The sequence below is a fragment of the Dipodomys spectabilis genome, unplaced genomic scaffold (assembly GCF_019054845.1).
Source record: "Dipodomys spectabilis isolate Male_0828 unplaced genomic scaffold, ASM1905484v1 ptg000373l, whole genome shotgun sequence".
NCBI classification, from domain to species: Eukaryota; Metazoa; Chordata; class Mammalia; order Rodentia; family Heteromyidae; genus Dipodomys; species Dipodomys spectabilis.
This window is the reverse complement of record NW_024871050.1, coordinates 171413-243501: the sequence shown is the minus strand read 5'-3', so window position 1 is coordinate 243501 and position 72089 is coordinate 171413. Positions and strand designations below refer to the sequence as shown.

At 38.2% G+C, this 72089-nt stretch overlaps 3 protein-coding genes across 3 annotated transcripts; 1 reads left to right on the top strand and 2 right to left on the bottom strand.

Moving 5' to 3' along the window:
• Positions 1-26809: 26809 nt before the first annotated feature.
• Positions 26810-34392, bottom strand: Maip1 (matrix AAA peptidase interacting protein 1). Its single transcript, XM_042667031.1, has 5 exons — positions 33876-34392; positions 30807-30878; positions 30330-30456; positions 28749-28896; positions 26810-27107 (listed from the first exon to the last, which is right to left on the bottom strand). Exons 1-5 carry the CDS (start codon positions 34323-34325, stop codon positions 27029-27031), a joined length of 876 nt encoding a protein of 291 aa, XP_042522965.1. The 5' UTR covers positions 34326-34392; the 3' UTR covers positions 26810-27028.
• A 229-nt stretch (positions 34393-34621) lies between these two features.
• On the top strand, positions 34622-63407 carry Tyw5 (tRNA-yW synthesizing protein 5). Its single transcript, XM_042666954.1, has 8 exons — positions 34622-34738; positions 40979-41133; positions 47708-47777; positions 50723-50767; positions 51772-51909; positions 53820-53907; positions 54614-54730; positions 58096-63407. The coding sequence occupies exons 1-8, from the start codon at positions 34661-34663 to the stop codon at positions 58350-58352; spliced, it is 948 nt and encodes a 315-aa protein (XP_042522888.1). The 5' UTR covers positions 34622-34660; the 3' UTR covers positions 58353-63407.
• On the bottom strand, positions 62804-71224 carry CUNH2orf69 (chromosome unknown C2orf69 homolog). The gene is made up of 2 exons (XM_042666953.1): positions 70775-71224; positions 62804-64858 (listed from the first exon to the last, which is right to left on the bottom strand). Exons 1-2 carry the CDS (start codon positions 71111-71113, stop codon positions 64037-64039), a joined length of 1161 nt encoding a protein of 386 aa, XP_042522887.1. The 5' UTR covers positions 71114-71224; the 3' UTR covers positions 62804-64036.
• Positions 71225-72089: the final 865 nt, after the last annotated feature.

The window sequence follows — 72089 nt, the reverse complement described above, 5'->3', positions numbered from 1 at the left end:
CAACCTCTCTAGGCCTGCGTTTTCTCGTCTGCTAATGGAATAATGACACCTGCCCTGTCTACCTTCACGGGGTAGGTGTAGAAATAAACAAGGTAATGCTTTGGAAGGGGTGGTGAAAACTGCAAGATGGCTTACCCAGGTTAGCAGTATCAGGCTCTGTCTGCCCCACAGAGGCTTTGATTTTAAATGCTTTCTCTGATGATAGTATCTCACCCATACCTAGTACGGTGGCAGTAAACTAGCGCAGCACTTCCCAGAGAGAAAGATATAAAGAGCACAGATGGATGCAAAGGCATCTGTTTCTTGGTGCTCTGATTGCTAAGATGTAGCCTGGGATTTCCTGGGGGGGGGGGGGGGAGGGAGGGGGGAGGCTAGCCTCTGCCCATACCATGCAGTGGTGCAAAGACTTCCCAGTGTGCATTGCATTCACTCAAGACTGAAAACACCATTTTTACTCCAACAAGACACTCTTCAACCAGAAGGACTCCTATGCTACTTCACCACAGGTCCCTAACATTTGTGAGGTCTAGGACACGAGAACAAATGAAACCCCATATCCTCTCATGTCTAAATATGCGCAAGTATCCAGGGAGGTAAGAAAAGATTAAACAAAGCATATCCTTATGTCTTGACAAATACATCTTCACGTGGACCTTGGAAGTTAGTTTCCAATTTAGCATTCCTCAGACTTCTGGAAGGAAGATTTCTTTCTCTTAGATCTCACATTATGAGATGCCACAAGCTCATATAGATGGGGACATCTGCCCCCATATCTGAGCCTCACCCACAGTTCCTACAAATGCCTTTTTGCTTCTGAAGAGTGTACTCAGCCCACATTTGGAGCAGACTGGGCAGGATTTACAGTGGTCGTGGAAGTGGGTGCAGGGTCATTTGACTAGACTTCGAGGGTCATGGATATGGGACTGTGGTCCCAAAAATCAGATAGGGACTGCAGTGTATGCATTCCCTTGGTCCTTAGTTACTCTTTGGCTTTTACTCAGGCGATCAAGAGGACTCTAGCTCTCAGGCTCCTCCATCCCCTCCCTCCAGCTTCAAAAGCAAGCCATGACTCAAAATAGGGGGAGTACACTGGCAATGAGGGGTGACATTAAAAGGTATTTTTAAATGAGCATGGCACAAGTACTGTCTAATCAACCATTCCACCAGTAAAAATAGACACAAACTAGGAGTGATTGTTATGACCATCATTCCAGCTAGGAGTGACATTGCCATGTATCTTATATTATGTTTATCCTCAGCTTTCCCTCTCCCTGCCACCCTGGCAAAGTCCATACAATGGGAGTTCTGCCGCAAGCAACTTACTGGAGCTGGAACCTTTCCCTGACCCCAGTGTCTTTGAAAGGGTCAGGCCCTGAAACATGTTCAACTTCTTCCCCTCTCCATTCTCTAGGATCTTCCATTGCTAAAAGCATCCACATGCATAGTGCTGTTCTTAGTCTATGATAAAATTCTGAATGCACCCTCTGCTACCCCCATTGGTGGTTTATGGAGGTTCTGGAGTTATTTCTCTCCTCATAAGCACTGCACAGCTCTCAAACCTGCTAGGCTGAGCCAGGCAAACGACAAACACAAAGCAATGGGAAACAAAGCTTGAGTTTGAACAGGGCCTGAATGCTGGTCTCTGTGCTGTCTGTTCCAAGCTTTGACGTTGCCGGGCTTCAGCTTCTGTGATCAGGAGCACCTCTGCATCCTTCCATCCACACAAAGATTCCTGTACACAGCATCTTCTGCTCCGCTCTCTTTTCCTTCAGGCTGTCTCTTCTGGCTTGCTCTTTCTTCTCCCATGGTGTCTTGACTTCATTCTGGTATGGGCTCTAGACCTCTGCTTTGATCATCCATTGGAGCACCTGGCTAGTCATCTCCAAGCCTAGCTCAGTTAGACTTTCTTACACTTTCCCTGAGGTCAACAAATCCTTCTCTCCAGACAATGCCATGTGAGGTACTCAGGTCTTTCTAGGATTCATTAGATTCATTTGAAGGTACTGAAGGAAGAATTTGTGTACAAATATATATTAGAGCTACTGTTAATGTCAAAAACAGCAATGGCCCTGGACACTGGTGGCTCATGCCTGTAACCATAGCTATTCAGGAGCCTGAGATCTGAGGATCATGGTTCAAAGCCAGCAGGGGCAGGAAAGTCCATGAGACTCTTATCTCCAATTAACCACCAGAAAGTGGCGCTGTGGTAGAGTGATCACCTTAAGCTGAAGAGCTCAGGGACAGGCCTAGAGTTCAAGCCCTATGGCTGACCCCACCCCCCAAAAAAGTAATGGCTTATATAAGTGGCAGTCCATTATCCCTGGACTTGGTACCATAAACTTTTCAGGTCTAGAATTTTTCTAACTGGATAATAGTTTCCACTTCACGGCTCAATGAAGTCGCTCAAGTTCCAGTCATCACCTCTACATGGTAGCAAGTAGGGAAAAAAAGCATAAAACTTTCCCTTTATGATATTTATCTAAGAAGTTTTATGTGGCCAATTCTGGAATCCAGAACCTAGAAATATAACAACAACCGAATGGAAGAGATGAGAAAGGTAAAGTTTATTCCACTTGAACCAAATTCTTCCTACAAAGTAAGATTTCTATTGCTAAAGAAGTAGAGCACTAAAACCTAGGGGCAAGTTTTTGATTCTTTCATAGGATAGAAGAGGAGAGATGATAGGAAAGAATTGTCCTGGTGTCATGCTGTCTCCCCTCTGTCAATGACTGGATGCCACCTCTAGGCCCTACTCCTTCTACTGCTTAGGGGAGAGGGTATGGCAGATCCTCCCCAGGAACCTGGGCCCCTTTTCTTTTCAGGTAGAGCCTGGAGCAGCAGGCCATTGTCTAGGTACTAGATGAGAGTCACATCTTAATTTGTCCTTGCACGGTTCATCAAGGGCTGTTTCTTGCTTTGAATAAGCTATAGCTGTAGCCATTATTATGCCCGGAAAGGCTGCAAAGTTTCCACGGATCAGCAGTTTTGATAGTTGACTCTGCCTGATCAGATGTAGAGCAAATCATAAACTATTCAGCATGTAAACACTGGAGGATGTGCTTTGCATGGTAACTCACATGAAGTTTCGCCTGGCTAAGTGGGTCCGGGGAGGCTGCACATCCTGCCAACCCAGTGGCAAAGGTGGGGGAGGGAGAGAACATTGAAATGGATAGGGAGGAGGCAGAAAAATAATGAGCAAGGGGGCTGTTTTCCATAGGTGAGATTCTATTCTCTTCCTTCCTTATGAGCTTCTCTAATTCAAGACTTCATGGGAGCCCATTGGAGAGTCTTCTGAGCACTGTCACAGAACAGCATAGGAAAGAAAAGATGGCACTGCGAGTCTCCCAGAGAGTGAACAAAGGATATCTGAGCTTTAATTCTTGACCTACAAAACCTTACACAGCCTTTATGCAACCATATTGGACTCGTGGTCATTCTAACCTTCTCATTAAGTTTGAGGCATGATTTTTCATAAATTCCTGGGATATAGCATCTCTTTCCACCTCAGGCCCTTTGTACTTGCTGCTGCTTCTCCCTGGAGTGTTCTTCCCTTTGGTCCCTGTGTAGAGAGTTCTTTCTCAGGCTTTGGCTTCCAACTTAAATGTCTCTGAAATAATCTACATTGGTATTTTATATTAGAACACTCCATTGTTAACATTGAGTGGAATTTGCAGCCTATTGTTGCCACTTGTGGGTTTGAAGGTTTATCATCTTTCACCACTTTTTTTCCCCCTTCTTTGCTCACACTAATGTGAACTCTATACAGTCAAGGACCATTTCTGTCTTGTTTGCCATCTTAGCTCACGGGCCTGACACAAAACTCTCATCCTTTATTTATTGAATGATAAATGAAGGACTGGAATGTGCTTTACCTGCACAGGACATGTGGATTCTTAAGCTATCTGGCCCCGCTCTGTCAAACCTTTGCATGTCACCTATTTGGATATCAGCCCTGCTGCCTGTTCTGAGATTTACATACAGTAAATACAGAACCTCCTTTCCTGCAAAAGTACAATGCCCTCAGGATGTCTGTGAATTCCTGGCAGACAACTTCTCAAGGGTGCTTCCATGTTTGATTTGTTGGTCCTGTGAAGTCTTGGTCTCATTCACATCTTGACTCATGCACCTGTTCTTGGCACCAGATCCTCTGTTGAGTTATTTGACAGTAAGACTTCATTTGAAGTGTTGGAGCATTGTGGGAGATTGATAAATGGCAGCAAGGACTCAGTGTTTATACTGCAACCTTAAGGAATAAGCAACTGGAAATCTCAACATGAAGCATTCTGTCCTTAAAAGTGCCTTTCACTAATGACTTTCTCAGTCCCTCCTTCTTTCCATGTGTTCTTCCTCTCATTTCTGGTGGGAAGCTGCTTATGCTCTCTTCCTGTTTTATCAAGCCATGGGGGTTCTAGCAAGACACAGGATGAGAGATGGAACCCCCTGGGGAGTTCAACAGAAGGAAATCTAGGACCCTCAGAGACACAGTGGCTGGAGGGGGATGGCATTTTAAAGAACACACTCTTTAACACTACTCTGCCCACACATTCTGTACACCAGTTAATGTTTATTGCCATCATAGAATGCTTTGCACTGTTCTCCAAAGGACTTTCTGGATAGGCCAGAATCTAGGGGACTCAACTATCAATGGGTCTGAACAAAGGTTCTTCACGATTGGGTCTATCCTACTTTCTCACCCTCACCCCTTTAAACTGGTACCCATTACAACCTGTCTGAGGATGACCAAGGAAGAAGTCAAGTGGGGATAGCTAGGAAAAAGCTGTAAAGACAACAATGCCTATTTCAGTGGTTATCAGAGCCAAGGGAGAGTAAGATCATTTTCATTTGAATGTAAAACCAATGAGAATAGTCTGACTTGATTTCCAAAGAACAAGTTTGAGCACACACATTAGAAACTCCCATATATCTTGGACACAGCAAAGAAAAAAATAAAAAGAGCTATAGTCCTCTGGTGAAAGAGATTTAAACTCTTTTTTTTTTTAGATTAATACATTTGGAAAGGTCATGCTTAGATTATCCAAGGAACATTATAGTTGATTCCCCAGAGCTCAAAGCAAATTATACTCTCAGACTTCAAGGTTCTCTTTTAACTGATATATTCTAGATCATTCAAGCAAAAAAAAAAAAAGCTGGTTTCTCAATTCAGAAGAATTTATTCTTTAAAAGGAGCTCTGACCATTTTTTATTGATTAAATTATGAGACATGGGGCTCTAATTGGAAAGATGTACATTTGCTTTTCTGTGGATTCCTGAGAGACATACATCAAGCAGTCCAGAAAGGCTATAGGGTCTACTCTCCCTGGCAAGATGAGAAATAAGAGACTTGGCTGTCCATAGGGTTCCTCTCATTCCTATAGCAAAGCTTGTATAAAGAACACTGCTTCTTCCCATGTCACTGTCTTTCCAAAAAGATTTGGAATCCAAATGTGACAAACACAAAGAAAGTGACAGATTCTTTGTCTTTGAAGGAAGTTGGGTCCATCCCATCCTGTCTGCTGAGGGAAGCTGTATGACTGCTCCCTTCTTTGTTTTGTCCTTCCTTCGTTCCTCCTCCTCCTCCCTCACCTTCTTCTTTACCTCTTGCCTGGGGAGTACCTCCCTATCTGGAATCAGTGAAGCTCATTTGGTCAGACAGAGTTCATGACCAGATGAATGATTCTTGCCCCTTCTCTTCTCCTCCCCCTTCAAGTGTACCTTGCTTGGGAGATCCAGAAGTGAAGCCCTAATATGGGTCTTCTAGACTGATGTTTGTGGTCAACTTTTAACCCCTTCATGGAGTAGCTTTTTGGGTGTAGGCCTTTATATGATTCTTTTCCTTATTAGATCAAAATCCAATCTATAAAGACATAAAGCAAGGTCATGCCATCTCCACAGACCAAACTTAGACTGTTGCAGATTCAACCCAGTTCCTCTGTCCTCTTTTTGTTCACCCCATAGCCACATACTATCTAGAAAGATCTTCACAACACTGATCAGTTGATCTCTCATCATCCTGCTAAAGCATCTCCCACAAGAGGGAGCTTTAGAAGTTCTGTATGGATTGCAGAAGGACTGTTGAGTATTATGAGTCTCCTATGAGAAAACTGTAACTAAAGAATGAGAGCAGGGAGGGGCTGGTGGAGACCACAGAGGTGGAGGCGGCAACAACCACTTTAGTTACAGTTATCATTTTCCATGGCTTTACACGAAAGGATGGCTGACAGACCTCCCCTGTTCTCTGCCCTTAGTTAGTCCCCACTTCAGTAGCTGAGGTACATCCATACTGCTCCCCCCCAATGAAACAGAGGTCCAGGTGAAAGTCCTTCCTAATCTGTTCTTCTCTTCACTCCTGACCTGGCATGACTGTCTTCTGTAGCCTGAATGTCTCTTCATCTAATGCAGAACAAATTCCCATCTTCCCTTGCTGTGCCCTGTCCCATTACTCTGTATCAACACACAGCATTTTCAATATCTTATTCTCCATTTTAGCAGCCATAATGACTAGAATGTAAATTCCAAGAATAAAAAACAAATTCACTTGGTTCGTTGCTGTTATCCAGACCTAACACAGTGCCTGCCATGACAAGCACTCACAACACAGAGTGAATGCCTGACACTCCATCGACTAGCCTAATCCCATTACTGACAAAGAATAATTAAGACGGTAACAAGATGAATAACAAAATGGGGCTATGCACATATAACCTCATTCCAATGCATAATTCTAAATGCTAGCACTTGCAAATATAGCTATTATCAAAAGCAAGTCTCTGGTGGTCACCTGGACCCAGCAAACAAGTATCAGGGATGCACATGTATAGATGTCATATTATCACAGTAGAGTACATTTGGAATCTTTTGGACTAGTGTGGGAGTTTCTCAACCTCAACACTACTGGAATTTGGGGGACGAATAACTTTTATTGTTAGGGGCTATGGTCTGTATTGTAGAATGTTTAATATCATCCCAAACTTCTCCCCACTAGATGCCAGGAAGCAGTCATTCTGTAGGTGTAAATACTTCCAAATGTCTCCAGGAATTGCTAAATGTCTCCGAGGGTAAAAATAGGGGTGACTAAGAACCACAGGTCCAGAAGAATGTTTACCATCTTCACATGGATTAAAGATTGGAAGATTCTTGAGTACCACAAAAGAAAGAAGAAGAAAAGTCGATTGGTAGTAAGTTGCTTTTGATTCCTGGCATGAGGAAAAGCACAAAGCATTCAAGTGCCCCGGTGATCCATCTAAAGTTTTAGCTTCAGAAACAGACAAAGGTTCTACAGGATGAAGCCTGGAGCTCCATAAAGATCTCCATGAAACGAAGGAGGTAAATTAAATATGACTAGATACGATAATTCATGCAACAGTGACAGGATTTAATTATGAGTGACTACCAACTATGAATGTGTATTTTAAAAAAAGTGCCAAAGGCATGTCGTGCAATGATGACTGAAATGATGCTCACCATAAATGACAGGCTTGTAAACCAGGGCTTGCTGGTGGACCACGTGGAATGAGCTGCATCTTCAGATGGCCTTACTCACTAGGCAAGGCTAGGTAAGCTTTGCAGAAGCTTCTCAACTGATGGTATCATTGGCCCATGGCACTGGGATACTAGCTCTTTATAAATCATCTTGACATCAATCCAAGCACTGGAAAACCCAAACTGAAGCTTCAGATCTCTCGTCTGGAAGGATGTGACAAGTGCTCAGATCAATTGAGTAGAGGGAAATGATAGGGCTGGGACACAAGTGGAACGTGCCTTACTCCTAAAAAATAGACTCCAAAAATCACATTCTGAAATGCAAATTTAGACACAGGGAAGATGTCAAAACAGTTAACTAAATTAGCCCAGGAGGAACTTGGAAAGGAAGAATGATTACAGTACAGAGCCCTCCCAAGGAAAACAGAAAACATGCTGTACTGGAGAAAAGCACAAAGCCTATCTCAAACCGACAATTCTACATGCAAGTGGAAAGTTGAAAGGAGATACAGAGCCGCAAACACCCAGTAACCACATAACAGCTGCCTGATGCAGAGCAGACTATGTGAATATGTCTTTGAAATTATCAGCGGCAACAGCTGAATAGGACAGAAGCTGTGAGAAGCCTTCAACTCCGTGAAGAAAAGCGTTTAGAACAGAGCTGGGAGACCACGGACTTCATGATTTCACCAGCAGGGGAAAAGTATTTTGAAGCTCTAAACCACAGCTTGAATGTAGGAATCTCTATGAACGCTATGTTTAATTACAAAGACATCAGCACAAATTTTCAGTAGGGAAACTGTCCTGCAAACTGGTGAGGTTAAACTGCAAGAGAAAATGTTAATAGATGAAGCAGCCTAGCCAAATAATCTAAACACCTTTCTGGAAAGCATTTGACACCATTCTTTATTAAAAGAAAGGAAGAAAGAAAAGCAATAACACTAAGCTGCAAAAAAAAAAAAAAAAATCTAGCAGTTACAGGGAAAGCTATTTTAACTACACTGAGAAAAAGAATCCCACAAACCAATTTGGAGATAGGCTATCATATTACAGTCAATAGTCTGGTCTGGCAGGAAGAACACTGAGGCTCATTTGAAATCCTGTGTGCGGCTCTGATAAGGACATAAATATGGAGAAGGTGGAGCAGAGAGTATCCGAGTGATAAAGAGACTCCAAGGAGACATACTTTACATTAGCACGTATCTTGCAAAATCAGCAAGTGCACAGCACTTGGTCAGCAAAGAAGAGGATTTGTGAGAGAATTTCATTGATATGTTAGGAATAGAAATCTAAAGGGATTACAAATGATAATGCAAAAGGGCTGCTAGAAGTTGAATGTAAGGACAAGGTCTGCAAATTTAGGTGAACAGAAACAGAATTTAAACAGATGTTTTGTTTGTTGAGGAAGGGTTTAAGGTTTGGGAGGTTTGGAGCTTGAAGCAGTACTGAGTGGAAAAGAGGGGCAGTCAGTAATTGCCAGCATACTGGAAGGAATAAAGAAAGAAGCAAATAAATTTTATAGCATCTTAGACATACATTAGAGAATATTAGACTGGAGAGACATTTTCTGTCTCGGGTATGCTGCACAGTTTTATGTATAAATATTTGTCTTCTTGGGCCCCCTCAGAGATGGTGTACAGAAAATAACTTGTTTCACTGCTAGAGAATCTGCTAGAGAAAGCTGTCTCTGGCTTGTCTTTTTATTTCAAGAAGACATTCTTCAAAGTTAAGTTCAAATTCCACCCATTTCTTCCAGCATATACTACCTTTCATATACATATTGTACTGTTGAGAGAGCGGGGAGAGAGACAGAGGAAGAGAGAGAGAGAGAGAGAGAGAGAGAGAGAGAGAGAGAGAGAGAGAGAGAGAGAGATCCCCATTTAAGGCAAGGATAATTTCTTTTATGTTTTTCCTTAATTCTTCTTTGGTTTTTTTTTTTTTTTGGTACAGCTTGGCAATGAATTAGTGTTTACTTAGTAAATTACAAAAAGTGCAGACACCCATTTTATACTGAGCTTATTACATCTTCTTTTTTCTAACGTTTGTTTTTTCAAAGAGTCCCAGGCAGTGATCTGTTCTATATGTATTAAATTTATTAAACATATTAAAAATACATCATTTTTTGGATCTATTTTGTAGCTAGCATAACTTATGCTATGAGGAAAGAAAAAAATAAAAAAATGGGGAGATAGCATCTTGAGTGAAAAGATGCAGGCACTACTGGCTTACACCTGTAATCCTAGCTACTCAGGAGGCTGAGATCTGAGGATCAAGGTTTGAAGCCAGTCTGGGCAGGAAAGTTTATGAGACTCTTATCTCCAATTAAGTACCCAAAAAAGCAGGAAATGGAGCTGTGGCTTAAGTGATAGAGTGCTAACCTTGAACAAATAAGCTCAGGAACAGTGCCAAGACCTTGAGCTCAAGATCCAGGAATAAAACATATACACAAAAAGAGATGAAGAAAATAGAAGCAGAAACTGATTAAAACTAGAGAGCTAGGATCTAACCTAAATTTTAAAAATGAAATAAGTCCGTTTTCTTAAGAAAGGGAAGAGAAAGAATTCATTTTTAATTATTTCATCACGTTTCTCTTACATGATCATGCTCTACAATACATGTATACATGCATGTTTGTAGATGTACTGGGAGGAGTGGTGCTGGGGTTTTATCTCAGGGATTTGACTGAGCTAGGCCAGTGCTCTACCACTAAGTCAATCTCCACACCTTTCTTGCATTGGTATTTTGAGATAGGGTCTTGCTCTCTGCCAGTGGTGCATTTGGACAACCATCCTCCTATTTTTCACTTCCCAATGAAGCTAGAGTGACCAACTCTATCATTCCAACTTTCTTTTGTTGAGATAGAATCCTGTAGCATTTTCTGCCCAGGCTGGTCTGGGCAGACCTTTTCTAATTTCAGCCTCCTACCTTGCTAAGATGACAGGCATGTGCCACTGTACCAAGTTCTTGGTTAAAGAGGCTCACAGATTTTTCTTCCTGAGCAGGCCCAGCAGATCCTCCATTTAGCTAGGGTGATAGATATACACCATGTAAATATTTTTTTTAAGTTCTGGAAGGATAGACACCTGATGTTAACTGTGTTTGCCTTTAGGGAATGGAATAACTAAATGATATACACTTTAGGGAGTCATAATTTACCTGACCACATCTAGTACAGAGTGTGAAAATGAGGAAGATATTATTGAGAAATTGCAATTTCCCTCTATTTCTGTATTATTTTTATTTTTATAAATGAATGTCATGCATGTATTAGATCCAAGATCCAAGACCTAAGAAAAAAAGATAAACCACTCCAATTATCTCACCAGTGAGCATTTAATATAAAGAGATTTTAACTTAGATATTAAAGAGTTCAAAAAAAGCAAAAATCAAGCCACCAAAAAAGAATAACTGCAGAAAACAGCTCACCACCCCAGGTGGAGAAACAAAAGGAGGAGGTTCAGATCTCTGATAAAGACTGTACATGCAAAGAAAACTGAAAAGTGGAAAGCAACTGTCTCTGCTAGGGTCAAAGGTCATTGTTGGGCAACTGTCTCTACTAGGGTCAAAGGTCATTGTTGGGCATGCCTAAGAAGAACAGAAGCTGCTTGTTCTTCCCCTTCTTTCCACCGTTGTCTCCCTGTGGAACTCCCTCGTGGAGGCTGATGACTGAACTATTTTCTCAGTCCCAGGGGCATGCATATAACATATTTGTGAGCCACCCAATCAACCATGCTGCAATTTTTGTTGATCTAGGTGGATAAAAAGAACAATTTATGATAGCTCATAGTTACAAGGACTCAGAAATGTCTGGAAGAAATGGGCCCACTGCTCATCTATTACTAGGTCCATTGGTTTAATAGAACATAGATTTATAATTATGAGTCAATCTGGGCAAACTTACAAAAATTACATATTCTCTTTTGAAGTGCCTATAATCAGAATTAAGGTCTGCTTAGCACTAACCAGACGTTGAATGTTTTATGTATGTTCACTAATGTAACTCTTGAAACAACTCCATAAGCAACAAAACCACTAAACAACTCTCCTCAGGTCACAACATGGCAAGGAAATGCCAGTTATCACCCAGTAGTGTGATAGACAGATTGTCTCTTCATTACCAAGCTTTCCTGGACTGGGATTGTGGCTTAGTGGTCGAGTGCTTGCCTAGTATGCATGAAGCCCTGGGTTCAATTCCTCAGTACCACATAAACAGACAAGGCCAGAAATGGTGCTGTGGCTCAAGTGGTAGAGTGCTAGCCTTGAACAAAAGAAGCTCAAGCAAAAAGAAGACAGTGCCCAAGCCTTGAGTTCAAGCCCTAAGACTGGCAAAAAACATAAAATAAAATAAAACCAAGCTTTCCTGACTCTCTAGCACTAATATGTGCCAGGCACTGTACAAAGGCCTTAAAATCTGGAACGCCACAAAATGCTCAGAACTGTCATCTCCATTTTACAGATACAGGAGAAGCCATGAAACCCTCAGACCTACATTGCCCTTTCTGTCCAGTGAGCAGGTAAGACAGGCTGACAGTGCAGTTTCTTCTGCAAGACACCAGATTCTAAGATGAAAGAGCTCAAGTGTCTTGCCTCAAATATGATTAGAAAATAAAGACAACTCTGCATATTCATAGGCCTCTAAACCTCACAAGCCTGATATAAAATACTCTTACTCATGAGTGCAAAAAATATCAACTCTACATAGGGTTTTATTCCCAACATTTATTCTCATGCTAGGAATTAGACCAGATATAAAAAAGGGGCATGAAATCAGCAGCATTTTTCTTTTTTAAGCTCATTTAACAAAATCTGCTGCTGCTTGCTTTTGGCAAGTACCTCTCTAGCCATTCTCACATGTGACCATCATTTTTTATATTATGCTGGGGAGGGGATAAAACATTTTTTATTGCTCTGATTTATTTCCTATTGGACTTCAATTTTCCGTCTCCTATAAGCCTTTGAAATGAGTTGATATTGCCACTGTGGAAAGATCCAGAGCACAGAGAAGCTCAAGAACTTGCCTGAGGACACCTACCTAGTAAAACCTGAACTGGGATTTGAACAAGTGTTGAGCTCTGCCTAAACTGACAGTATCAGGACTCCCAGAGTTAAAATTGATCTGATCTTAGAAATCTCTCCCCCACTTTTATTTCTAAGGAAAAGTCTCCTGTCAGTATATAACTTGGTAACTTTTTTTTTGCCAGTCCTGGGGCTCGAACTCAGGGCCTGGGCACTGTCCCTGAGTTTCTTTTGCTCAAAGCTAGCAATCTACTACTTGAGTCCCAGTACCACTTCTGCCTTTTTCTGTTTATGTGGTACTGAGGAATGGAACCCAGAGCTTCATGCATGCTAGGCAAGCACTCTACCACTAAGCCACATTCCCAGCCCACCTGACAACTCTTGACAAAATGCCAGCCACTCAGCCAAGTGACCTAACATTACTGAATACCTGACAGCATCGCCACATTACCCTACCAGTAGTCACCCAGCATGCTGATACCAATTGAGGTCCACAGGTGTCAGATGACCCCAGGACCTACACAGTGCCCTGAGGAGTTAAGCATGTGGGACAAAGAAGGACCTGTGTGGGCTATAGGACTTGGAATGCTTTCATAGAGACAGATTCATTCTGTTGGAAATGTCCCTATGGGTAGGGGAGGGGATTCTGCACTTGGTCAAAAGCAGTCCTCTGTCTTCTCCAGCAGCCGACAGCTGTAGTCAGCTCTTTTCTAGAGCCATTTGAGTTTATAAAAATGTTCCTAATATAATCTGCTGGGAAATGGAGGGCTTGCTGTGATAAGAGGCCTACCTCTGAGAAGGAGCTTAACTCCTCATCTTGAACATCTGTGGAGCCTCCCAGCAAGGTCTGGCTAAGGAATGGCAGAGAAACTGTTTAGGAAATGGCACTGAGAGGCTGGAGTCTATTGTTACTCCCAGGGAAATTAAGTAGAAATTGGGTGGAACTGCACCTGTTCCAACACTTCACTGGGAATTGTCTCTGCCCTTTTACCATAGAGCTGCCACTGGTTGTGTCCAATGACCCCCTCAGACTTGACTAATCAACAGTCTGGCCAATCTTTAATTAAATTCAACATGAAGGGAGAGTATAAGGCCTTGGGTTCGCTTAGATCAGAGTTCAAACACCACCGTCAGCTCTGCAAATCTTTGCCTATGTTTCTTCAGTAAGAAATCAGGGTGGGGCTGGGAAGGTGGCTCAGCAGTAGAGCGCTTGCCTTGCATGTATGAGGCCCTGGGTTCGATTCCTCAGTACCACATAAGCAAAAAGAAAAAAGCTAGAAGTGGCGCTGTGGCTCAAGTGGTCTAGTGCTGGCCTTAAGCTGAAGAGCTGAGGGACAGTGCCCAGGCCCAGAGTTCAGGCCCCAGGACCGGACCACCACCCCCAAAAAAAGAAATCAGGGTAATTATACTGCGGTATCTATGGTTTATGTGGCAGTATCGCTACTATCCTTGCTCCTGTCTTTATGTGGCCTCTGGGTCCTCAAATTTTATTAAAAAGACACAGTCTTTGAATTGAGAGCTCACTCAAATTCAGAATGATCTCTTCTTGAGCTTTAAGTGGTTGCATGTGAAAAGACCCAAATAAGGTCAAATTCTGGGACTCTTAAGTAGACACGTATAGGATGGGGGCGGGGCTCTAGTAATACCCAGTTGCTGGTTGGGAGGGGATATATGAAATGGTACAGTTAGAGCACCTCACACAGCCCTTGTGCATTATACATCTTTAATGAAAATGGGTTGGTGGGTCTTATTTTGTAATCACTGCTGCTGAAGTTTGCTTTTCTTAAGGAATGGGAGAAAAAGGTCTGATCTGGAGATGGGAAAGCAGACTTGAGGAGTCCTGGCAGAAGGGACAGCATAAAGCCCCTTCGGAGAAGAAGGAGGTTCCCAAAGGAGAGGAGAAAATGCTGAAGTGAAACTCTTCCAGTGGACTCACTTGGCCTTGGACTCCAAAGGCCGAGATAGGCTGGCAGAGCTGATTGGAAAACTAGACAACTCAGCTCAACTGGCCCAGTCTTGACTTGCTCCTCTTGTGTGGTCTTACTTCCCTGAAACAAAAGAAACAGAAGAATGTGGGGAATAAACTGCTTAAGCTCCCCCTTCTTCCCCTGCTTCTTTTGAAAGTATTCTTTTTCATATATATTTGTATTGTTATTATAAGGTGATGTTCAGAGGGGTTACAGTTACATAAGTCAAGTCATGAGTACATTTCTTTTGAACATTGTCACCCCTTCTCTCGCTCTCTCCCAGTTTTTCCCTCCCATCCCCACCTACAGGTTGTATAGTTCATTTTCAACACAGTGTCCACTGAGTACCAATGCTGCGTATATTCCCCCTTTGTCCCTCCATTTCTGTGTCCCCTCCTTGCCCTCCCAAAGACAGATAAACTTACAAACAAAACAAGAACAGGCATAAAGGGGGAAAAACACTTCTTGTTTCTATTTCTTGGAATTCATTTTGATAAATATCATTTTATCTGCTCATATGCACATATAAAAATGAAGGTATTCTTATGGGACTGGGAGAAGAATAGATTCTGGAAGCAACACTACCAGGGTTCAGCTTGTCTTCTAACAGGAGAGTAAGTAAACTGCAGTGATTTCAGAAGATTCCTGATCCCTGAACAGCAACCAGTCCAAACACAAATATAAAAGCAGCTGTGAGCAACAGGGATCTTCCTTCCTGAAGCCAGGATGGAAAGTGTCATGCTTATGCTGAAGTTTACTCAGTCCAACATACATCTGAATATACTGAAATTTTATCCTGAGGTACATTGAACCAAGCATCATGGCAAATAGTTCTGGTATAGGTGTGGTTGTGTGTTTTACGACATTAGAAAAAATATGAGGGCAAGAATTGAGTCATAACTAAATGTTATTGAGCACAAAGCTTCCTTTTAGTTAGGAAACTAACTTCTTTTCTCCAGAAACCATCCAGTACCTGCTCAGCCAGGTATTTTGTTTTGTTTTCTTTTTGATAATGAATCCCTTGACAGTGTGGCGACACCCACAGACTTCTCAGAGTTATGTTTTAAGCTAAGTAAAATGAAGGACAAAAGGGCACAATGCAAGCCAATTACATCAAGGCAGTTATTAAAATGTCAACGACAAAAAAACTAATGTGTGGTATGATTCTATATGTGCTTTTTAAAAAAATTGTTAATGCATTAAATAATAAGAGCCAGCAGCAGCTTTTACAGCTACTGGAACTTTAAAGCAATGAGGGATGTAAACAATATTTCAAGGAGTCTGCTGCAACGGTAGTGGGGGTCTTCACACATCGGTGATTTGTTGCCTATGTTCATAATTGAATAAAATGCTAAATTTCAGATGAAGAATGGGGAAAATAAACACATGGTACGTTCCCCCACCCAAGTTCTCAGAATTCTGTCCACGGAGATTTGCCGGCCCCACATTTAGAACTGGTTACCTAATTTTCGGCAGGCTCAGCCTGCAAACCTGAGTGTCGACTCGATTATGTTTGCAATGAGTGCCCTCTGCTGGCCTAAAAGCTCTTGTTATTTCACCTCCAAACTCACTCAATTGGCCTGGTTAGAAGACAATAGGTCAGGCAATTAATTCTCTGACTCACATCAAGAAATGGAGCAGGAGGCTACTTGTCAACCAAGCCCCATGGCATCTAATCAGTACAAATTTAAAAGTCCTTTTTGGCTTACTGGGAAAATGCTGATGGCTAATGCTGCTGGTCATTAGCAAAGGAGGACAAGACGCCAGCCCTGCAGGCTGTTTCTAAGGGGACTGCTCCCCCAAATGCTGCAGATTTTAGATTTCCCAGAGGGCTTGTCCAACAAAGGTCTCTAGGATGTGCTTTCTGTGCTTGGAGCTTGGAGCCAAATTTAAAAAGAGGTGAGGAGGAAATGAATGCAAAGCTTCGTGTATGCCAGAATCCAGCTAAGTATTTCCACATGTGCTATTGCATTTCATTCCTAAGGCAATTCTGTTATTGTTAATATTGGCCTTTGGGAGAAAGATAACTAAGGCTTAGAAAGAAAAGTTGTCACTTGTCCATGGTTATTCAGAATGAATGGCTGTGCAGGCTGGGGTGAGGGAAGTGGCCCATTTATTGCTCAATCTCTACCAGGGAAGATCCCCACAGCACCGCCTTCTTCTGTTAGTGTAGAATCCTGGAGCCTATTGTCTGTTTCGAATCCCAATAGAAAAAAAAAAAAAAAAGCTTAGACAAGTTTGTCAATCATCCTGTGCCTCAATTTCCCTATCAGGAAAATGAAAATAATAATAATACCCATTATAAGAGTTGCTGGACATATTAAATGCAAAGTACTTGGTAGCTGAGGAATTCATTAAGTGTGACTCTCCTGCTCTAAAGCAGCATTGCCTCCTGAGAACCACACCAAAAGTCCACACCAGCAGCCAAGAGTCCAACAGCACTTCTCAACCACATGCAATGTTCTTCTCCAAAGGATATTTGGCACTGTCTGGATTTGGTTGTAGCAAATACCTTGCTACACATCTAATGAATAGAGTCCAGAGATATTATTACACATTCTATACTGCACAGATAGCTCCCCCACAGAGAAAAATGTGATCCCGAATATTAATAGTTTGAGACCAAAGAAACTCTGCCCTAAGCGGAACACCACTGATGTACAGAATACCATTACCAATATATGCTGAGGTGCTAAACTGGAATTCTAATAGAAAGTAGGCATAAAATAAACAAACAAACAAGAACCAGCATATGATCATAAATGGGTGATAAAAATGAAACAAGGCAGCATGACAGAGTGATGAGGTAGGATTGCTTTAGAATGAGTGGTCAGGACAGTTTTATTAGAGGAGATGATATATATATATTATTTATTCATTCATTCATTTTTGAGCTGGTACTGGGGCTAGAACTCAGGGCAGTGTCCCTGAGCTTCATTGCTCCAGACTAGTGTTCTATCAATTGAGCCACAGTTACACTTCCAGCTTTTTGGTGGTTTAATTGGCAATAAGAGTCTCATGGACTTTCCTGCCAGAGTTGGCTTTGAACCATCATCCTCAGATCTCAGCCTCCTGAACAGCTAGGATTACAGGTGTGAGACACCAGCACCCAGCCAAGAGGAAGTGATTTAATCTGAATCAAATGAGAGGTCATGACCAGCTTTTGAAGATCTGACCAAAGGTTATGGCTGGCAGGGAGAGAGCTGTTGCAGTGGGGTCAAGACAGAGACATCCTTGACAAAGTGGAGGGATAGAAAGAAGAGTCCATTGTAGTCATGGAAGCAAGATGTGTACAGGGTGTGAATGACCAGATCTGGATATGTCACTTGGAGCAATCTTCACATAGTTCCAGAATCAAAGGATTTTCTTTGAGATGTACAAGATACTATGTTGAAAATTAACTTTACAACTTTGGGGGAGGGGAGGAGTTGAGGAGGTGGGGAGGGAAGGGATGGTAGGGGAAAAACAAAGGAGGGGGTAACAATGTTCCATAGGAAGTGTACTCATTACCTTACTCTGTACAGTATCCCTACAATAATATATATATATATATATATATATATATATGGATTTTCTTTTTCTTTGAATGCTCTATTAAAGCTTTAAAAATTAGTCAGGCAAAAGTTAGGACTATTCCAAGAGTCCAGTTACACAACATTATGGGATCTCAAAAAGTCACTTTGAGTGAGTTTAGATCTGCCACTGCTCCATGACTCAACCCAACTAGGGAAAATTACTAGTTGTCTATACTCAATATACTCTTCCCTTCCTCTTCAGTTTCATTAGGGGCAACATGATACATTCAGCTAAAAGGTTATATTACGTAGACCCACCAAAAGTATGTGTGGCCATATGAATAATTATTGGTGAGTAAAATTAAGTGCATTTTTGATAACTTCTAAGACAACATCTTAAAAGACAGCTGATGTATGTATCCTTTATTCATGCTTTTCTCTTTTTCTTTTTTACTGCTTAAAATGTGGATATGAAGCCAGGTATTGGTGGTTCATGCCTATAAACCTAGTTATTCAGGAGGCTGAGAGCTGAGGATCACAGTTCAAAGTCAGCCCACGCAGAAAAGTCCCTCTGTCTCCAATTAACCCCCCAAAAACTGGAAGTGGTGCTGTGGCTCAAAGTGGTAGAGTGCTAGCCTCGCACAAGAGAACTCAGGGATAGTGCCCAGGTCCTGAATTCAAGCCCCATGACCAACAACAACAACAACAAAAAGTAGGTATGATAGCTGAAGTTCTATTATATTTTGTACTATGAGGACAACCAAAGGATTGTTATTGCAGGATAATCTTTGTATCCTGACAAATATACTACATGATCCAGAAAAAAAGCCTTCTGAGTATGTAAGGAAGCAGCCACTGAACGATGTAATCTTTGGTTCCAGCAGCCAAAGAGATGGGGCTAAAATCTCCATCACCTTGACCCATTCATGTAAACCTTTTAAAATCAAACAATTATATTCAGAGAACCTTCCTGTGAAGCAATTTCTGACTACATATCTTAACTACAAGACTGTATCAGTAAGCAAAGCATCCTCCAATTCTTCAGTGGCTGCCAATGCTGACGATTCACATTCTATACAATTAGCTCCACCATGTGGTACTTAGAATAAATAACACTTATTACAGGCTCATAAAACTAAAGTTATCTACCCAATAATATCATGTATTCTTTCAGAAGTGAGTTGTACATAATTTTTTAAAATCACATCCCAATTCTTTGGGGGTCAAATCAAACCAAGAGGGAACTAGAATGTTCAACAGAAATAAAGTTTACTGCTTTACTTATTTATTAATTAATGTTTACTAAGTTTCACTATATATCGGATAATGCTCTTGCTCCTCGTAATACAGTAGTAAATAAGACAGACAAGTTCCTAACTGAAAAGACAGACAACAGGACAATAAAGTTATACATAACACAATGACAGACAGTGCTGAGTTTCATAAACAAACAAAGAGAAAGCATGGCTAGGGCAAAGTGATGGAAGATTATTTTTAATAAGGTTGGCAGAAATAAAGATAAACAGTCTACATTTTAAAGTCCCCAAATGAAATCTCACCAAAAATCATTTATAAATCTTGGTTTGTTAACTTTGTTATACCTAAAAGAAACCAGGATTCATAGGAGAAATGGCCAGTTCCAGTTTTGTGACAGGAAATAAGAAGATTATGAGATGTATTTTTATGCCAGAGAACATAAGAGCTCTCAAAAGATCAACATCCCCTGTCATGTGGACAGGTTACAGGGGCTCTCACTGACAGAACTGGGAGGTAAGGGAAGGTATTTAAGCATCAACAGGTGCAATTGTAATTGATACTAAATACATCAAAGCTAATTCCCAATTTTTATAGAATTTGAGGTATACAAATAATCTAGAAGAATTCTCTTCAAAACATTTTAAGCTGAATCTAGTCAACATTTAACCCTCAACTTGCAGCTCCCAGAAATGAAGCTATGATGAAATTATGAAGCACATTCAAGCAGGGCTTGCTGTATGTCTACCATACTACCGTAGACTCCTCATACTTACTTACTTAGAATGAGGAATGTTCTAATTTTTAAAAAGGATTAGGGATGTAAACATAAATGTAATGCAAAAATTGAATGACTCTGTGTGTGTGTGTGTGTGTGTGTGTGTGTGTGTGTGTGTGTGTGTGCAGGACTTGGGGCTTAAACTCAGGACCTGGGCTTTTATGTCCAAGGCTAGTGCTCTACCATTTGAGTCATATCTCTATTCCTCCCTCCCTCCCTCCCTCCCTCCCTCCTTCCCACCCTTCCTTCCTTCCTTCCTTCCTTCCTTCCTTCCTTCCTTCCTTCCTTCCTTCCTTCCTTCCTCTCTTTCTTTCCTTCTTTCTCTGGGTGCTTAATTGGAGATAAAAGTCTCACAGACTTTCCTGCTCAGGGCTGGCTGCAAACAGTGATCCTTAGATCTAAGCCTCCTGAGTCACTAGGATTATAGGCGTGAACCACTAGCACCTCCCTTTGAATGACTCTTCTAAAGTCACTTAAAGACAATTGGTGGAAATTTAAGTATGGATTAATGTTAAATTATATTGTGGATGTGCAGTTACTTTTCTTATGATTATATAGGATAATATCCTTATTTTTTGGAAAAATGTTAAAATTTTTAGAGTTGAAATATATAAGCCTCCAGGAAGCTAGACAAAAGTAAACAACAGCTTTGAACTGAACAATTCCCAGAAATTGGGCAGGTTTAACTAGGCAGTTTTTTTCCGGTTCGATCACTTATGACATCGGATGAAAACCCCATAAATAGTATTCTTTCATAATGGGACTCTACAAGGTAAAAGCTACTCTTGACAGACCCTAACAAAGCTGACAGAAACCTCAAATGGATCACATTACATACAATTGCCAAATCAAACTCTTTCCCAATTCCCAAAAGATTCATTTGTGAGACAAACGATTTTTAAGTTATGAAATTTTGAGATTGTTATGCTGCAGTAAACAACTGGGACACTTTTGAGACAAGCAAAACATGATCAATACTTTATTTTAATCCTTACCTACTTTCAGAATAATGAGTTTTTGCCATATGACTTCCAAGAGTACCCCAAAATATATTGAAGTCTCATAGGAACTAGTGGCTTTTCCAAACATGTGCTATTTCAGTCCATGAAGCCATTACTCTTACATTGGTCAATTTTACACAATGGAAGTCCTTTCAAGTTGGTTTGTGTCCTTTGTACATTGAGGATTTCTCAACCAAGGATATTTCTCAGGCTAATCTTTCTTATTACTGTCTGCACCTACCTGTAACTGATTCCAAATGCTAGTTTCTTTTATTGAAAAATATCACACAAAAACCCTGCTATGTGGGCAATTAGATATTTCTTCCTCACAGCTCTACTGAAGTATTATAGACAAAAAAATCCAGTCATACTAAACCACACATTAAAAAAAAAAATCTGTGGTGAGAGGATCCAAGATGGAAACGAACCAGTAAAGGAAACACCACAGCTCTCTCCAACTAAATAGAGAGTTGGAGTTCCAACTCGCAGTTCCCCCAAGAGATCAACAACAGCAAAGAGGCCAACAACCAGATACAGCGACCTGCTGCAGCCCTCTGGACAGCCCTTCACTGTGAGTACTCCACGGGGGCGCCCCACTCCCACCGTCACCATGGGAACCACGCACGGGGGGGGGGGGGGGTCCATCCAGCCCCCCCCCTCCCGTGTGCCCCGGCAGGAGATCTAGCAGCCTCCACCACCGGTCCCTGGCTGAGTGGTGGAGCTGGGAATCTTGCGTAAACCCCAGCTGCTGGAGTAGTGCCCCCCAGCCCCTGGGAACGGACAAGCAAGTGTACCCCAACCGGGATCGGAAGCCGCCTAGGCCACTGGACCCTGATGTGTGCTCCCGCCGCTGGAGGAGCACCACCGACACTGGAGCTGCCAAGGGAGTACCTGTCTACAGTGGCCCTAAGGTCAGGCGACCCACTGGGAACCAGCCCCCGCCAAGAAATGGCTCCTACCTGTGGAACACCAACAGGCAGAGCTTGGCCCACAGACCGAAACGCGCAAATCACAACTAAAGAGAACAAGATTCCTGAAGAATCAAGACAACAAAACAAACCCCAAAGCCAGCAGCAACCCAGGAAAGAACTCTAGTGAGAGCCAAGAAGAAAGAAGAAATGGAGGACAAAGATTAAATAAATAAATGATCGCAAAACGGGCCAAAGTAATAGAGTTACAACCAAGAGCACAAAGAAGAGATATCAAAGGAATCCCAAGACCTAAAAAGAGGCACAGTTAAGAATAGACAGAGTACATACCTTGTTAAAAGATGAAATTAACACTTTGAAAACCGATAGAGAAACCATAAATGGATCGATTTCCGCAATGCTTCCACTGTGGTGGAAGCCATAGGTAACAGAATGAATGAGATGGAAAATAGAAAATCAGGAGTTGAAGATAAAACAGAGAAGCTGGAGAAGAAAGTCATAGATATGGGGAAATAAACACTCAGAAATTGCCAAAGGGAAGTCCAAGAACTGGCAGACAATACCAAGAAATCTAATCTTCGTATCATTGGGATCGAGGAAGGAGAGGAATACCAGAATAGAGAGGGATGCAACACTTATTCAATAAGATTATTACAGAAAATGTTCCCAATCTCCAAAGAGAAAACCTCACCTACATAACAGAAGCATGCAACACACCTATAAGACAAGATCCTAGAAGAAACAGTTCTACACATACTGTAGTAAAGACACTGAACCTGAATTGCAAGGAGCTGATTTTAAATGCTGTAAAATCAAGGAAAGAACTATACTATTATGGAAAGGAAATTAGAATCACTTGCAGACCTCTCCAGACAAATCCTCAATGTAAGGAGAGCCTGGAAAATTACCAGCCAAGCCCTGAAAACCAATAACTGCCAACCCAGACTGGTATATCCAGTGAAATTAGCATTCACATTAGATGGAGAAACTAAAATTTTTAACAAAAATGAAAAATTAAAGCAATTCATAAACAAGAAGCCAGCACTACAAAAAAAAATACTAAAAGGAGGAATATAACCCGAAGAAAATAATCGAGAAATAACCAAGAAAATAATCAACTACATCAGACAGAAACCTGAGTTCATTAGTATGAAATGTCCTTCTTTGTTTTTTCTAACTGTAATCTGAAATATATTTTATCTGATATTAGTATTACTATCCCAGCCTGTTTATGAGGGCCATTTGCTTGGAAGACTTTGTTTCAGTCTTTCACTTGAATAATTAATATTTGAAAGCTTCAAGGCCATCGTTAATGAAAGACAAAGAAAGACAAAGGAATTGTTGCAAATTAGGTAAACTAAGAAGACAGGATAACTAAGCAGCTAGATTAGATTTTGTGATGGAAATGAGAGTATTAGTAAAAAAAAAATGCTGGTGAGTACCAATAAAGCCAATGAACTAAAGCAGTTTAAAGCATTATATCCCTTGGTAACTATACTAAGGTTCTGTAGGCTTTCAGCTTTAGGAGATACTGATAAAAAAAAAGTAGCTCTTTGAACTAATTTTGTAATTATTGTATAAATCTAAAATTATCTCAAAATTCAAAGTTAAAGAATTGTGTTTCCCCAAAGTCCTTAAGGAAACTATTGGAAACTTCAGTGGTTTTGAGAGGGCACAAATATGTCACAAACTAGAAATGTATTATGAACTTAGTTATCATGATCCTTACAGACATTCTTTTACTCTTAGTGTACATTCTTCAAAATACACCTGTGCCTCAAACTTGGAACCAGTCAGTTAGTGGTTGGAGGCCTTTGTGTTTTGGCAGATACATGTTTAGTATCTGGGGACAATTTATCACAGCAAGTATACCTTCAGGTTGTTGATGTTTTATTGCTTGTATTTATTGAATTTGCATTTTTGTTGTTATTCCATACCTTCTTTTCATAACCATGCAGCAATAGCTTCAGAGACTTGTAGGGATATAAAATTTGAGACAGTAATGTTAATGAATTATGTCAGAATTGTTAACACAAATGCAAACTGAGAAGAGCGGTCCATTAAAAGGAAAAATTGCAAGAAATATGTACTATTGAAAAACTGAGTTTAAATGATTTGTTGCATTCATATATTGTCTGAGATAAAACTCTGTAAAGAGTAGCTTCAGGAACTATGTTATTTTCTTTAATGACATTCCCACAGAATGTTTCAGGATATATTTAGTAAGCTGAGGGTATGGATAAAAAAAAATTACTACCACGGACTCTGTGTCCAGAAACCTAGACTAAATGCTAAAGAGTTGTGTAAATTTGTAAAATAAATTCTCAAAGTTTCAATTTGCTCACAAAACACAACAAAAACCAACCAGTTCTACACACATGAGCTGGAAAACAGTGAGTTAATATATTCTATTAATGTGATGGTGATTCCTTATCAAATTGTGTGCCTCAAATATGTGCAGTGTGTTATGTCTGTGTATCCATTAAGTTGTTGGAAGAAATAAGGAAATAAAAATATCTCCAGAAAAAATCTTTTGTGATATATCTTAAAATTTACATCAAGTGGTAATTTACTCGCCCTTTTTCTTTTTTCTTTTTAGTGGCAACTGGGAATTGAACCCAGGACTTCATGATTGCTAAGCTAGCACTCTATTACCTGAGCCAAATCTCTAGTCCAACTGACTACATTTATTTTTAGTAATATACGTAGTATATTATCCACTTCATCTAAGATGTACCTCATCTAAGATTAGATGAAATTGCATTAAGATTATTTGATTTTACATGGACTAGATTACCTTTTTTATAATTTATAAAAATAGAAGCATTTCAGCTATTCTGCTACTTACTTTTCTGCAAAACATCTTTTTGCTACTTTAGGCATAATTTACATATAACACAAAATAATTAACATAACAAAATGCTATTTGTTAAGTCCACAAAATGATGTCACAATTGTATAGACATATAACCACCACTGACCAAGGTATGTACCATTTCTTATTCCTAAAGCCTCATTTGTACATGTTGAAAATCAAATCTTCCTACTTCACACCCATCCTCCCCCACCTTTCCTTCCACTCATTTTGTCATAATAAGACTAGTTTTACCTTTTTCTAAAATTTTGCAGAACTAAAATTGTAGTGAAATATGTAGTCTTTTGTCTGGCTTTGTCATTCACTTGCAGACTTTTTCATCTACTGAAAACTTAGGGCTTTCCAGTTATTAAGAAAAATGCTGGGGCTGGGAAGGTGGCTCAATGGTAGGGCACTTGCCTTGCATGCTTGAGGCCCTGGGTTCGATTCCCCAGCACCACATAAGCAAAAAGAAAAAAGCCGCAAGTGGTGCTGTGGCTCAGGTGGTAGAGCGCTAGCCTTGAGCTGAAGAGCTGAGGGACAGTGCCCAGGCCCAGAGTTCAGGCCCACTATCGACTCCCCCCCACCAAAAAAATGCTGAATGTACACTCTGTAGTCTGTACATCATCATGTGCTGGATCCTATGGTAAGTACACATTTAACTGTATGTATAATGGAAGAATTTTGGATCCCTACCAGAGTTGTATGAAAATTCTAGTTGCCTTTATCTTTACCAACACTTGGAATTGGCACCAGCAAAGATTAGTATATCAATTGTATGTCCTCCAAGGCTTTGCGTGTTGAAATCTAATCTTCATTATGAGATGAGGGTGGGAACCTATAGTATATCTGAAATTATGGCCCTGGATAAAGTCATTAGGGTGGAGTCCCTGTAATTAAATCCTGATAGCTTTGTTTTCTTCTTTTACTGGTATTTCAAAGAGTAATTTTATCAAGTTCTAGTTCAACAATTTCTTTCGTGGTTCAACTCTGTCCATCTTAAGATGACAAAGAATTTCTCCTGCTTCTTTCTAGCATTTCTAGTTTTAGCTTTTGTTTAAATATTGATCCATTTCATATTCTAAATTTTTATGGTGTGAGAAAAGAGATGAAGTTAATTTCCTGTATAAAGTTAATCAAAAGTTGTTTTAAAAAAATAAAGACTACTTTTTTCCTCATTGAATCTTTGTTCCTTCATCAAAAATCAGTTGCCTACATCTTCATGGGTAGATTGTGAACTCCATCCTCTCTATATTGGCTTTTAGCAAATCTCATGAAACATGTCTCTTAGTAACAAAACTCTTATTTCTGACCATCTGTCACTTTCAGTTAAGAGAATTGTTGAAGGTAGAATTCTAAGTCAACAAGTTATGTATTTTTTCCTTCTGTATTTTAAGATATCATGCTAGGCTCTCTTACTTGCTATTTGAGAAAATGGGAGTCATTATCTTGGTTCCTCTGCATGGAATGCTTGTTTTTATTTCAGCTGTTTTTACAATTTGTCTGATTCCAGCAATTTCATTATCATGTATGTTGGTGAGATATTTATGTGTAACCACACTTGTTGAATTTTGTGAAACTGTGAGGTTACAATTTTCATTAATTAGAGAAAATTCTGGCCATTTAAAAAAAACTTATTTGCTTCCTTATTTCAAGTTTTAGAACGCAAAATACAAGTATGTTATCTTCTTATAGGAACTGAGACATTGTTGCTTTGGGATTTTTAAAGTTATTTTTCCCTTATTGATGTTCACTAATCTTTAGTGTTGCAGAGACAAATCTATGATTATTCCATACATTTCTTCTAGCTAGTAACAAACAAATGCCAAGCTGTTATGTGTTTTAAAAATAAAATTTACCTATCCTTAGATTAATTGTATAGATGTGTTGGCCATGATAAAATTTAAGAACTATTAATTTAGAGATATACAAATAGTTTCAGTATTTTATGATGTCTATCAACTTAGTTTGTATGTAAACACAAAACACCGAATAAGATAATAAATATGACACCAATGTGTTGATTTTTTTTTAATTTGACCTCTTTTAAAAAACACTAATGATCTGTGGAAAATGCATTATTGTAATATGCCAATGTACTACAAGGAGTAATTCAAAATAATACAAAAGTAATCCACAGACTTGATTAAGCGAAGATCAAATGATCCAAAGTTTTTCTTTAGTTTTTCACAGCAACCACTCAAAGTCCAGAAGCTGATTTTCTTCCAAGAAAGATTATTCTAGTAACTTTGAATGTTCAATCCGTGCAATGGTCCAATCAGGCTTTACTCCTTGTGTAAATTCCCTCTGAAATCTAGGAAAGATATTATAAAAGTATAAATCTTACAACAGTTGAAATACTTCTTCAATAACTATATATAATTGCAAATGTGTATTACAAGCTGCTTTTAACAAGAAACCAGTTTAACATTAATGGTAAATAAAAAAGTAAAGTTTAACCTGCCAATTGAATCACAAAAACTGTACCACAAAAACTGAAGTACAGTTCCAACTAAAGTAAGCACTAAAGTAAGATGTTGATTTACTTTCAACATCTGCCAGCTCTGGGAAGAAGCTAGGATATTATTCTACCTATACTAGCTAAACATGTGTCTAGTACAAACAGAAGTAAACTAGATTCTGGTGGTGCAAAAAGTACTTCAAATTATATATACACCATAGGAAAAGCTGTTTCTCAAGTAACATTGCTATAGTTACCAATTAGGAATAAATAAATGAAGTTTGGTTTATATGCTACTAAATCAATCTTCAATATATGAGTGTTCTTGAGCTTCTTATTAGAAATCTCAGGGAAGACAAAAGTTTAGTACTGATTATAGAGATCCTTAAAAATGTCTTTAAAAAGAGAAAATTAAGTAAATTTACGTAAATATTTAAATATATAGAATATTCTGGATAATAAGCATGTAAAAAACACTTCAAGAAAAGTAAAAAATAAAGACATATATAATTCAAATATAACAGTGAAACAATGCATTTTCTTTCTTTGAACATATTCAGAATTTATTCATTATTTGAAATCAAATTTGTATAACTTGGGCAAAACAACAGCAGCACTGTCTTTAAAGTATTAACTATGCCTCTATTGATTTGTTTTAGTCATTTGCTGCTCCAAATTTTATTAGTACAAAAACATAATAAAATGTCTTTAAAATATTTTGCTAATTTCCTACTGAAAGTATTCCCTTAACAGCAGAATTCCCTTGGTTTTGAATCTGTACTTAGCATAGGTGACTGATAAATTTGTCTAGTAGTGAAAAGTTAACATGCCAATTTTGGCTGATTTTATTTTCCAAAGGTGGCTGCAAACATCATATACACCTCATGTGTTCTTCTGTAGTTTGTCTGGCCATACCAATTGTTGCTCCAAGGAGTTGGGTCTCTTCACAGCCTTTAAAGTTCACAGGTCCTGTGACTAGTGTGACAGACTATGGTGGAAATGCTTCTGTTTTACTTTAGGGCATAGAATCTAATCAGCTGAATACAAAATAAAACAAGAAACCTACTATAAGCCCAAATCACAAAGAGAATGCTAGGTTGTGGTGATGGCAAGAAACACCAAGATGCCACACACGAGAAGATATTGTGGAAATGAATCCTCCTGTCATCCTAGTGGATGGCAAGTGAAATGGAGAAAAACCCACAGGTGAGCTTTCTACAGTTCTCTTCGTAGTGAAATCACAGGTAAAATAGATGTCTGTTGGAAGCCACTTGTGCTTTGTTTCATCGTAGTAAATAGCTGAAACATTAAACTCATCAGTATTCTAATTTAAAAAAAAATTTTTATTAAAAGTATTTCACATCCAGAGTGTCTTTATGACTTGTCTTTTCAAATGTGTTAATTTAATACTTCTCTTCCCCAAACTCCCTTTAAACTTTCATACTGCCTTTCACATTCCAGAGAAAGGAAAAAATGATTCATGATCACACTTACTCATAGCTTGCACTAAGAAGTTGTTTAGTTTCCACGTTCTGATCTCCCAACTTAACCTGAAATACACTGGCTCCACTTAAAGTTTCACTGGGGATTTTGGCACTCGTTAGATACCAAAAGCACATCAGGATGTTAACAAACTTCCTTCCTTAGAGAAAAATACACACACACATACATATACAAACCACAATAATCTATTATCCATATATCCAAAACAAACCAACAATAATATAGATCAAACTGCACATGCTCTGGTGAAACTAGTTTTAATAAAAATTAATAAAATAATTAAGTAATATTAATTCTCTTTACTTATAGAAAATTGTCTTAGGGTTTGTCTTTCTCCCTATATCCCACTAGAATAAAGTTACTATATTCTGAGTATATAATTCACTAAGTGTACAATATGAATTATTCTTAATTTATAGCATTTTCTAAAATTATAATAGTTTTATGGCAGATGTCTGTTGTCAATATTAAAATGGGGGGAGGCCTGCTAAGTAATTAACTGCCTCAAAAAATAAAAGCTCTTTCTTTTCTTTCTTTTTGGGGGAGGGATTTACAGCTTGTTCAGTAGGAACTCTACTACCTGAGCCATGCCTCCAGCTTCTTTGGGGGTTAATTTTCAAAGTAGGGTCTCACTTTATGCCCAGGCCATCTGGGCTGTGATCATCTTATTCATTCTTTTCCATGTCTTAGGGATGACAGACATGTCACTTTGCTAGCTGTTGGGTATCCCCTGTAGCTGGGATAGCAGATACACCACTGTGCCAGCCAGTGGTTCAGATCAAGTCTAGTAAACTTTCATGCCCAGGGTTGGTCTCAGACTGAGTTTCCTCTACCTCTACCTCTCAGCTACAATTATAGGTTGGAGCTACTGTAATGGTCTAAGCATCATCTTTTTTACCCTAACTTTTTCTACTATGCTTGGCAATTATCACAATATTGTATCTAAAAATAAGTTAGTAACTACACTGCTAACATGAAATCTGGAATACCAGAGAACAAATATTTATCACCAAAATACCTTTATAAATATTTTGTAATGTACACAAAATTTTTCTAACTATTAAGAGTCCTCTATCATTACTACCTTGCGAAATACATAAATTAGGTCTAGATTTCCTGTGTGCCTGGCATATAATATATATATATATCCAAATATGTAAAAAATTAATCCATCAATGAACTGTCAGGACTGCTACTTGGTAAATGTACAGATTAGACAAAGAAAAGAACCAGATAAACACTAAACTTCCAACAATTTTCACTATTCCCAGTCTGGAGTTCTAAAGTTAATAGGTTTTTCCTATCAGTCTGAGACTTAAGCAGTCTCTTATCCTAAATGGACCATTTTGTCAATCTAAGTAATGATTTTCTCTGCTGTGTATTAAATAGTGGTACCAAAATACCTAAATAGGAAGGTATTCAAAATATTACCATATCTTAACTCTTTGAGAACAATGAACATCTGTTCATTGATATCCACTTATGCAGACAAAACTCTACTATTTTTGGTCACTACTTCAGCTTATCTGGACAACTGTGTATCATTTAAAGTTGCTTATGCGCCAGCATTACCTTTCTCATCATAGTAAATGGAAATGTCTCCTGTTGATGTATAGACAATTTCATCTATGTCAGCAGCAAGAGCATTTTTATGGTTATCAGGTAATGAGGTAACCTTTTCTTTGAGTACCTGTAACACCTACATTTTGAAAAAAGCAAACCATTAGTTCACAATTAAACTTTGTAAAAAATTCTTCACTGTGGAATGAATTTTTCTATTTTTTACTAATCTTCAAAAGTAAGGCATTTAATTAAAGCCATCTAAATATTCAAGTAGATACGTCCTAATAGAACATTACAAAAATAGAAACTGAAAGACACCATAATTAGTTATTTATGCCCTTCTGTAGTAGGAATGATTCCAGCTTTTATATAAAGGTAGACTCTACTTTGACTGCCGGCACACACAATATTTTAAGCATAATGTGTACCATTCTATTACAAGAGAAACATACATTTACTTTTAAGAAAAATTAGAAGCATACTTACCTCTTTGGCAACAAGTTCTTCCAAAAGATCAAATTTACACTGTGATAACAACTTGGATACATGTGCAAAAGCCTTAAAAAATAGAGTAACAATTAGCATTTCAGAGTCTAATGCATATTACTATACAATCTTACATGGCTAAGTTTAACAGGTTACTCTGTAGTAAAGGTGATAATTTCAAATATAAATTTAACAATGTTAGGCATGGCACCTTAAAAAGTTGGTTGACTTTTCTTAGATCTCATTCCTACATATATAGTAGGGATACAACAGCTAATTAATTATACATAACTCTCAAGACCCAAGAAATGACAGTGCATGCCTCAGACCCATTGCAACAATGACACATGTACAAGACACTATGTCCAAAAATGAACTTTACAATTTAGGAGGTGGGGGAGGGGTGGCTGTGGAGATGAGAGGGAAAGGATGGTAGGGGAAAAACTAAGGAGGAGCCAACAATGCTTGATAAGAAATGTTCTCATTACCTTGCTTATGTGATTGTAACCCTTCTGTACAGTATTTTCACAATAAAAAACATTTAAAAACCCACCTCATATATATGTAGATGTACACATATATTTGTATATGTTATGTACATGTATACATATATATTCTAATAATGACAAGGTAAATAACCATTTGGCAATTATACAAGGTACTTCTTTTTTTTTTTCTTAAGCCAGTCCTGGAGCTTGGGCTCTGGGCCTAGGTGGGTACTATCCATGAGCTTCTTTTGCTCAAGGCTAATGCTCTACTACTGGAACCACAGTGCCACTTCGGCCTTTTCTTTTTTTTTTTTTTTTTTTTTGGTGGTATTTTCTGGTAATTCAAGAGAAGAGTCTTATGGACTTTTCTGCCTGGGCTGGCTTCAAACTTCAATCCTCAGATCTCAGCCTCCTGAGAAGCTAAGATTACAGGTGTGAACCCCCAGTGCCCAGCCTACAAGCTACTTCTTAATCACATATAGCAGTTGGAAAGCAGGTAACTTTAGACTATTTTGGGAGTGTGAGAGAGTGTGCTGGTTTGCAGCTTAAACTTTATTGATGGAGACAAGGTAGGTTTCAGAAAGTGTGAGGAAAGAGAACAAGTTTATCAACTAAAACAGTAGATCTGAAACTTGAAATAATAGTGCAATTCTTCACGTTCCTAGTAATGAGAAATGAAACTTAAAATTAGGACTTCTTTCTTCCATGGGTTTTTAGTCATTAAGAGGTCATAACAACAACAAAACTCAGGGGCATTAATCGTCAAAGTCTACTTGCTGCTGATGGGTGTGTGCTGTACTATACTCCCGGGTTCAGGGAGTCTCTGTAAACTCTCTGAAAGGGTACACTTTCTTTTCACTTATTATCCTTTAAGGAACGTGGAGATGCACAATTAAGCTTGATCAAATACTTGGCAGGAATTTCTAATATCCAACGACAAGAGGCTCTCTAGTACTTTGGAAATGTTATCCCATTTCTCATCATAATTTTAGCCGACAAATTTAGTCTTACCCAACCAAATCCACTCAATTTGTTCAGGGAGGTGTTCTTCATTATGTCCTTTTATGAAAACATATATGTTATTGTGGATGTTGAAGAACTGTTTTGCTTGATCTGACTGGTATGCTCAATAACTATGGGTTTAAAGGAATTATCAAATATTTTTCCATAGCTGATCCAGACATTTGATTTTGGACATCAGAATGATTAATTGAACAAAAAAATTGACTTAGAGCAAAAGTGAACATAAATTGGATGATGAGGTAGAAATATAGTTTGACTGCAAGGAAGGAAGTTAAAACTGTTGGCAGGTAGGATCAGAGAAATTTCAAAAGTGTTCAAACTTCCTCTTTGTGTTCAGAGGCAAAAGAATGATGGCCTGACTCCTGCTCATAACAGGAAGATGATTTTCATTCCGTACACAAGCATGAGCTGGTAGTTACATATGTATTATGAAGTGGAGAGATTGACATGGTCATCAGAGGACAGTAGGGTCATACCAATTTACCTCTGCATGTACAATTGACATGGAAAACTAACATGCGCAGAGAGGTTTATCCCTGCATTATGCTGCTGAATTAGGCATATTAATCAAACTTGGTCTTTGCACTTTAACTTTTCAAAAAATATATAAACACATATAAAGCAGTTAAGAGTTGACTTGGAAGCAGAGTTAATACTGACATTGACTACATAAAGTTGAAAACACTCCATTTATAACTGTCAGGATTGTGATTATAGTATGAGTAAGAAGTTTATGTTGGTATAGATTGGGAAATAAACTATTGTTTACCAATAGTTTTGCAATATTTGGGGAAGACAAACTAAGAAAACCTGGAGAGGCTCAGATGGTCTTTTATCTATCTTAGAAAAATATGTGTACATACAAAATCTGCAAATAAATTCAGGATTCAAAATGGCAAGGATAAGATACCAGTCATTAAGAGGGTCATAACAACAACAAAACTCAGGGGCATTAATCATCAAAGTCTACTTGCTGTTGATGGGTGTGTGCTGTACTATACTCCCGGGTTCAGGGAGTCTCTGTAAACTCTCTGAAAAGGTACACTTTCTTTTCACTTATTATCCTTTAAGGAACGTGGAGATGTGCAATTAAGCTCGATCAAATACTTGGCAGGAATTTCTAATATCCAACGACAAGAGGCTCTAGTACTTTGGAAATGTTATCCCATTTCTCATCATAATCTTAGCCGACAAATTTAATCTTACCCAACCAAATCCACTCAATTTGTTCAACGAATAGTATGAACTGTCGACTGTGTGCACCCATCATTTTTTCTCTCCCATTTTGCAGATTTGGGGGACGGGCGGGAGAGGGGAGGGGAAGGCAACCAGTTTTAAAAGTAGCAGAAACGAGTCTCTTTCCGTCTGACTCGCGTGAACAACACAATCGTGTGCTTTCACAGACCGCTGGCCGCGACGGTGCAAACACACCCAGACCCTGGCTTTTAGAAGTGACTTGGAGGACACGGTATCTGGGGAACTGCCAGCGGTTTTTGGTGATTGAGGTCACCCCTTCAACACTGGGGTCAAAACTGGTCCCCTAGGGAAGCGAACAAACCTGCTTCGCCCCCTCAGAGAACTCGGCGATTGTGAACTCCTTGTCGAAATAGGCCCAGATAAGGAAGGCGTAAATTCGAGTCCGGACCCAGTTGATGGGGTTGGAGAAGCCCAGGATGATCATCTTGGTTTTCTGGCGTGGCTGGGGCGGCTCCTCGGTGCTGTAGCTGCGCGAGGGACGAGCGGGAAAAGAGGCGAGGGCTGCGGGGAGCGCGGGGGGGCTGAGCAGCGGCCGCCGGGGACCCCGCACGGGGGGCAGCGGGGCCGCCATCGCGCGAGCGCCGCGGGGACACGGAGCCGCTCCCGAGCCGAGGCGGCGGCGGCACAAGCAGCAAAGTCCGGCCCACGACAGTCTCACCTCGGTGCCCCCAGGAGCTCGCAGCCGGGCGGCCCCGCCAGGCAGCGAACGGGAGAACCGCGGCCGCAGAAACAGCCCGGCGGCCAGCGCCATGTTGGTGACCTTTCACCCCTCTGCTCGCTTGTGCAGTGGCGTTAGGAAGCCGGAGGGGAACCACGCGATGGGGAGAACAGAGACCCATCCGGAGCCACGCAGGCCGGTGGCGGCCATCTCTAGTGAGCCGGCCCATCCCGGCTCAACAGCGAGAGGCCCGAGTAGAGGCCCTGGGCTTCCCCGCCTCGCCCTCGGACCCAGCTGCCCTGGGAACGGTCACGGGTCTCGCGGACCTTTTCTTCCCCGGGTCGTGTTTCCGAGCGGAGCGGTCGCCGACGAACGCGCAGGCGCCAAAGGTCCCGAGGCCTTCCGGAGACGCCCCCGGGAGCGCGAGCATGGCGGGCGAGCGCCGCCCCGTGCCCCGGCTGCCGGGCGTTTCGCGGGAGCGGTTCCTGCAGCACCTCTATCCACAGGTGAGGACCTCGAGGCGGGAGGCCCCTGCCCGCGCCGCCCCGCGGCGCCCGAGGCTGGGAAGCGGGCGGGGAGACCCCGCGGGAGGGACGGACTGGCAGGTCCGTGCTCCCCGGGCCGGCCGCTGGGTGACGCGAGGGGCCCGTGGGCCCACGCCCTGCAGCCCTGCGGGGAACTCGGTTCGGAGCCCCGCGGGGCCCTCCGTCCACCGGCGTGGAAATCTCCCCCAAAACGTCCTTGGTCCTGGGTTCTAACCTTGTCTGTAGTTCAGACTTCAGAATCTCTCAGTTTTGTGTTTTTGTTTTGGTTTTAAATAAGAAAACTTCTGGTAGCATAAAGGAGACGTTTGGTTTTTTTGTTTTTGTTCTTTTTAAGTACTTCAGAAAAAAAAAAAATAGCAAGCATTTAAAGGGAAAAAAAACCCCGAAGGTGAAAGTAAGCTGTGGCTGGACAAAATTGATAGACGAAAAACAAGCAAGCAAACTACAACAACAAAAAATAGTTTTCTTCGTTGATGTACACATCTGTTAGCGTGATCTGAGGATCAAGTCAAGGATGAACATTTTTTTCCCCTTTGTTAGGTTCAAAACCCGCTGGAGACCATTCAAAGCTTCGTTTATTTTTCAGAACTAGTCTTCTATGGGTTGCTCTTCCTCAAACCCCATCTCAGGAATGATAGGGATGCAGTATCCGTACTGACAGGGCAGTGTTGTGAAGACTGAATCCTACATTTGCAAGTGTTTTGTAAGATGCACAGCAAGTTAGTTTTCTCTGTCCAGACATAATATATGTGGAAGCATTGCTAAGTTTCATAAAGTATAAAATTCCTACGACCTTTTGTGCTTATAATAAGACTAAAAATTATAACAAAATGGAGAGAGGAAAAAGAATACCTGTTTAGTTTTTTAACATGTTCTGAAAACTCTACCATTAACTCGAGGCATGATAAATGTGCACAGATAAAAAGTAGCAAGTCTGACAGGCATTGATACCTGTGTTTTAATGGTATTCAGGTGTCTGGAGGATAGAAATGATTAATGCCTTAGGTGTATCTTTGGAGAAAGCATAAAGACAGAAGCAGAACTTTACTTTTTACTTAATCTTCTTTTGTTCTAATATTTTATATGTATATTTTATTTTTATAGTAAAATATTTTTTAGTTTTCCCCCCCTTTGGTACCAGTACTAGGGCTTGAACTCAGGACCTTGTGCTCTTACTTGGCTTTTTTTTTTTCTGCTCCTACAAAGATTTTATTTATAAAATAACACTTGATTATAAGCTGTACACCATATCTCAGGCTCAGAAAATTTGGTTTTCTATGAGTTACCATTAAAAAAACCCTCCACACAGCTTTTTGAGACAAACTTGAAAAAGTGCAAATGAAGATTACAACCTTGTAAGCAAATAGCATTCAGACTCATCTCTTATTTGGCTTTTTTAAGGTTGGTGCTCTACCACTTGAGCTAAACTCCACTTCCTATAACAGGTTCACACCTCTAATCTAGTTTGGAGGCTGAGATGTGAGGATTGTCTTTATAAGTCAGTGAAACTTATCTCCAGCCACTAGAAAAAGCTGGAAGTGGCTCTGTGGCTTAAGTGATACAAGGCCCAGGCCCAAAGTTCAAGCTTAAGACTAGCCAAAAACAAAAATAGAAAGTCCAACAATGACGGTAGAGTGCTAGCCTTGAGCTGAAGAGCTGAGGGACAGCGCCCAGGCCCAGAGTTCAGGCTCCACGACTGGACCCCCCCCAAAAAAAAAGGGGGCTGGGAAGGTGGCTCAGTGGTAGAGCGCTTGCCTTGCATGCTCGAGGCCGTGGGTTCAATTCCTCAGCACCACATAAGCAAAAAGAAAAAAGCCGGAAGTGGCGCTGTGGCTCAAGTGGTAGAGCGCTAGCCTTGAGCTGAAGACCTGAGGGACAGCGCCCAGGCCAAGTTCAGGCCCCACGACCGGACCCCCCCCCCCCCAAAAAAAAGTCCAACAATGACACTCTCTCTATATAGTTTTTTTTTTTTCAGGATGGAAAATGAGTATATATGAACATGACATTTCAAAAATCACTGAGTCAAAAATATTTTTAATATATTGTTCTTGAATAGTTCTAGCTTCACACCAAAATGAACAGATGGTACAGAGATTTCTCATATACTTCCTGCCCTCACAGTATGTAATATCCATTATGTTTCTCATAAGAGCCTACATTGACATAGTTTTTACTCAGAGTCTATAGTCTAAAATCACTCTTGGTGTTGTGCATTTGCTGTGGTTTTAGAAAGTTCACTGCACATAGACACTGTTACTGTAGTAGTTTCACTGCTTTAACGGTGCTAACTAGTCATTCAGAAAACAATAAATATACCATGTACAGCAATGAACAAGTATATCCCAAATGTAAGAAAAAGAAATCACACGAGTATTAGAACAGTAAGTTCCTCTAGGTCTGTTGGAAACCTTTTCTATGACTCCAACTTCAGATACAGTAAAAAGTTACAGTCTTAGGGATAGTAGAAGAAAAACAAAGGCGGGGGTAACAATGTTCGACTCCTCTGTACAGCATCTTTACAATAAAAAAAAGTTGCGGTCTGACTACATGAAAATTTTGCATGACAAGCACTGTAAATAAAGTTGAAATAACAAATGGAAAGAAAGTATTTTCAACATAGATCTCATAAAGGATTGTAAAAAGACCTTGTCTTACAAAGAACTTTTAAAAGGAGGGGAGGGGGGTGGGGGAAAGGCCCAAACTGAGCATTAATTGAAAAACAAAACAAAAAACTATTAAGATAGTCTTTAGCCATTTGAAAGGATAGTCAACTTTAGGAAAAACTAAAGTTACACAAGTACTAGTTCTTACCTCACGTATTGGCAAAAATTAAGAAATTTTGAAGGTAAGCTATTGGTGAAGCTATGAAGAAACTGCTGTTCTCACATTTTATGCCAAGAGATTTAAACCTTTATACAAATATTAATAAAACTACATGTATTTAGTTTACGACTCAGCAAATTCTCATTTCAGAATTATTCCTGAAAGCATTTTTCCAAAAATGTTGAACTTAAAATTATTGAAATAACCTGACAGACTACATAGGAGAGTGATTGAATACATTATTGCCTACTTATACTGTACTATACTCAGCAGTTACAAAAAAGAAGAAAGGAGATATCTGAACTGATAGCCGTTATTTTGAAAGTATATTTTTGTATTTTACAAAAAGCAAATCATAGAAGAAAATAAAGCAAGCCACTTTTTACATAAAAGGGTGGGATAAGAAAATGTATCTTTTTGAGGACATAGCAGGCAAGAAACACAGAAGTGATAATTAAGAAATTTATAACATTGGTTATTTTTATGCCTGAATAAATAATAATAATCAGTAAGCATATGAAAATTTAAAATAACAAAACCTTAAATTAGAAAACAAAAGAACAAATGAACCTATCCAGAGGAGGGGGAGAAGCAACGGAAGACACTTTTTTAACATAGTACTTTGCTTGTATATCCTGAGCTAGCTGGATACTGGTAGCTTATGTCAGTAATCCTGCTGCTCAGGAGGCCTAGATCTGAGGATTGTCGTTTGAAGCCACCATCTCAGGCAGTAAAACCTGTAACACTTTTACCTCCAGTTAACCATCAAAAAACCCAGAAGGGTAGCTGTGGCTTAAGTGGTAGAGTGTTAGCCTTTATCACAAAAACTTCAGGGATAGCACCTAGGCCAAAAATTCAAGCCTCAGGACTGGCACCAAAAAAAAAAAAAGTATGGGGAGGTGGGGATGGTGGACTGCAAACAGACTGAATACTAGATAGTGGAGGAGTTGGGTGTGTGTGTGTGTGTGTGTGTGTGTGTGTGTGTGTGTGTGTGTGTGTGTGTGTGTGTGTGTGTGTGTGTGTGTTGAAGTCAGGGCCTAAGCGTGTGTGTGTGTGTGTGTATTGGTTGAAGTGGAGGAGTTGGGTGTGTGTGTGTGTGTGTGTGTGTGTGTGTGTGTGTGTTGAAGTCAGGGCCTAAGCGTGTGTGTGTGTGTGTGTGTATTGGTTGAAGTCAGGGCCTAAGCACTGTCCCTGAACTTTTTTGCTCATTGCTAGCACTTTTACCACTTGAATCACAGCCCCACTTCTGGCTTTTTTCTGGTTAGAGATAAGAATTCTTTCCTGGTCTGGCTTCAAACTACATTGTCCAAACTTAGCTTCCCAAATAGTTAGGATATAATCCTGGTTAGCAGTTGCTTTTTACAATGCCATGATCTAAAAATTCTGAAAATACTTTATATTCTTGGGCTTTTCAGATGATTAAATATTGAGGATAATGGGAATTAGGTTCCTCACTGTTGAAAAAAATTTATGCATAATAATAAAGAGTAAACATTGAAATATGTGCGATTCATGCATTAAGTGTACATGTGTATGCATACATGGCTGTGTGTTTTGTTTATTTAAGGTTGTGTACACACATGAATTTCTTAGATGTGACTGCTGAATAAGTAGAAGTAATGATATTCAGTTACACATTCCCCATTTAGAAGAAACAAGAGCTACTTAAAGAGATGGCTGTTTGCAGGACTGAACACAGAATGTACAAAAGAATACTGGATTGTTTTATTTCACTGTAAAGTAAAGTGTTCAGGTTAAAAAGTCCAAAGGTTCAATCAGCCTAATGCAGCCTGGCTAAACCTGAGATAATTAGAACATCAAAATTACATTACTAAGGATAAACATGGTGGTATACATCTGTAAGCCTACAACTAAGGAGGCAGGAATGAAAGGCCTGGGGGTTGGAGGATAGCTTGGGCTATGGAATAAGTCTTAAACAAAATCCTTAGATTTAATAATCTAAGAATAAAATTAATGAATGGAGATATCAGAGCTCACCTTTTAACATTATGGTGTCAAGTAATAAATGTAGAATACATGATGGAGTTGAAAAAAAATCACTGTATTTTGTACTGATTGTATCACTGTTAATTTCAGATCAAAATTATCATAGTTAACATCTCAGATGGTAGAGTATAATACCAGTTGCCACCTGATATACTCCAGGATGATCACAACATTCTTTCTGTAATACATTCTTTCTGCAAAATGAATAACCTGAATCTAAACATGAAGAAACTTCTGATAAACTTAATTTGAAGAGCACTGAACAAAATAACTGGCCTGTGGGCTTCAAAATTGTCAGGTCATTGACTTACAGAATTGTAACATCTTTTTGCAACTACATTTTCTTTTTTTTTAATGGTAGATATGGGAGACAAAGATAGAGGGGAGGAAAAACAGACTTAAAGAGACATGGGCTGGGCGCTGGTGGTTCACACCTGTAATCCTAGCTACTCAAGAGGTTGTTGGGATCTGAGGATCATGGTTCGAAGCCAGCCTGGGCAAAAAAGTCCCCTTGAGACTCTTATCTCCAATAAACTACTCAAAAAAGCTGGAAGTGGCTCTGTGGCTCAAGTGGTATAGTGCTACCCTTGAGCACAAAGAAGCCAGGGACAGTGCCCAGGCCCTGAGTTCAGGATGAGGGTGAGGGAGGGAAGGAAAAAGGGAAGGAGGGAGGGATGGATCAGGGAGAGAGGAGTGAGGAGAAAGAGACGCACACCTGGCAAGTGAACACATTGTAGCCTTTCAGGATGAACTCTAGACCAGGAGAACAAGTAACTAAAGAAAATTGTTGGGATAATTAAATCTGAAGGGGACTATAGATTGCATAATAGTATTAACTCAATGTGCAACATAATTTTGATAATTACTCCATGGTTATGGAAGAGAATGTTTTCTGAAGGTGCACTCAAGTCTAGAGACAAAGGAGCATGATGTTGGCAATATTTCCCTCTCTAAAAATTGTATGAGAGCAAATGATAAAGCAAATAGGATAAAATACTATTCCAATTTGGCTTAGGTAATCCACTGTCCATTTGCAACTTTTTTAGAAGTCTGGAATAGTATCAAAACTATTTTGTAACCATAAGAAGTTACAAAAATGTTTGACTTAGAAAATTTTTTTTTTAATTTTTAAGATGAAAATAACTTTAATATTTGGATTTCTCTTGTGTATTGATGTTCCTGTTCTTATTTTTCTGTCTTAAAATTTTGTATAAGCATATTACATGGATCCTCTTCCCACTTAAGTCAAAAGTGTTGAGTTTGAACATCTTGGTATCAAGAATCAACTTGATTACCAAATACAACTCCCAATGTAGTATTGGTTTTCACACATACATACTCACACAATTTGTTATTATTTTTTCCTTGCAGAGAAAACCACTTGTGTTAGAAGGAATTGATTTGGGGTCATGCACAAGCAAATGGACAGTGGATTACCTAAGCCAAGTTGGAGGGACGAAAGAAGTAAAAATTCATGTTTCTACAGTTGCACAGATGGACTTCATTAGTAAGAACTTTGTATATAGGTATCTTCTGAGGTTTACTTTTTGGGATGCAAATAACTTTTTAAACTTTAAAAATATTTTTACATTATTATGCAAAGACCATATGGCATTTTAACTTTTGGCTAGTTTATGTAATCATGTTTACTGACTTCTTTTTGAGAATAGCTTTTAAAAGACAAGAATTCTGAGTTTACATAATTGTACAAAGACATTTCCAAAAAAATATTTTTATGCCTAATATCTTTGGAGCCATGAAAGAGAACTTCAATAACTAGAGGTTGATCTGAGATTGGTTGTGTTGTATTCATTCAGTGCTGAATTAATTTATCCTATCCCATTAGTAACTTACCTGGAATAGAATATTTTCTAATAGGCTCTTGTTTTATATATCTTCCCTTTCTAGAAATATAGGTACAGCTTTTTAAGACTTAATTGTGCTTAATTTTCTCTTTTGTTTAACTAATATTGAATATCTTTAATTTCTCTCATAGTTGCTACTTTATATTGTGGTGTCGCATAAAAATGTATAAGAAGTAGTGAAAAAACTGCTAAATTTCTAAACTTGAAAACACTAACTTGATGTTGCAGATTTCTTATGCTATTTATTCCCATGAGATTCACTAAAAATGTTAAATTAAAAAATAACTTCCAAGTTTTGAGCACACGCAGTTTCCAACAAATTAAATCTATTGAGAAACCATGTAGTTAACCAGAGGCTTTAGTTTAGAGATGAGCTAAACAGAGTTTCCAGTGTCCTGGGCTGTTCCTTTCTCATTAGAATTCCCCAAGTTTCTGTAGCAGCTGCCAAAGCACTTCTCAGTTTCAGTGCTCTGAATACTTACATTATAGTTTGGGTTTTTAATAGGTCATGAATTAAATCTAATTGCTGTAGGGTTTTCCAAGTTTATGAACTTTTCACTTCTCATTACATCAAAAAAGTAGAAGAAAGTGTTGGAGTGATGAGTGTTTTCAGCCTATAATTAATGATGTTTATTTTCCAGTATCTAGTGCTATAATAAAATTTCATCTTGAATTGCCTTGGTGTTTTCTCATGCCTTTTAAACTTTTCAAACATATATTGTGTTACAGATCTATGCTGGCTCCCTTAAAACCTTTCACTGGTGCTACTAGAAAGCTGAAAAATTACTGCTTTAGAAAACAATAGCTTTAATTCTTTTATAGCATTTAGTAAACCATAGAAAAGGGAGGAGATCATTAAACCAGAGATACTAGAAACAAATTCTGCAGACACATCCACTGTTAAATCAGCGTGAGGCTCCTTTCTTTTTCAATAAGACATCTGAAGAGGGGTGCATTAAAAAGTCTCACGCCTGTAATCCTAACTACTCAAAGGCTGACATCCCATTTGAAGCCAGCCCAGGCAGGAAAGCCTGTGAGACTCTCTTATCTCCAATTAACCACCAGAAAACCAGAAGTGGCTTTGTGGCTACAAGGTGGTAGAGTGCTAGCCTTAAACACAGAAGCTCAGGGGGACAGCACCCATGCCCTGAGTTAAAGCCCCATGACCCACAAAGTTTTAACTTTAATGTTTTTCTTGTTAGCTCTGGATACCTCAACAAAAGAATTGGGTAGTGAAAGAATGCTGTTAGTATCTTCTAGTCATATGATTCATAGCATAAAACTAGTAAACATAAGCTTTACTTGCTTTAGAAATTCTGCCATCATCTTCCTCTTGTTTATAACACTGTCATCAATCCTGATCTGGATTTTGTAAAGAAGTGATTCCAAAATGGGAAGCTGGGCAGTGAAAGGTTTTTTTTTTTTTATGTTCTTATAATGTTGATGATTGCCTGCATACTGCTGAGGGTACATTATCATTGTTACTAACCACAGCATCTATCCTTCTTGAACACTTACAGTATATCAGGTACTGTGCCAAACATTCTATTTCTAATTTTAAACACAAGACAATCTGTGACGTAGCTTTATGATATCATAGATGAGTAAGCAGAGGTTTAAAAATATTAAGTCATATACCCAAAGATGTAATTTAAAGTGGTAGAACTCAGGATGTATACTCAAATTTGCCTGACTCTACAGAGTCCATGATAACCCATAACCTCCTTTCAGTACTGACTCCTTTGGTCTATGCTAATCCAGTCACATAGCACTTTAATAGAGGGTACATGGGTACATAAAATCTTTAAGCCACAAAACTTCCCAGCTTACTTTTCTGTATGCCAACAATGAGAAAAGTGTGGCTGAAATTAGGAAAGCAACTCCATTTGTAATAGCCCCACAAAAAATAAAATACCTCGGAATTAACTTAACTAAAGAAGTGAAGGACCTCTATGATGAAAACTTTAAAACCTTGAAAAAGGAAATCAACACAGAACTTAAAAAATGGCAAAACCTCCCATACTCCTGGATTGGAAAGATTAACATCGTGAAAATGGCAATACTTCCCAAGGCTATTTACAAATTCAACGCAATACCTATCAAAATTCCACCCTCATTCTTCAAGGAAATAGAAGAGGCAATCCAAAAATTCATATGGAACAATAAAAGACCCCGAATAGCAAAAACGCTCCTCAACGGAAAGAACACTGCTGGAGGAATATCAATACCAAATTTCAAACTCTACTATAAAGCCATAGTAATCAAAACAGCTTGGTATTGGCATAAGAACAGACCTCAGGACCAATGGAATAGAATTGAAAACCCAGAAATGAACCTACAGACCTATAGCCATCTAATCTTCGATAAGGGAGCTAAAACAATAGAATGGAAGACAGACAGCCTCTTCAGTAAATGGTGCTGGCAAAACTGGTTAACTACATGTAGAAAACTAAAGCTAGATCCTTATATATCACCCTGCACCAGAATCAACTCCAAATGGATCAAAGACCTTGAACTCAAAGCAGACACTCTGAAAACATTACAGGATGGAATAGGAGAAACCCTGGGTCTCCTTGGCTCAGGCCGAAATTTTCTGAATAGAGACCCGGAAACACAACAAATCAAAGAAAGGTTGGACAAATGGGATTGTATAAGGTTGCAGAACTTCTGCAGGGCAAATGACATAGCTAGCAAGATCAATAGAAAGCCCATGGACTGGGAGAAGATCTTTACTAGCCATACAACGGACAAGGGTCTCATATCTAAAATATACTTGGAACTCAAAAAATTAAACCACCCAACAACAAATCCTCAAAGAAACAACTGCCCAATAAGTAAGTGGGCGAAAGACTTAAAGAGAAGCTTCTCTGAAGAAGAAAGAAGGATGGCCAATAGACACATGAAGAAATGTTCAACATCCCTAGCCATAAAAGAAATGCAAATCAAAACAACATTGAGATATCACCTCACTCCAGTTAGAACGGCAAAAATCAAGAACTCTAACAACAACAGATGCTGGAGGGGATGTGGACAGAAAGGAACCTTACTTCATTGTTGGTGGGAATGTAAACTTGTTCAACCACTTTGGAAAGCAGTATGGAGGTTCCTCAAAAGACTCCACATAGAGCTCCCCAATGACCCAGCAATCCCACTTTTGGGCATTTACCCTAATGTTTACAAACAAGACCACACTAAAGCTACCAGCACAACTATGTTTATTGCAGCATTATTTACCATAGCTAAGATATGGAACCAACCCAGATGCCCCTCAGTAGATGAATGGATCAAGAAAATGTGGTATATATACACAATGGAATTCTATGCCTCCATCAGAAAGAATGACATTGCCCCATTTGTTAGGAAATGGAAAAACTTGGAAAAAATTATATTAAGTGAAGTAAGCCAGGCCCAAAGAAACGTAGGTCCCATGGTTTCCCTTATTTGTAATATCTAGTATATGTATGAGTCAAGCGGAAAAGGTCAGATAATGTGATGTCAGGAAAATGAACCCTTAGATGTGTACTTTAATGTTTTTTTTCTTTCATGCATGTGTTTCTAACACATTTATAAGATTATCTCTTTGTTGCTTTGTATGTCCCTCCTCCACAGTATAACCCCTGCTTTCACTATATTTGATGTCAGTATAACTTGTGGAGGAGATGGGGAAAAACCAGTTGTTTAAGGATACAGGTGGACCTGTTGCAACAATGAGAAGTACAAGTTGTCATGTCCAAAACGAGCTTTACAACGTTGGTGCGGGGGGGGGGGGGGGGGGGGGGAGGGGGGACGGAGAAGGATTGGGATTAGGGGGGGAGGGGGGAGGCTGGGAAGGGATGTGAAGGATAAACAAAGGAGGAGGCTGCAATGCTTGGTAAGAAATGTACGCATTATCCTGCCCATGTAACTGTAACTCCTCTGTACAGTATGTTCACAAATAAAATTAAATTAAATTAAAAAAAACAAACTTCCCAGCTTATATTCTTCATTTCCTGCCCTCCATGGGGACCAGTGATTCGTAGAAGCTATGATGGTACTACTACTTACGGGGAGATTTCTGGCAACATCGCAATTCTGCTTCTTTGGCCTGCTCTACTTTGTTTGTGCAGCCTTAATATTCTGCCCTGTTTTCTGTAAAGGTTTTGGGACACTTCTCCCTACTAAGATAAACCTGTTACACCAATTATACTTGTAGTTCTGGGCCATATATAAGGCTTCCTTCTGGCCCAAACTCTTCAAAGATTCTTTGGTAGGAAAGAAGGTTGTACATAGTGATGCCTGAGAAGGAAAATATTGAGTAGGATGATGTTAAGTAACTTTATTGATATAATTTGTGAGAAACTAGAGTAGGAAACGTGGCTCTTTGCATTGGTGTATATGGATTGTAGACTCCACTTTTCTATGCCTGCAGCGCTTGCTTTCCCTAATTACCAGCAGTACCTTCTGGTGCAGATGGACATTCACACTCAAGGGCCCATTAGTCCAGAACCTTGATCAGATTCACTTAACTTTTCAGAAGAATACAAGGCAGGAAGTAGTATATGAGCAGGATAGTTTTAGTAGGAGTCTTTGTATAAGCCCAAGAGCCATTTATTGGTTTACCAGTTGATGACTGAGTTGTAAAGGGACAAGATTATGAAGGTGGTTCTGAAATATATGAGAGTTTAGATAAAAAAACATGTTCCCCCAAAATCAATCAATAACCCATGAGCTGGGTGCTTCTGGCTCATGCTTGTAATCCTTGCTGATACTCAGGAGGTTGAGATCTGAGGGTCACTGTTTGAAGCTAGCCCAGACAGTAAAGTCAGTGAGACTCTTATCTCCAATTAACCACCAGAAAACTGGAAGTAGCATTGTGGCTCAAAGTGATAGGGCCCTAGCCTTGAGCAAAAAGAACCAAGGGACAGAACCCAGGCCCTGAGTTCAAGCTCCACCACTGACTTCCCCTACCCCTGCCAAAAAAATAGTCCATGAACACAGCTAGGTTTCTCCAAGGAATATATCACAGTTGGAGTTACATAGCATACATGAAAGCTACATTCTCTGCCTTTTATATTTAGTCCTAATAATCCTCTTGATATTTTTTGTAGTATGTTTTTTATTGTAAAAATGCTGGAGAGGGGTTGCAGTTATATGAGCAAGGTAATGAATACATTTCCTATTGAGCATTGTTGCCTCCTCCTTTGTTTTCCCCTTGCCATCCCTTCCTTCCCACCTCCACAACTACCTTCCCCGCTCTTGATACTTTTAGGCCACTCACATAACTTCTTGTGCAGACATAGTTCACTAACCAAAAAGGATTTTTACTGTGAACAGTGTTGCCTAGTATCACATTTATCTACCCAGTGCCAGGAGAAAGTAAGCCAGTCTCAGGTCATCTCATAAAAGACCATCTGCTTCCCATCTCCCCTGTACAAAGTTCAGTTTTCTAATAAGACAAAAATTACAGCTCTTTAATCATATTTGAGGGCAGGTGTGCAGTCAAGGAGCAGAGGAAAAGCTTTGGAGGATATCCTTGTGTTACTGATATGTTGATCTCTTCATCTCTTCTGAGTCTAGAAAGATGAAAAGATGGGACAAGAACTGGAGAAAAGATAACTCTCTAGAATATGATGTAAAGGAAACTCTGTTTCCCAAGATGGAAATAGGCTTTGAAACAGAAATTTGACATTAAAAATTAATGACTTCACTTGAATTCTTGAGCTATTTTCAGAAGCCTTAACACCAACAAAGGGTACAACACGAGTGCAGTGTTCTGGAATGGTGCCAGAAGGTAGGAATATAGGGCTGGTGTTTGGCTTCATTGGACCACATTTGCCTACTTCCTTTCCAGTGTAACACTAGAGACTCAATTCATCACATGATTTGCTTTATGACACTCGAAAACAGGTAGCAGAGCCTAGAATTTTGTGTAATTCCAAAGGTAATCAGATGCCTTAGCAATTTTTTTTCCGTCAGTGACAGGATAGAAGCATATTTATTGACCTATAGTGATCCATCTATAACATTAATCTAAAATTCTTTAATTTTAAAATTTCACATAATTTAGGTCAAATAGGCATACTATTTAAATGAACTTTAAAAACTGAGAATTCTACATAATATGGTCATAATAAAAGCTATCAGTATTGTAACGCAGATGATACCACACTGCAATGAGTCTGTATGTATAATGACTATATTATTACTAGTTGATCCACAATGACCAAATCTAACAATTCTTTTATGTTTATTTCAGAACTTTACCTTTTGACAAGTTAGTTCAGAGGGCCGCTGAAGATAAGCATGATGAATTCTTCATTTCAGAGGTAACACTTTAGCTTTTTTGTTATTGTTAGTACTGGGATTTGAACTCTGGGCTTTGTACTTGCTAAGCAGGAGTTCTACCATTTGAGCCATATCCCCAGCCCTTTTTGCTTTAGTTATTTTTCAAATAGGGTCTCACATTTTGTCTAGGCTGGCCTGGACTGTGATCTTCCTATTTACCATTCCTGTGTAGGTGGTATTATAGCACATATCTCCATACTTAGTGTTTTATTGGTTGGGATGGAGTCTTGTGTACTTTTTTTCTTGGGCTGACTTTAAACTGTAATCCTTCCAGTTCAGTCTCTCGAGTAGCTAGGATTATAGGCATGAGCCATCATATCTAGCTGCTTATACATTTTTCCAGAAAGCATTAATATCTATATTATAAGCGGATTTTCTTATAAAAAAATCTTTGCATATTCAAGAATTAGTCTATGATAGCCATTCTTAAGATTTGGTTTGATATATAGAATCTAGCTCTACTATTTACTAGCTCTCACACTTTGGCCATATTGGAGACAATATGAATTGGAGACAATAATAGTATATGATATAGGTTTTGTGAGCATTAACTGCATTAAATTTGTAAAATATGCATAAAATTTGTAAAATACTTAGCAGTGTGTCTGACACATAGAAACATTAAGTGTTATTAATGCTACTTCTTTTGAAAATATTTTTGTTCAATATGCCAAAATTAAATACTAATGGAAATTTTCATTCTTTAATCTTTTTCTATATTTTATTGTTAGCTGTTAATTTTTGAGTATTTGCTGTAATATTGATTCAAGATTGAATTACAAGAATTTTTATATTATAGTCCAGCTTTAAACAATTCAGTTTAAGCATATAGAGATATGGCATTGAAGTTTACTTATGTCTTTTTTCAGATTCACTGTGTTATTTCAAAACCATATTTCAAACTAAACTAAAGCCTGGAATGAAGCATTATCTGTACTTGAACCAGCTGTGCAGATTGGTCAGCCAGTGGTTATACTTGATTACTACCAAGAACCTTACAAACTTTGGGGGTCTGCAGTGTAATTTCTTTTAAAACTGATTCTCATGAGGTTTACCTGAGAACTGTTCTTTTAACCTCCATAGCCATGCTTTGAATATCTATGTAGTTGCCTTTAGGAACTTTCCTCTTTGAGAGTAATGAGTGGCAGAGTAGAAAAGAAGACCTAGCTCAGTGATAAAGCACTTTTGTATAGCATGTGCCAGGACTTGGGTTTGAGCCCCCCCACCACCAAAAATTTAAAATTAGAAAGCAGCTGGCTCATGTCTGTAATCCTAGCTACCCAGAAGGCAGAGATTTGAGTGTTGTGATTCGAAGCCAACCCAGGCAAGAAAGTCTGTGAGACTCTTTATCTCTAGTTAACCACCAAAAAGCCAGACGTGGAGTTGTGGTTCAAGTGGTAGACTGTTAGCCTAGGGTAAAAAAGCTCAAGGAGCTGAACCCAGGCCCTGAGTTCAAGCCTCAGGACAAGCACTAAATAAATAAATAAATAATTGGGACAGACTAAATAAACAAGCAAGCAAGTAGTAGTACATGCCAATAATCCCAGCATTTGAAAACCTAGGTAGGAGGTTCTAGTCTAGCTTGGGCTGCATAATGAGACCTTGTCTCAAAAAACGAAATAGACCAAAAAGAACAAAGGGAAAAAAAAGAAATATAGGCTGGATATAGGATTAAACCTAAAAATTATACAAATATGCAGATAAGATATACATGGATTGTCACTGTAGTCATCTGGAAATGTATATCTGGGAGTATTGCCTGTATAAGAAAGGAGCAGGAAGCAGAATTATGCAGGGGAATCCATGAGACACAGGTGCACACCTGACAGTCCTTTCAGCTCACTGTGGATCTCTGAGTAGACTCAGTAGAGTAGTTCTCCTTGGGTGGCAATGGCTATGCCCTTTTCACTATTTAGTTTGACTTTTCTTGGTTCAAATGCTAAGGTGAACTCAAAGTGAACAGTGAACAACTCGCACCCCCAAGTTAATCACACACTTCAATTAAGCAATGGGTCCATTCATGAAAGGGAATCTGAGCAGTTCATCTCTATCTGCTACACAGACGTGTTTTTTTAAATCCTGAAACATTAAAGCTGACAGTATACTATCAGGGACTATTTTTAGCAAGGAATAAACTCGCAGAATCTACATGAAAAAAGAGTTGAGAGTTCAATAAAGTTTATGATAACAGAATTATGTTTTAAGGTAAAACACTTTGCAGTTTAAGACAGTCCATACTGGTTTCAAAGAGGAGAATTCTGTCTTTGATATGCCAGTTCTCTAATTCTCAAGCACGTTCAGGCAACAGTGGGTGCTTTTGATTTTTGCAGTGCTAGAAACCAGTTCTCTTGTTAGCTACTCAGTCACGTACACATGATACTTTTTAAGAGTGTTTATTTTAATTTTACTGACTTGAAATGATATATTTCTAATTCATACATGAGCTGACTTAAGGATTTGGCTTGAGAATTATTTTGTTGAGGATAGGCTGACCTGATAGTGTTCTAAAGTTATTTAAAAAATTGTTAAAAACTGTATCTTTTTTTATACCTAAGAAGTATATTGTTGGCCAAAAGGAGTCATTTTATTAAGTGTTAAGACATTGTTAAAAGTGACTCAATAATTTGAACTATAAGGCTAAATTAATCATGGCTTTCGATGTAGGTATGTGTGTTTTTGCCTTTAGACTTTATTTTCCTTAATGTTTTGTGGAACAAGTCTACAGTAGGCAACATTTAGAGACATTTCTTCTCATGGCCACCAGAGAGCATTAGTGGAAAGGACAAAATAACTGTACTAGTTAGAAAAGGACTTTTAGCAGGTCAGATTTAAGATTTTATTTCTTCTTTCTTAATATTTTTAAATGGATTTTTTAACATTCATTTAAATGTTATTTAAATAATGCTAATATTATTTTTCTTTTAAGGATGAGAAATACTATTTACGGTCACTTGGAGAAGATCCTAGAAAGGTAAGAATGTGTATTTAAAACAAGAAGTTAAAAACTAAATGAGTATACTTACAATGTAATGTTTTATACTTACTGACTGGTACCTCACCTGTTTCCTCCTCTCCTTTTCTTAATGATTTGTGCCCCTCTATAAGAAGTGAGATTATTGAAAAGTAAGTACTTAGTCTCATAAAGGACTATAGAGTCTTAGTGTTTAAGTCATTTAATTTGTATATAATCATAAATCCCATATATATACATATATATATAATCCCACATAGCATCAATATTTGTAATACAATGCATAAGAAATCCCATATATATGTAATATGTAACATATATAGTGGGATATATATATATGTAATATACATTTAGATGTTCATTCATATAGTAATATTCCAAAACAATAATTATAAAAATCCTAAATGATGCTAGGTTCTGGGCTCACACCTGTAATCCTACCTACTCAGAAAGCTGAAGTCTGAGGATCACGATTCAAAGTCAGCCCGGGCAGGAAAGTCCTTGAGACTCTTACCTCCACAATGCCAAAAAAGCCAAAAGTAGAGCTGGGGCTCAAGTATTAGAGTATTAGTCTTGAGCAAAAGCAGCTCAAGGGCAGTGCCCAGTGCCAGAGTTCAAGCCCCAGGACAGGGACCCCCACAAAAAAAAAAAAAAATTAAAAAAGAAAAAATCCTAAACCATTCACTATCTAAGCTTTAGAGTAGTTGACAATTGTTTAAATCTTGCTTAAAGTAGGGAAAAACTTTCTGTTAATGAAGTGTATTGAGATTATCAGGGTTACTGTTGCCTCTGATTTTTGTCTATTCCTTTATTGGAAAGATCTGTGTTCTTAAGTGGTCACAGAATATCTTAAAGTACTCAACAAATATTGCCCTTTCTTCCTTAATATTATGTAGTCTGGCAGCCATAGGTAGAGTAAGCATTATGCTAATATTGTATGTATTGAAATTCTTTTTGCATCTTATGTTTTATCTAATTATTTATTTTTATATCTGTTCAAATAGGATGTTGCAGATATCCGGAAGCAGTTTCCTTCATTAGAAGGAGATATTAAGTTTCCAAAATTCTTCAGAGAGGAACAGTTCTTTTCCAGCGTTTTTCGAATTAGTTCACCTGGATTACAACTTTGGACTCACTATGATGTAGGCTACATAAATGAGAACTCTGAATCTTCTGTAGATCCTTAGTGTTTGTGGATTTAACATTCATGGTTTCAATTTAATAAGCTGCTTTGAAACTCTTTTATATGTAGTTTGTTTAAACAGTTTTTAAAAAACACTGAATAAAGCAGCAATAGGCAAGTGAATTATTTGGCTAATGGCAAAGCCTACTTCATTTCTCACATTTACATTCCTCTGTAATCTTGTTCTTGATTTATCATCATATGAATTTTATGAAGTGGTTGTTTCTGGCTTATGATAAATAACTACAGAAGGAAGAGGGAAAATTATGTTGAGTGTTTGCTTATGATAAGAGCATGTATAAGTGATACATAGGACTCTGGCCACCCTCAGTTATGTTGCTTAGGAGAAAGGCAGAAGCATATGGAAAACTATTTCCAATTTGAAGAATTTGAGGATATTTGGCAGTCTTGCAAACATCAAATTCTACTGTCTTTGTAGAGCAGCAGAATGTGTAGAATTACCATCTTGATTATGGGTTATATTAGCTTAAATATATGTAGATGTAAATATTATTGTGTATAGGTTAGTGTTGAGAGATAAATAGGAAGCTAAATAATTTTAACAGATTTTCAAAGATAAAATGTTTTTTCAAAATTGTAATATTTGTTCTTTTGAGACAAGTTACTGTGTAGCCCAGACTGGCCTGGAACTTGTCATCCTCCTGCTTCAGCTTTCTAGGTGCTGGGATTAAAAGGTGTGCTGACACCTCCCCCAGTAAAAGTAATTTTTTAACATTCTGAATCACACTCTTGGTTTTTATATATGTTGTATGTATTTATTTTCTAATTTATTTAAAGACCTGAGGAGAATTTTATTATTACAGTACTATAATTAAATAAGAGAGGCATTTTACTTTTTTAGGTTTTACATGAATGGTAGGGTGAGGAAATGATGTGATTTGTGTATCTTAGGCTATATTTTATGACTGAGTTTTAAATTTTAAGTAGTTTCCCTTTTACCTTGAGTTACAATAGAAAATAAGATATAAAGCTTTTCTTTAAAAGGAACACTAGTTGTAGTTATGTAACTATAGTTTATATAAGTTTATATAAGTAAAGGTCAGAGCTAACAGATGTAATGATATATGGATAATCATATCTTGTCCATTGTATATCTTAATTCTTTAGCTCAGTAATATGGCTTCTCCTTTTAACATTTTTCACAATCTGTACTAAGAACTTGTACCCTTGCATATACAGGAAAAGTTAAGATTAATCCATTACAAATTATATTGTCTGATGATCTTCCTATACAAATAATTTTATAATCAATATCTATAATTAAATTATGATTGGCATAGAATTAAGAATTTAGCAGAGGCTGGACGTATTTTTTTTTTTTTATTGTAAAGATACTATACAGAGGGTTACAGTTACTGGACGAATGTTTTCAGTCTGTTGTCTAGAGTTGGTCTTGTGTTTTTAGATAGTCACATCTAAATATGTAAGTATGTATTAATGAAGAACCTCAAGAAACCTTAACTGTCCTTATTTCATTAGGTAGAGCAAAACACTTATAGTTCTTCCCTTTTTAAGGAAGTATTACAAAAATGTCTCTAATAAAGTAATTATTGTTTGTGGACTACAGATGTTCTCATTATTAAATTAGAACATAGCTGGTAATTTTAGGTATTGTTAAGTTTTATAAAAGAATAAGTTTTATAAAAGAATAAGTTGAGCACAGTGGTACATATTTATAATCCCAGGTACTCAAAAGGCTGAGATAAAAGTTCGAGTTCAAGGCCAATGTCAGAAACATAGTGAGATGATGTCTTAAAAATGGGAAAGGGTTACAGTTAACTAGAGTATTATTGGTTGTTAATCTGAATTTTAGATACTGCTAACTCATATACTTTTATTGGTCTTTAGGTAATGGATAACTTCTTAATACAAGTGACAGGGAAAAAACGTGTTGTATTATTCAGTCCTCGAGATGCCCAGTATTTATATTTATCAGGTACGCCTTTTTAAAGTTTCTTTCTAAATCCTATTCAGTTACAGTTAATCATTATTGATATTATTACTATTATTGGATTTTTTTTTTTCTTGGTGCCAGTCCTGGGCTTGAACTCAGGGCCTGGGCATTGTCCCTAAGCTTTTTTGCTCAAGGCTGACATTCTACCACTTGAGCCACAGCTCCACTTCTGGCATTTTTGGTGGTTTCCAGAGATAAGAATCTCAGGGACCTTCCTCACTTTCCTCAGATCACAGCTTCCTGAGTATCTGGGATGATAGGCATGGACCATCATCACCCCGCTCAGTTACTCCTTTTGATGACTGTTTATTCACATAGGGAGCAACATCTTAGACCACTTTCTCCTGATAAAAAGTGTTTTTCATTGATGTGTGTGTGTGTGTGTCTGTGTGTGACTGTGTGTCTGTGTGTGCGTGTGTGTGTGTGTGTGTGTGTGTGTGTGTATATATATATATATATATATATATGCATATATGTGGACTATGTGGAGAGTGAGATTTTCAGGTTACTTTAATTATATTACATGGGTGTCAAAGGTCACCCAGAACCTCAGAGTGGGTTATTGAAAACTGTCTTGGATCTCAGGAGAATAACAGTTGTTCTCACAATATGAGCAAATTGAACAAAATTTTCAAGTTTATGATTTTTTTAATGCTCAGACTTTTTTTGTGTTTTTATAATTCCTTAGGTTCTAAATCTAAAGTATTGAATATAGATAACCCAGACTTGGCTAAATACCCACTGTTTTCCAAGGCTAGAAGGTATGAATGTTCCCTTGAAGCTGGTGATGTGTTATTCATTCCTGGTAAGATTTTTAGACCTCATTTATAAATGAGGCTTCATCTTATAAATGTGTTTATAAAATATGTATTCTATCACTAATCTTTTATGTGATTTTCTTAATACAAAAGTGCTAGATCATTTTTATACATGATTTTGTTCATGTATGTGTTTAAAGTATACTTAGGCAAACATAAGATTGTCTTATTTCTCAAGAGCAACTTATTACAGTTGTGCCTTATATTAACAGTGATAGTCAATGACAGATCACATAACAGTATTCTCATAAGATTATAATGGAACTGAAAACTTTGTATCACATAAGCCATCATAACATCGCACAAAACATTGCTCATAAGCTTGTGATGCTGGCATAGCCAAACTTAGTAGCTGCCAGTCACAAAAGTGCAGGTCATAGAGCTATGCATAGAACATGGTATTTGATAATGACCATAAACTACATAATTTCTTCATCTATTAGAGTAGGTGTTTGTTGTTTCACTTGTACTTATATTTTTGTGTACACGTGTTGATGCCAGAGTTTGAAATTTGAACCTCTGGCTCTTGCTCAGCTTTCTTCATCTTAACTGGTACTCTACCACTTGAGCTATGCCTCCAACTAGAGCATTTTGCCCTTTAATAAGAAATTAAATCTTACAAACTTTTCTGCCCAGGATGGCTTCAAACTGCCATCCTTTAGGGCTTAGTTTCTTGAGTAGCTAAGATTCCAGGCATGAGCCATTGGTATCAGCTGCAAAACAGCCTTGGACAGGTTATCTTGGAAGTATTGTGTATGCTGTTATCATAGCAGATGTCTCTTTGTTTCCCTGAAAACCTTCTAGATGGAAAGCTGGGGAGGAAAGAGCAGTGATACTCAGGCATCCTCACCCTGTGTAGGTATAAGTGTGTGTAGGTGTAGGTGAATGTGTGTGTTTCCTAGTTTTTACTAAATGTTTAAAAAGTGAGTAAGTTTTAAAAATAGAAAAAATGCTTAGAAAAGGGATTCAGAGAAATATATTCATATAGTTACAAAGTGTTTGGAACTAAGTCTTGCAGTGAGTCAAAAAGTTAAAAAAGGGCTGGGTAGGTGGTCAGTGGTAGAGTGCTTGCCTTTCATGCATGAGGCCCTGGGTTTGATTCCTCAGCACCATATAAGCAGAAAAAGCTGGAAGTAGGGCTGTGGCTCAAGTGGTAGAGCACTAGCTATGAGCTGAAAAGCTGAGGGACAGCGCCCAGGCTCAGAGCTCAGGCCTTATGACCGACAAAACAGAAAAAAAGAAAAAAAGTTAAAAAAATCTAGAAGTTCATAAAGAAAAAGGTTACAGTAAACGAAGATTGTTATTATTAGGGATTTTTAAATGAAATTAGTATAGTGTAAATGTACAGTAATTGTAAAGTATGGGAGGTGAGAGGAAAAGGGACAGAAGAGAAGATGGGAAGGAGAAGGAAAGGAAAGAAAGGAAAGAAGAGACAGGGAAAGAAGAGAGGAAAGGGAAATGAAAAGGAAAAAGAAGAAGAGACAGGAAAGGGAGAATAATAGTGTATAGTTACTTTGGGGCCTTCATATTACTCACCAGTTCCCATGGTAGGTGCCCTATGCAGTGTATCTTTTCTTTTAGGACTTACTTATTGTATCTTTTCTGTATTGAGATAGGTTTATAGTTTCCATTGTGCTATAATTATTGTACCTACTGTACAAGTTTGCACAATGGAGCCATAGGCTTAGGTATGTTGAGTTTACTTTGTGATAATCCCACAATGACAAAATTGTTATTCCTCAGAATGCATTCCCTATCACTATGCAGTGAAGTACTGCTTAATATTAACATTCTAATATTGACATTTTGTACAGATTTTATTAAATATCAGCTGTGATACTGTTGGGTACATTAGTTTTTTGTACATAGAATGTTTGGAATTTAAGAAATAAGCATTAGTTTGGATGTGTCTTAAATGTCCACATCAGTAACCACAGTGATATAATTAACGTCTGTAATTGATACTTAAAAGTAATTAAAGAGTAAAGGAATACACAAAAATTTCCATTTGTTTAGTTATATTTCCCATAGCTAGTAATCATGAATACCTCTTTTTGGTGATAATTTTAAAGTATTAATAAATAAAAATATGGAGTTCTACTCTGGTTCTATATTATAAATTGAGGAAAAGGAACTATGTGTTTGTTAATCTTTCTATCCCTAAAGGCCTAATAAAAACTTGATAGATTCGTTTATTTCTTGTGTTCATTGCAAACAACCACTACTTTGGTCTTAAGTATATTGCTGTTTTATATATTTAAATTTTTGGATTTTATATATTTTCAACATGGTTAAGGGATACTCAGTAGTTTCATCTTATATACAGCTTTTTATGAAAAAAGGAAGATAAAACAGGAATTCTAAGAATTTTTATTTCCAAACAAAAGCAAAAGATTAATATTTGGATTTATCAAAATAGTTAGATTTTATTCTACCTATTAACCTGAACCAGGGGAAAAGAATTCTTAAACAGTGGAGTTAAGATTAAAACTGAAGACTATTTTTGCAAATCAAGGTATTTTTAGTCTTTCATTTTTCCTCAAGTAATCTTAGAATAAGCTTGTGAAGTTTAAATCTTCCTTTCACAAGATTAAACACTTTTGACATAATTAGTCCTCCATCTGTTATACTGTGGTGTTACCTTAATATTCTTCCAGCACTTACATTTTACAAATGTTTATACTCAACTGAAAACAAAGTAAACTTCCTAGTGAAAATAAAAAATAATTAGGTATATGATAAACTTGAAACATTTCCATTACCAAAATGTATGTTGAAGTTTTATATACTTAATGTTAAGGAGCTGAAAGGAACATAGGATAGATGTGATTGCATTAGAAACACAAAACCAAGGGAGCTACAGTGAATGCACACTTACAGTCAGAAAAGCAAATTGCAGCTTGAACAGGAAGTCTTTACAAACAAAAGTACTATGCTGAATCAGAATAGGTCAAACATACTCCTCAAATAATTGAAATGTTCTGTGTACATAAAAAGTATACATTTTTGATGTGGTTTTGACACAGGAAGCATAAACAAGTACATGCCTCAAATGAAAGAACTTCAAAACAAATACAACTTTATTATGTTGTTCAAGTTAAAAGAAAAAAAATTACTATTCCTAAAGGTTTTTTAAAGTAAGGATTTATGCTATTGACAGTTTAAATTGGTTGGCAATTCATAAAAGTTAAAATGATTCTGTTAAACGCTGAGAGTGTGCTAAGGAAGGGATCTGGTTAAAGAATTATTTCTTAGATTGGCTATATGCAATTCGTGATATTTCACTGACATTTTAGTTTTTTTTTTCAACTGTAGGTTTTATTTTTAACTTGTTTTTTAAAACTTTCTCCAGCTTTATGGTTCCATAATGTGATTTCTGAAGAGTTTGGAGTGGGAGTGAATGTCTTTTGGAAGCACCTTCCATCTGAATGCTATGATAAAACAGATACCTATGGCAACAAAGACCCTGTTGCAGCATCAAGAGCCGCACAGATCTTGGACAGAGCCTTAAAAACACTGGCTGAATTGCCAGAGGAATACAGGGACTTCTATGCGCGGCAAATGGTCTTACAGATTCAAGACAAAGCCTACAGCAAGAACTTTGAATAAAAAAAAAAAAAATGAAGTGAATGTGGTGAAATAAACATTTCAGTAAGATTTAGGTGGAATACTGGAAAAATATTAATAAATTTTAAAAATACTTATTCTTAAAAAAGGAAAGAAATCTCAGATTAAGTATAAAGGGAAGGTGTATTGCTTCTACTTGATACAAACTGTTAGAAGTTTAAATAACATTGTAGTAGAATCACTGTAGCTTTGCAGATGCAAATAATAGAAGTACCACTCAAACAATAAGACTCTATATTGAGTCATGTTCCATGAAATCTTCTGTTCAAATAGGTTTCATTATTTCTGATCCAGTGATTCAGTAATGTTACCAAAAACTTTTGTTGTTTACCCTTGCTTGCTTTTCAGCCACAGCACTGGCATCAGCCTGAGACTGGCTACCCTTGTGGTCATGGGATGGTTGCCAGTAGCAGTTGGGGCCTTGTGCATCTTCATTTACATGCACCAGAAGAGTCTGGCTGGATTTCAGGGGCCCTGTCAATCTGAAGTTGTCCCAGAATAATCTACCAGACCCTGGGATCTTGGTGCTCTAATGGGCTTGGATTCATATATCCTTGCTCCAGTCTTTGGCAAAGGGTATGAAATAATACGTAGGTCAGTTAGGCCTATCAGAGCTGGGAGAAAGAATCTTCCTTTGATAGAGCCAAAGTGTTTAATTTTTAAAATCAAAGTCCTGTTAAGAAAGGAAAAAAGGTAGAAAAAAAAAGGTAGAAACTAAGGATGTTGTCTCCTACATTTGTTGCTGTAATCAAACTCTTTGAGACATTTTTTTTAGGTTAAGATGCCTAGGTGTCAACTTGTTTGTAGATTTTTTGAATCATTACATTTGGGGTTTGGGTTAGGTACCTAATAAACCCTGCAGGATGTTTTGGTGCATAACCAGGACTAAGAATCACAAGATTGATTGGTTATAGTGTTTAGATGACTTTCTCTGACTTATCCATAGCATGGTTAATCTGATCATGTTTCTTCTTGTCAACCAGGACTAAGAATCACAAGATTGATTGGTTATAGTGTTTAGATGACTTTCTCTGACTTATCCATAGCATGGTTAATCTGATCATGTTTCTTCTTGTCAACCAGGACTAAGAATCACAAGATTGATTGGTTATAGTGTTTAGATGACTTTCTCTGACTTATCCATAGCATGGTTAATCTGATCTGATCATGTTTCTTCTTGTCAACCTATGGTAAATCTGTTTTTCTTGTTTGTTTTGAATGTTTGAAGCTCTCTCTGCTAAATTTTCACCTACCTTTTTCCTTTTATAAAAAAAAATACTATATGAAAAGCCCTTAAGAGTTCAACCTCCAATACCATTAAAGGAAAAAATGAAATACTGTTTCAAGAGAGATCTTAGTATTGTCTTTGAAGACAACGAACCCCATTGTATATATTATTGTTTTGTGTTGCAGTCAGTAAAGACCAAATATATTTACTGAATACAAATGTTCCCATCTAAAGTTATATACATTGACTTGGTACATCTGAATTATGGAATAAATAATTTTCTCTACTGAAGATAATCCATTTACTCATGTTCTGTATTTAGAGATGAATTAGTTTCAGGCATAAAAAATAATAAAAAATAATACACAAACAGGAAAAAGCATATAAAACATTCTACCTTTCCTGAGAATCTTTTCTTAAGAGGTGCTAAGTTACTGAGATCAATAGAGGTGGAAAAATCTAATTCTTATAAGAACTTCAGTGATCCTTTTACTTCAGGAAGGAAAAAGACAATACCCTTTTTCTTTGCTTTATAGTAAGCTTTAATAAACTTGGTTTTTTTTCCTTAACCAGTAAGAAAAACAGTGCAAAGTATAAATCTAAAAGTCATGTAGAAAACTTGGAAGTAAAACAGAATTGGTCCACTGAAGATTTTCATTTGTCTAGTGGGAATCAAACTAGGTCGTAAGTAAATTAAACAACTTATGAAGCATGTTTTCCTTAAAACACAATTCATATATCACAGGGTTGCTACAAAACAGTAGACATATATAGTTAAGGGTATACACATAGTTGATGACTGGTGCTAGTAATTCTATTTCATTATATTCCTTTACTAAGATATTTGAGGTAGATTCTCTTGGGATATTCTATTTAGAAAGCTAGACATGAATCTTTTGGGAAGTTTTAAAATTATTTTCCTGGTCATAATTCTTAATTATGTTAAAGTCTATCTTAAGATCAAAATGTTTTAATCTTTTGTTTCTGTGCTAAAGGCAAGTGAATATTATTAACTGCACATCTCGTGGATTCAAAATCTTTTTAATCACTTTTGTTGCCGAAAGAAATCTTCCATAATATAGTTAACCCAGATTGAGATGATTGTGATTGAAATTGGATTTACAGTGATGCCTGTATTAGTGATTTACTTTCCCTTCTGAATAAATACAGGAGGGATTTTCTTTCCTAATATATAGACAAAGATTCAAAATAAAATGAATGAGTACATGGGAATACAAAAACAAAAACTAGCCAAGAATGAGGAAGAAGTATATGTACTGGCATAAAACTTGTCCACTGTAATTCCATAAAAAGCTTGAAGCTATGCACTGTTATTTGCTTAAAATCAAAGTATGCTCTGAAAACTTATTTACATACAGTTTTGTAAGGATACACAAACCACCGATGGTGTTGCCGATGAGAAGTGTCTGAATCACTAGGTAGGAAGACAAAACTGCAGTTATGAATTACTTGAATTTTTGGTCATATTATCCTCTTAAATACACTTTAAAAATAGTGTAGTTGTTAGCTTTTCATTTTTAATCTGAGTTTTTTTTTCAGTACCAACATTTACATTAACATTTTTAAACAAATATGGGAAACATGACTGACCAATCGGAACTATTAAAACATTTGAATATGCATTAACTTTAGAACGTTTTCACTTAGAAAATAAATATTTTTACTTTTCAGTCTGTGATGTGATAGCACTCTTAGGGACCCAGTGAATTCTTAATATCCACTCAACTTATAAATTAAAATTTAAGCTTTCACGTAACTGGATAGCTAAAGGTCTGTTTTAAAAATATTTTACATTTTAAAGTATATTAAGGCCTCACACTGGCAGGCAATATGCCACTAGAGCCATGTTTCAGTTCTTCATTGTTAGCTTTTCATGAATATTAACAGTGTTTGTCTTGTTACATGAATACACTGGAGTTCTATTCAATACTTACTTTGATGAAATATCAAAACAAGGGAAAAAAAGTGAACAGCCTTTTGTTTCTGTCATCCTTTTGAAGCGGCTATGTGAACATTTGACAAGAAACTAGTAACTTTCACCTATAAAAGTTGTCAAAAAACAATCTAAGGATCTGACCAGGGTAGAAAAATACAGGAACTTGGCAGGCAGTGTAGAGTTGGAACTGTACTGTAGTGACTACTTTGGATATCTTAAATAAGTGGACACTAAAGTGAGCATCCTAAGTGACTGCCTGTCTTTATTAACTGGTGTGACTGCTGCCATGTCCCTTGTACCTTTGTAAAAGGGAGCCTGAGTCACCAACCAGGTCTAGTTATATTTTATCCCTAATGAAGTATAAAAAGTAGAAATAAAAAAATTATATGAAGTGTTTCTTGTTTAAAAGGCTCTTAAATGAAACAGAATAGCTCTTCTTGACATGTTTTTATAGGAAAGGTTTTCAAAGTTGTTCATTTGAAAGACATGGAAGTTAATGAAAACAAACTTAGAAAGCAAGGATGAGAGGAAGAGTCTCCTTTCAAGTAATAGTCTGAATGAACAATGCTAAGATAAAAGACATTCAAACACACTTCTGTAGACTATTTTAATTATACATTCATGCTGTGGTGGTAACAATTTTCACATTATTTGTAGGACTAATTTTCTCAATTTAAAAGGCACAGTCAAGAGGACACAATAACATTTACGTTAACAAACAAATGTGGAAATAGGACCAATCTAAACTATTTAAACAGAAAACATTTGAATATGGATGGACTCAGAACATACGTTCGTTATGAAAAATACTTTTACTTTCCAGTAACTGTCTTACTGTGATGACATTTAGGGGCCCAGTTAATTAGTATCTATTCAATTTGTAACAAGTGAAAAACGCATTCATATGACTGGATAGCTGAACATCAGATTTTTACAAATATTTCAGATTTTTCAAGTGAATTCTATTACAAGTCCTACCTTAATATTTCAATTAGTCCTGTGAAAATCACAACCTTTTCTTCCTCTGTCCTTTGACCATTCAGTATCTCAGCTATTTTATATTAGATACATGGGAATTTAATGAACTAGTATTAAACAATTTGTTTAACAAAAGCCACCTGATCATAGTGCTAAATATCAAAGTGACTGGTTTTTGCAATAGGAATTTTTGGTGTCAAAAGAGCAGGTATATGAATAAAATGGAGTGATAGACAATTGCTTTGCCTTTAAAAGTTTAGATACTCTTGTAGCATCTGGTCTGAAAGGATCCTTTATCATAACTATGAATATTTGGAATGTGTTTATAGTCATCAAAATATAATTCTGGGAAGAAACCAAGAAATTTGCATTTTCTATATTGTTTTACCAAATTTAGTTCCTCTTGGTCTTAAGACATTAATCTTATTTTTTCAGTCCTAAAGCAGCACATTACTTCCCTGCTTATTTCATGACCTTCAAGATTATTATTAAGCAAAAAAGTAACTGATCACTTTTTATAATCCTATAGTTATGTTTCAAGGTTGGTTGGAATCCATTAGATCTTGGTTTTTCAAAATGTACTTATCTAGGTCAAGAAAAAAACGGGCAGAAGGAAACTTCACCCAAATTATGTAGCAGCGTTAAACAAATTCAGTTTTTGAGCCAACATGAAATCATTTGTCTCTCCAAACTTTGCTTTTGTAACTTTTCTTATAGTAATGTCACTTTGCATTTTGGCCAAAGAGAGCTATTTTCTTTTGGCAGACAAAGATCATGCTTCTAAAGAAACTGTTTTAAGTCTGTGGAATTGTCTCCTTTTCAGTAGAGCACTAACAAATCAGTATGTATTTATTTTACCTATGTTGGCCTCTTACAAAGACAGCAGCATAGCTCTGAGTGTGTTTTTATTCACCCTATATAATTATAGTCCAACTAATTTTTTTTAAACTGGCTTATGGCCAAGTTTCAAGAAACCCAAGAACAATCAATTAACAACTGACAAAAATTAAGCCACAGTACTTAAGTGTTAGGTTTTTAAACCAATCTTATACTACTGCATGTTCTTGGACATTTGTAAATAAAATACTTCAACTAGGAAAAAAACAATACTCGGTAACACATCAAGAATAGATCCATGAATGTCAAAGTAGTTAAATACTGTTAAGTCATCAAAATTAGAATGTTACTCAATATGTCAATTATTTCCAACAACTTTAGTTGTCCTTTCAAGACTATATTGTTAATTTTTTCATTTTTAAGGGGGTCATATTTGTCACAGAATTATCACAAACCATCCTTATAGATCTCAAATTAACTAATCCTAACCTAGCCCAAAGTTTTAAAACTGCTCACATTCACAAGGAATACACATTACAGTCATATTTTAGGAATGTGTGCTTTTCCCACCCCAAAAATTACATCATATATTTCATTATATGAATTTATAACATTCAAAGTGCTCATGCTCTTCCATCGAACAAGTACATTAATATACTCGTAGTCTTAAAATACTTCATGAACCCTGAAGTGATTCTCTATGGAAGGAGCTTCCTTTGCAAAATGAATCTGGCTAGTAACCTGCATACCAAAATCTCCCAGTATCTGAACAAATTTCTTATGCTCTTTTCCAATCCATGATCTCATTGGATCACGTACTTGGTAAGGCGTTACATGGGTGTGAACAATAATTCCTGTTTGTGCAAATTCTTTCAAGACTTCTGGATATGTAACCCAAGTATTGCTTCCTCCAGAATGACCACCATCCAACCAATACATTGTTTTTATGCTTTTGATGAAAGCATCTATGTTCTTGTCTTTCTTGGCTTCTTTTAATTCAAAAAGCAACTGATTCAAAACAACACAACCTTTACTGAATCCAATCAAAGTAAAAGACGTACCTTTTAGTGATGGTGGATATTCACCATCACTTGTGGTTGACTCATCAGATCTTTTACAGGTCCTCTCTTTTTCTACCTTGCAACCATTACTAGAAGAATTTGATCTATAGTCAGATGCTTTGGAGTCCTTATTCCAAACATTCACATTCTTCAACAAACCATTCTGACTTAAGTTAAAAGCATTAACTAACAACATATAAAGGTGCTTAAAAGCTCCAAAGTCAGTATTATGTTCTGGGGCACCAAACATGTTGCTTTTCACAAAGTTGTCATAACAGCTGAATTTGTGCAAATGCATCCGGGAGCACTTTATCACCCAAATATAACTATTGGGGAACCGATGAGCTAAAATGGTGGCAACGTTTTCTAGACTCCAGTTTTCCCATTGATAATTCTCAGGATGACGAGTCATAATTTCATGGTAATTCTGAAAGGCAAGGAAGAGGAAATAAGCATGAAAAATATATTTACATAAAATTATTTCCAAAAAATAGTTCCCCATTTTTATTGTGGAGAGAAGCTACTACATAGCTAATAGCTAATACACCAGAAATGAAAACTAATAATCTCACTGCCTTCCAGTTTTAAGATTTTGAACAAAACAGTCTGCATTTTAAGCCTCAAACCCATTAAGAGAAAGTAATAAAACACACTGAATATTAAGAATTTGTATGTCATTTAAATGGATGATATATATATATACAATGTATGTGTACATGTTTAAAATATTTTAATTAACATATCAATAACATACATATCAAGTTTTCTAAAACACCAGTAAAAATAAAATTGAAAGTAAAATTCAGTTCATTACACAAACTTTAAGACAATTTTTTTTTTTTTTTTTGTCAGTCGTGGGGCCTGAACTCTGGGCTTGGGCACTGTCCCTCAGCTCTTCAGCTCAAGGCTAGCGCTCTACCGCTTGAGCCACAGTGCCACTTCGGCTTTTTTCTGCTTATGTGTGTTAAGGAATCGGACCCAGGGCCTCATGCATGAGAGGCAAACGGTCTACCACTGAGCCAACTTCTCAGCCCCTTTAAGACAAATTTTAAGAATATTTTGCTTTTAGTGACCTACAGTCTTGTACCTTTCCCTCTCTAGGGTTTACAACCTGACTGCTGATTTCTTTTTCTGTGTTTATAGCTTAGGTCGGACTGATTGTGGTGTTAGAAATGAAGCCACAGTGAAACTACAGAAAAATCCTTGTGCCTGTCTGTGATTACATTAAAAGTAAATTCCAAGATAGAGAAAAATTAGGTGAAAAATAATTAAAGTTGGTGATAATAGACTACAAAGTTGCCTTCTTTCCTTATTCTTGAGTTTCACAGACACAGGATAACTCATTCAAATTGGATTTACTAAAAATTAGCAATTTGTTCATACATTTATTAGTCATCAGGATTTTGTTCTTTCCCTCCATATCTTTGGCTTTTTTTGTATATAGATCTTATTTTCAAGACATTTGATACATATTAATATGTTTTACATCCTATATAAAAATTTTGTTTTCCCTTAAATTTTTATTCATAGTGGCTTTTAAAAGGAACTCATTCATATTTATCCTTTTACTCCTTAAAATTGATTGGATACCTATTGCTTGGGCAAGAAACAAAATGGATTAAGTCCTTGCCAACGTGACACATTCTATTGCAGAATTAAACTAAATAACTCTAAAAGTAAGTGTAGAATACTTCTTTCCATCAGAAATATGTTAGTCACATATAAATATTTCTAGTAGTGGGCTGGGGATGTGGCTTAGTGGTAGAGTGTTTGCCTAGCATTTATGAAGCCATGGGTTCGATTCCTCAGTACCACATAAACAGAAAAAGCTGGAAGTGGTGCTATGCTATGGCTCAAGTGGTAGAGTGCTAGCTTTGAGCAAAAGAAGCTTAGGGACAGTACCCAGGCCTTGAGTTCCAGCATCAGGACTGGCAAAAAATAAAAAATTCTAGTAGCTTTATTAAACTATAAAATGTTAATAAGGTAAAATTAAATTTTAACAATATAGTTTACTGTTTTACGTTCCTCTAAAATTATCATTTCAATATGCTGCCAGTATAAATAATTACTGGAAAATTATTACATCCTTACTAAGTCTGGAATGTACTGTGCATTTCACACCCATAGCAAATCTCAACTTGGATGCGAACCTTTCACCAGAAATACTTGATCTGAATTTAGATTTCATAAAATTTTATAGTTGAAAAAATGGATTCACATGCCAGACCATTCCAAGTATACTTAAAACTTTCCCAGTAACTGAGTATAAATTTTTTTAATTTAAATTAGCTGAAACTAAATATATAAAATTTACTCCTTGGGCTGGGAAGGTGGCTCAATGGTAGAGTGCTTGCTTTGCATGCATGAAGCCCTGGGTTCAATTCCTCAGCACCACATAAGCAGAAAAAGCCAGAAGTAGTGCTATGGCTCAAGTGGTAGAGCGCTAGCCTTGAGCTGAGTTCAGGCCCCATGACCGACAAAAAAAAAATTATTCTTTGACTAGAATAACAATATTTCAAGTAGTCAATGGCCATAGTGATTAGTGGCTACCATACTGGACAGTACAAGACATATCAAATAGTAGTACAAGGAAAAGGAGCACAAGGCTTTGAGAGGTAGAAAATTAATGTTAAGCACAAAATGGTCAGGAAAGGTTTTTCCAAATAAGGTGACCCTAAAAAAACTGAGGAAGTAAGCCATGTGGATATTTTAAGAAGTCATTACAAAAGGCCCTCAGATAGAAGCATACTGGATATAACTAAGAGCCAGCAATGAGACCCATGTGACTAGCAGAGTGAACTGGAACGAGTGATGACAAAAGATGGCAAAATTACTGGGGAAGGGAGGTGCTGAGCAAACGTGGTGTGACAACTCTAAACTTTCATTTTTGCTCTGACAGGGTTTGGAGCAGAGGTTGATTCATTCTAAATTTTGAAATGACTCTAGTCCTACATGGAAAAGAGCAACAGCTTTAGCATGGAGACACTGAAATATCTCCATAAGAGGTGGTTTAGATCAGAATAGTAGTGGAAGTGAAGGAGCTGAGTAGTAGTCCGATTTCTGAATATAACTGAGTCAACCTACCTCCTCAGATTGGCTGATGGACTGAATAGAGTGTGGGAGAAAGAGGAATAACAAAATAGTTGGTAAGCTACCATTTATGTTTTTCTAGAAACCTCACATGCATAGAGTATCTCTGAGGGAATAGTGTATGTGTATATATACACATAAACATACACATATTTAAAGGGGGACAACTGGTAGTGTTTGTAAAGGGAAATAGATGAGACAATGGGTAAAAAACTTTTCAATGTACAACCTTCAAACATTGAATTTTAGCAATATGCACACGCCTATTAAAAACATAATAAACTTGGATGCTGGTGGCATCTACATTCAAAGATAAAAAGATAGGAAAATCATCTCAGTTCAAGTGCTAGTCCCAGCATACATACAGAGTCTGCAACTTCGACTACTCCTTATGTGCAATCTACAAAAAAAGAGCTTTTTTTTTTTGTAAAGTTTTCATCCTGTCTGGAAATGATGCACTTACTATCATTGTTGGGGTAGGCCTGTGGTTTCCCATTCTGGCAAAGCAGGAGACAAGAGAATATCGTTTATCTCAGTTGTTGATGATCTACAGGCCCATCCCATACTACATATTACTATTAAAGTAAGGGCTAGAGGACTTTTAGGAAAACTTGGTGTATCTACAAGGACCCAGAAACATTCATTATAAAGCTTTAAACTAGGTGGCCAACACAATGACCAGACTGCCTGATAAAGCACAGGACAGGATCAACTATATAGCTATATAACTTTTCTCTTTAAAATGACACAATATTATGAATCACTGAACAGAGTAACAAACTGTATATCCATACATAGGATATTACTTGGTAATAAAAAGAAACTAGCTGTGTACAGATAAATTTCAAAAGAATGCTACGTAAAAAAAAAAAAAGGTCAGACACAAAAGACTACATAGTTCCAGATTAGTGAAACTCTAGAAAAGGCAAAACTATTGTGAATGAAAGTAGGTCAGTGGTTGCATGGGTCTAGGAAGAGGGAGTTGATTAAAAGAATGATGGAGATGCTTTAAAACACCACAGTGATAGTGGTTTTATAAATCTAACACCTCTCAAAATTCATCAATTGTAGCTTTAAAAAGAGAGAGAGCTCTGAGCAGGGCTCCTGTGGCTCCTGCCTATCTATAATCCTAACTACTCAGGACGCTGAGATCTGATCATGGTTTGAAGTCAGCCTGGGCAGGAAATGTCCATGAGACTGTTATCTTCAATTAAGCCTTGGGCAAAAAGAGTCAGAGACAGCACCCAGGCTCCAAGTTCAAGCTCCAGGACTTGAACCAAAAGAAAAAGAAAAGAAAAAAAAGAGAGAAAAGGAAAAGAAAGGAAAGGAAAGGAGATAGTTTTATATCCCAAGATTTCAAGTTAACTCAGAATTCAAAAGCAACAGACTTCAACATACATTCTCATACACCCTCCAAAATCTGATGGTACATTAGAATGTAAGTTATCTAAATGCATATGATTAACTATCGTCTCTATTTTTATTCAAATGATAAAGGAAAATGTATAGAATTTTTTTTTTAAAAAGCTACACATGGGAAAATGAGCACAAAAGGACTATCAGGAAAGTAATGAAAAAGGATTTAAAATTATTTGGACAACCAGCTTTGATTAATACCAAATATTAAGTCTATGTCAAGATGCGGCAACAAGTTCTGTTTAGACTTAATATGCTCAAAAGAATTACAAAGACCTAAATGAGGAAATCTGACCCTGAAATCATTTTAAAATAGACAACACGTGTCAAGCACTTAACTGTATTGTTTAAAGCAACTTACATGGATTCATTTATGCAAATTGTCTACTGAACACTTTGAACATGCTAGTCACCCAGCATGGCAGATAGATCAGTGAATAGACATGTGCTTACAATTTAGGTATAGAAAAACAGACAAAACCCCAAATGAAAAGTAACAGACAAAATGGATAAAAGTTGCAGGTGAATATGATCGAGGCATATTATATACATGTATGGAAAAAGCACGATAAAACCCCTGTGCAATTAGTATGTGCTAATAAAAATGTGGGGGGGGAGAAATGTTGATAGACTGTGCACACGTATAATTATAATCATTGAATAGGTGGTGAGAAAAAAACCTCACTGAAAGGGAAGGTCTTAAGAAGACTGAATGAGGGGAGGCAATACAGAGCGAGGTCCACAGGAAGACTGCAGGAAGCTTTGAAGGTGAGGTGTGCCTGACATACCTGAACAATACCAAGAAGCTGGGACGGAGTAAAACAGTAAGACTCAGCATCTTGGTAACGAATCACAGGCCATACAACTAGTATGACAAAGAAAGGGGAATGTTCATTTTCACTGTAATTCTGATGGTGTCCGATGTCTAATGGCTCATGCCAAGTTTTACATTAAAAATCCAGTTTCCACAACAACATAACCAGAGGTATTTTCATGCAGCTTATGAAATGAATAAGAGATATGCCTTCAGCTATCAAATTACTAATAGAAATGATAAAAGCCTGAGACAAAGACAGAAAACAAGGTGTGACAAGGTAAAGATATTGAAAAGCCTAAGAGACCGCAGACGAAGGGACGGACCAGTTAGCTTTACCTGTCTCACATAACTTCCTGTGAGGACAGGAATGTTCCAAGAAACGCTGTCCACATAAAGAGGGTTCACACGCACCATTTTAGTGACTGAGCACTTGGAATACAACTCGTACCACAGAGAAACCGGATTGTCACTATTCCTGAATTTTAATTACTTTAGATGGTCTCGTGTCTGACGGCTAACGTATCACCGTGCAGTTGTCGATGAAAACCCAGCCTCCAGGACCACATAATCATAAACGGGTATTTGCCAGCAGCTATTAATAATACACCTGCAGCTATTTAAACGATACCAGATTGCGTGGGCATCAAAACACGGGCATGGTTAGCGATCACGGCCATCAGCACCACTGCTTTTTGGGGTTACTGAGAATACCATACCACGGTTGAGTTTTTTTAATTTTAAAATTACTGTCAGAGTTTTCGGAACGCGGCGTACGGGGTTAGAAGCCATCTCTCGGTACCCTGCCACCACACACACACGCACATGCACGCACGCACGCACGCACACCCTACACGCCCGGATTGATAGATGGCTCTTTCCAGGCAAGAACCCTTTGACATCTTCCATGGAGAAGGGCCGGGTCCGGGAGCTCCGGGGCGCCGCGTGGGGTGCGCCCCGCGGGGCCAGGCATCGAGCCCGAGCATCTAGAGGGACCCGGCGCCCTGGCAGGCCCCGGGTTACCTGCACATCCCCAGGGAAATAAAGGACGTGATGCTGGGGCGCCGGCGGCGGCGGCGGCTCCTCGGCGGCCAGGTCCACGGGGAGGCCCCGCGGCTCCGGTCCCTCCCCCGCCGCCGCCAGCAGCAGCAGGTCGTTGCCGCGCTGCGGGTCCGCTCCGGGCACGCTGGACAGCCGAAGACACCGAGGGCGGCGTCCCTCCGCCGACGGGGCGCACCCCGCCCCGCCGCTGCCCCCCGGGTTCATGGTCTGGGCTTGGAGGAAGAACAAGGTGTTTCCGGTCCCGAGCCGGTGCAGCAGGAACAGCAGCGGCGGGACCCGCAGGAGACCGAACCCACACATGGGTGTCCGCTGCCAGGGCGGCTCGGAGAGGGTGGGGGCGGAGGGCGGGACTCCAGCCCGCAGCCCAACGGCCCGCGGAAGCGGCCCGGGCGGGAGCCGGCGCCCGGGGACGGCCGCACCACGGACCGACGTCCGCGCGCAGCGTGCGTAAGGAGGGGCGGGGGTAGCGTGCACTCGCCACCGGGTTCCGAAGGGGGCGGAGGAGGGGGGGGGCGTGTCCTGGGAGAAACGTTCGTGATTAGCGGATTCACACACGGCCGGGAAGTTCGAACGGAAGTCTGGGAAGGAGCCCTGGAAAGAACCGAAGGCCCACGTCCCAAGGCAATGATTCTGGCGCATGCGCAACAGGAGGTTCACGCCCAATGTGGCTGCCGGATTGTTAGCAGAACTGACGATGCTGGTGCTTGCGGAGTTGACGATTGGAGTCTGATACTCCAAGGAGGCGGTCTCCATCTGGCTCTTGAGTAGTGAGTGTGAAAAGTGGCTAAAAAAAATAATTTTAAGACACATTGAGGTAAAGACCAAGAATGTTAAGTTAGTAAAGATACAAAAGTAGTGTATACAGCCAATGGGTGCAGGCAGGCCTGATGGCAAGTGTAATGAGCATTTGTGGTGAAAAGTAGAGTGGGCTTTGATGAAAATTTACCTTAGAATAGGTGCTCCCCTCTCATAGACACCTGTTAATTTTTCTTTTTCTGTTACTCTGTAGCGTGTGTGTGTGTGTGTGTGTGTGTGTGTGTGTGTGTTGGCAATGGAGCTTGAACCCAGGGTGTGTGTGTGTGTGTGTGTGTGTGTGTGTGTGTGTGTGTGTGTTGCCAATGGAGCTTGAGCCCAGGGTTTTCAACCACTTGAGCCGTGCCTCCATTTCTGGCTAATTGGAGTTAAGAGAATACCATATTTTATCTTCTTTGGAGCCTCAATCCTCAGATCTCAGCCTCCTGAGTAACTAGGATTATAGGAGTGAGTCACGAGTACC

Bases quoted from the DNA above. Each gene is read 5' to 3' on its own strand.
- Maip1 (XM_042667031.1), bottom strand. From the start codon at position 34,325: ATGGCGCTGGCCGCCGGGCTGTTTCTGCGGCCGCGGTTCTCCCGTTCG. The intron at 30,879-33,875 runs GTTTGTTCGCTT...CTATTTTTTAAG, and splicing joins TCTCTGAGGGGGCGAAGCAG to GCTTTTGCACATGTATCCAA. The intron at 28,897-30,329 runs GTAATGCTGGCG...TTTTTCTCTAAG, and splicing joins CATTTACTATGATGAGAAAG to GAAGGAAGTTTGTTAACATC.
- Tyw5 (XM_042666954.1), top strand. From the start codon at position 34,661: ATGGCGGGCGAGCGCCGCCCCGTGCCCCGGCTGCCGGGCGTTTCGCGG. The intron at 34,739-40,978 runs GTGAGGACCTCG...TTTTCCTTGCAG, and splicing joins TGCAGCACCTCTATCCACAG to AGAAAACCACTTGTGTTAGA. The intron at 50,768-51,771 runs GTAAGAATGTGT...CTGTTCAAATAG, and splicing joins TTGGAGAAGATCCTAGAAAG to GATGTTGCAGATATCCGGAA.
- CUNH2orf69 (XM_042666953.1), bottom strand. From the start codon at position 71,113: ATGTGTGGGTTCGGTCTCCTGCGGGTCCCGCCGCTGCTGTTCCTGCTG. The intron at 64,859-70,774 runs GTAACCCGGGGC...CTTGCCTTTCAG, and splicing joins ATTTCCCTGGGGATGTGCAG to AATTACCATGAAATTATGAC.